Below are 71,263 nucleotides of genomic sequence, written 5' to 3' on the forward strand. Positions count from 1 at the left end.
CTAAAAAATATTAAAAACTAAATAAATTTATATAACTGTCAAATGTATTGAGCACTGTTGTGCTAATAGGCTGTTTCCGAGGTATCTTGTCCCTCTGTTTATTTCCAAACGATTCCTCGTGCAAAATCACTCAGATGAAAATGAGTTTGATTTGCATGAAAATAAACCTGTAGGTTTTGACACAGAGGCAAAAGGTAATCCGGAAATGGCCTATTCGGGACACGGTAAATAAACTGAACCACAAAATATCACACAACGCGGTCGAGGAGTTAAACTTGGGACTGCCGAGAACAAACCCAGATAGCCGAAGGGCGGAGGATTTGAACCAGGGACCTCCAGATTTCAAATTCAGAGCCCTAAACCACTCGGGCTAAAGGCATTGTTCAAAGGGTCAATGTTATGTGAAACGTCACGACTATCTCTGAATCACAAAAATTTCGCAGCAATATTCCCCTTCCCTCCCATCCCCAATGCCAACTCAAAAGCTGTATACCAACCTGCAAGGCTTCTTGGGATTTTCTTGCAGTGTCCGTATAAAGCGTCCCATGCAGACTCTGGTAAGGATGAAGTATTCCCGCGCTGAACATGTTCCAAAAGGATTTAGGGGACTTCGAACTGTAGAAACGAAACCAAAACAAAGAGGCAATTTATGATCAGATAGCTCTCAAGCAAAGACTGCTCGAACTATTCTTTTGTGTCAAATTGCGACTCTGGGGCGGGTACAGGATTTAGAGAAAGGAGTTCATATTTACCGCTGAAGGGTGGTCCCCTGTCCTGAGGTCCCTGTCCTCGGAAATAGGATCAGTGCGGCATTCTTAGGCCAAGTCAGTGACTCGAACGAACTCCCCCGAACCCCCCCCCCCCCCAACCCCGCACAGCGATTTTACTTTCTGTCAGGTGTGACAGTTGCTTTGCTAGAATATTATTTCTTGATTTCGCACTGGGAAAGGTATTACAGAAAGTACTGAGGAAAAGATAATTTACGAACTCTTCAAGCAAATTGAAACGCGAAAACATTTACGTGCGAGAAAAGATTACACGTATAGCCATGAACTGACTCCTCTTGCAGCTTAAAATGCAACTATTTTATGACTTATATATTTCTGAGAGGCAAAATTCACCAAAATAATTTAGTACTGCTGCAGTCAAAAGAGCGGTTTAAAGGATGGTCTCAGAAAAGGTGGTTTTGCGGGCTGTTAAATTTAAAAAAAGGTTTCATCTATTTTCTTAGTAACCGACAGATCAGATCTAACCTGCTGGCTTCCGTCTGTCGACGCTCCCGGGACAGTAGGGATTGAACGGGTCTTGGTATATCTTTAAAATATACCGTGTTCTCTCTGTCTTCTTACAGAACTTTTCAATAACTTTTTTGACGCAGCTCTTGGCTTTCGTGTATTTCCTGAGATAATAATAACAATAAAAAAAACATCACAGTGGCATTAGACAGAGAAAGGAAAAGAAATAGTTTCTTTTTTCGATGTATGTTTTTAATTTGATTTTATAGAGCTCTGACACCGTTTCAAAAATAGGATTTTAAGCCAATCAGAGGAAAGGATACAAAGCTCAGGTTTTAAAGCTAATCAGAGGAAAGGTTGAGAAGGTTTTCAAGCCAATCAGAGGAAAGGTTAGGAAGGTTTTCAAGCCAATCAGAGGGAAGGTTAGGTTTTTAAGCCAATCAGAGGAAAGGTTAAGAAGGTTTTTAAGCCAATCAAAGGAAAGGCTATGAAGGTTTTTTAGCCAATCAGAGTAAAGATCCTGTCTTTTTCAGCCAACCAGAACGCTGGTGGATCTCCAAATTCTCATAGCTAACATAAAAAGAAGCTGTAAAGCAAAACTCGAGGAGAATTAACACTTTGAACCGAGGTCTGTAACTAACCTGCATAGGGAAGGGCTTGCCTTGTCTTTGCTGAATTCCTTGTGGAAGGAAGCAGCACAGTTCTTCACTTTTTTCGTGGCTTTCTTCGGGCAGTCGGGCTGCAGGTCGATTCCCTCGAGCGAATTCAGCATACCGTATCTGCAATAATAATTCTCCGAGCCAATGACTGTTAGTGCTCTGGAGGAAATATTGGTCAGGTTTTGGGGATCCGTGTTGTTCTTGCATCCATACAAAACCTTATTGATGCAGTTTTTCATAGCAAGGTACGCTGCACTGAAAAGAAAATGCAAACAAATTAGAGATCTCGAACATTCCAGCCGACCGAATGGCCAGGAATTATCGTAATTTTGCCTTCACTACACAACCGAACACACTCAAAGGTTGAGGCATGGGTGCGATGGTCAGCCAGGCCCAAGATATGTTTTAATTACGACAATGAGCTTACAACAAAGTGGATAAGAGATACATCAAGTAACGTCCTACATGCGCCAAAGCCGGACACGTAAACCCGAAAAAACCTCTTGTTAGGAAAAATAGGGACAGTTTTAAGGTAGGTTGATCTATAAACAACAGAAAGAAAAAACAAATCATATAACGCTAATTACACAATAAAAATAAACCTTATGGGAAAGTGCTAGTGGCAAGGCTGACCGTAGAATGTGACAAGTTTCTCAACCGTCTCTTTTTAAAAACGTACTACCCATGAGCCCTCGCGTACTACGCTGGCACTCAGTTCTCTGCTCCGTGTCGACAAAATATCAATTTATGTCAGTACCGATTATCACAAATTACATTTGCCAACGGTCATGATAACATCAACTCGTTCCCACGCTCTTTGTTGTGTCTATCTCGCGTTCCCCTTGTATCGAAAAGGCCATGTACCAGCAGATTAACTAATCTAGCTGCCAGTCTATCATCAGAGGAACCCTACGGCATTGTTGTACACTGGGGTAGGGTGAGGCACTGTGAGCGTTAACTGTCTTGTCCAAGAACATAACACATAAAAGCCTCGGCTATAGGAATCGAACATTTCCAACTAGCTGTAGTATCAGCATGTCTATGGCTTCCACTGAACAAAAATGGCCACCACTCACCTGCAGTCTTGCTTGGGGTTTTCCTTGATGGTACTAAAAAATTCATCCATCAAGCAGGCCTTCGCTTTAACGTCAAATTGGTCCTGTGTACAAGAGCTGACCAACTTTGCACCATAACAAAACAAAACTGGAAAGAAAGAGACAAAAACGCAGTTAAATAAGTCGTTTAATTCTGAAGGGAATTTGTTCTCGAGTCCTCTGGTTGCAATTTCTTAAATCAATTCAATTCTTTATTTACACTATGTAGGGCATTTACATACATTTTACAAGTAAAGTTATTAAAAGAGTGAAATATTAAGAAAATGAAGCCGTAAAGAGCAGCCATGCAAATTTATTGGAACAAAAAGAAGTCTTCACATAAGAAAAGAGTTCAACTCCTACAGGATTGGTTTGATACACCAACATGGCCGCCGTTTCATTGTCTTGGAACACCAATATGGCTGCCATGACGTCATGTGCATACACTCTACATTTGAGTGGTGACCAAAGTAGTAAGAGCTTTCTGGTTGAACACCGCCATGATCAAGGAAATTGCAGCATAAAAAAAGACTGAGTGCAGCTAAGCTAGATCTAGATAGACTTTATTACAACATACATACATTACATTCACTCTCAAATCATCATGATTATGATGTATGATAGAGCAAAACCAAACAGGAAATTAAAACATCGCAGCATCAGCAAAATCAAGTTTGATTATTCAGAAGGTGGCATTTGTATTCTTTCTTAAAGATATTGTTGGGCAAACACTTAATTCTGAGGGGTACAGATTCCAAAACAGTCTCGCAAGGATGTTTAATTCCCGTTTCGTTTTATGTTGGATTCCCGCCATGGAAATTTTAAGTTCCTACATGATAAATATCGCTATAAGTAAGTCACGAATTTACCAGATTCAGTGAGTCACGTTCATTATTACTTTTCGCTGTCTCCATTAAAAACTTGCATAAACGTTCATTGTAATGAGGGAAATATTCCGGGTTTTATGTACATCAATTGTAATCCCAGAGAACTGAAACGCGACTGAAACAAAACTCAGTACATAACGTGACAGAGGTTCTTACAAAAAGGTGCTTACAATGCAGTTTTCGCTTACAAAGATAATTGATGTAGTATATTCAAAATTTATCCCTAAACAATGAAACTGGTGGCCGAGATAGGGATACAAAAACATGGTGTTAGGCTGTCATTTGCAGAAAAAGACAACTTGCAGATATTTATTGGAAGACAGGTATTAAATCAGTGAAAATCACAGCTGTCCGAGGGTGAAAATTGCTCATAAATGGGAATTAATTGGTTTATCGATTTACCAAATGGAGTTTTAAACAGCGAGGTAAATATACCAATGATATTAAACCGAGTTGCTTGTTTATTAATCCCACATGACTCAGCACATACAGAATACCGGCATAAATAACGGCTATCAACTTAAAGACTCCGGTGTATAAACGGCCTATCAAAAGTGTACGAGCCATATTCACCGCAAGCGCTTTTCGAATAGCCGCTAATAGTTGTTGAAACCACATATTAAAATATTTGTCTAACAAATGAGGTCTAAACTGATAAAATGCTATATCGACACCCTTAGCTTAGAAAGTAAAACTATCTTACTCACCTAGGAAAACAAATTGTAGACATTTGTGATTCATCTTGCACCTCAAAGTACAGACGAAGTGAACAGTCGTTCGCACTTCAATGACTCGGTTTACTAAAGTATGTATCGACTCTTATGGACTCTATACAAGTACTTGGGAAACCCCCATTAGTCCGGTAATAGTTATTTTTAATAATAGTTTAATTCTTTGGTTTTCCGTTATGGATTGATAGGCCGCATACATGAATATTTTAAAACAGGACCTTCGTCATCAGTTTTTTATTTAGTTTTGGTAACCGGCGTCATCATTTCATAACGCACAAAATGACTTTTGGAATGAGACCCCTTGATTCATCGATAATCACTGTAAGTTTTGCTATTGCATCGCTAATTGCGAAGTAACGTATTATAGGAATGTAGAAGATAGAGAAAACAAGAGTAATTAAATTAACTCTGGCCAGCCGGCAGTTACATCCACAACTAGCTGACGTTGCACAAATAGACCGTGAAAGATGCTTACAAAGCTCCCCCCCAAAAATACGAGAACATACGTCAATGAATTGTGTCGACGGAGGCGTTATTTGGGGAATGCTGTCAACCTCAGCCGTTCAGTGTATCTCTCAAAAGATTGCTCAGTTTTCTTTTCGTGGGATATGTACCTCTGTCCTTTGAAGTACTATATAATTTTATTTTAAGGTAAATTTCCCGCTCTCACATGCAGTTCCGACGACTTAATTTTAAGTTGGGTCTAGCACGTCTCAATCTTACTCCATTTAAAGCCTGCACTTCAAGTCTTGATATAAATATTTTACACTTGTTCTTCAAGCCTTCAATAAGTTTTCGACGTTTTTCTCTTTGTTTTGTATAGCATTTCTTTTTATCATAATTATTATTTGGAAATACTGGAGGGATAAAGAAAAATATATTTTTTACATGCGGTCCTCGAAAACGGCAGTACTTTTTACACGCCCTTCCGGACAATTTAATTTTCCGGTTTCGGTTCCGCACATAAGCAAGAGCACGTGCGCACACGAATTTGCATATACACGGTTTAAACATTCAAAAATAAACAAGAAAGTGATTTTCTTTTAATGTATGACTGTCTAAAGAGTTGTATTAATAGCTGTAACATTTCCCGTTATTGAAAAATCAAACACTTATGGTTCATCGAATGCAGTTATCATTGATCGGTGCTTCATTAGTATTCATTAAATCATTTATATTCAAATCACTTTCGTTTCAGATGCCTGAAACGCTGAAACGAAACATGTAATTACAGTCCTCATACTAAACCCACCACCTAGCAAACTTTTTTTCAATGTATCACGCTCAAAATAACACTGAAGTGCTTTTGCCTTTTTGACTGAAATCGACTGAAAGCTGCACATTGTGCGAGTGCGGTCACTAGGGACTTTAAGCAGCGGGAACGTGGACGGCGACGGGGACGCCGAAACCTGTGAGAAGGCTGGGGAGAGAAGGCCGTTGTGGCGGGAATTCACAAACATTAAGCAGCACCGTCGGAAACCGCGGTTTCCGCACTCTCAAGCTTATTGACATTATTCGTCCTCTGTTTATCAGGATGAACTAGGATGACTTCATTGAAAGAAGTTCGCAATCAACTCTTGATAATCACGATGAAGGTGTGTTAAACGATGACGAACTTCTACTCTTGTACGATTTAAACCGGTCGAATGATCTCGACCACCCTTATGATTCCTTTCCTGATTTTAACTTCGATGGTTTGAAGACGACGAGTACCGGTCCGAATTTCGCTTCCACAAACGCAACTTGCCTCTTCTCGCTGAGCTGTACAATGAAGTAAATGAACTTATCATCAGCAGACGTTTAATCAGACTGGCGCGACAAATCAGTGTGCCGACTGATAAAGATCTAAGTAAACCACTGATCTTACGACTGAAAATGGAAACAGCTACGCAAGTGTTAATGGTGTCTACCCTTTTAAATGTGTTAGAATTTCACCATAATGAACCATTTGACATTTGAGTACTTCTTGAAAGGAAAAATTTCGGTTGAAATTCGTGTAAGTTGTCTTTATTTACATGAGATTTCAAAAAGATATTTCACGGTACTCACATGTTCGCCGACTGGCTTGAGTTCTCTTCAGATTTCTCGACGTTTCTTTAAAATGAAATATGTCACATAACAAGAGAAGACAAGCATTAAAGTTCCTCGAAATTAGAAACACGGGTTATTTAGCGTTGACACAGCACAGGAAACGAAAGCGAAAACTCACGTTTTCAGACAACGCGAAATGAGCTTCACTCACGTCGGGCCCGAACGCAGAACGTCTACTGGTTTCCCGCCAGTCATGCGCAGTGGACCTTTTGGCTTTTCCCTGATCTTATGGCGTTCCCGTCGCCGTCCGCGTTGTCGTTGCTTAAAGTCCCTACTGTAAAGCTAAAACGAGGACTGCGGACTGCACACTGTGGACTGCAGACTGCAAACTGCAGACTGCAGACTGCAGGCCGGGGGTAAAATGCAGACTGAGGGTAAAATGCAGACTGCAAACTACAGACTTTTTAACTGAATCGTGTTACCATTTCCATCACTGCGAGTACGGCTCACAGTCACACGACGTTTTACAGTTGAATCCGGGAAAGAAACAGCCACGAAAAAAAAAAGCTCAAAATTGTAATAAATATCTCCACTGCTACAAGCGCCACTCAAATCCTAGGCATAGATAATTTAAGGGAGAAATCATTTTGCCTGAGAAGTGAGGTGTACATTCTAAGATATTGAAACTGCCATTCCAATGGCTACTTCGCGAAACGGAGTCCAAATGCAAAGCCAAGGGATGTATTACAGTGGTATATTCACCGAGACGACAGGGTGCTAGAAACACTTGACAATGCTGCGGCAGTTTCGCGAATATATTCCAGCAGTTAAGTAAAGCATTTCTTTCAGTTGAGATCGAAAATTAAAGTAAAACAGCTAAGAAAGAGAACACATTTTCCCGATTGATCTATTTTCTGTATTTTTTTTTTGTTTTGAAAGTTAGGACAGTTACTCAACATGATTAATGACCCACTGACTCACACCAGCACTGTTTAATTAACTATATAAAACTTTTCTTGCACTTAATTAACATTTTGCTTGCTTGGATTTGTGAAATTAAAGTTCCCGTGACAGAATCGAAAGTGGGGACTCATTTAAAGTGATCTGATAAAACTGTGCTTCTTATTTAACCTCGTTGATTTTCATTCAGTAATAAATATGGTTAAACCATGGAAACATGCTTAGTAGGTAAAGAAGAACGAGTTTTCAATTAGTTTCAATTTCCGACACCGCTCAGTTGTAAAATATATTGTTTAGTGAAGATGTTGATTTTATTAAGTTAAACTATTCAGTAACGCCGTTAAAGTGCCACTATGATGAAATTCTCGATATCCATTTCTTTACATTTTCGTACACATTAGGTCTTTCCTAGATATCTTGCCAAATTTCAATTTTCTACGAACATCAAAACTCGTGGTTTTTGGACCTTAATTTCCGAGAATTCACGGCCGCCATTAATTTTCCTTGTTCCAAGTCTTGGTTGAAAATTGGAGAAAATGACGTCATTTTCTCAAAAATACCGCACGGGTTGAAATTATGATAACAATTAATGTAAAAAAAATTGCACGAATATATGAGCCAAAGTTTTTGTTATTCTTTATGCGAATTGCTGCGCTAATTGTTATTACAATTTCAACCCGTGTGGTATTTTTGAGAAAATGACGTCATTTTCTCAAATTCTCAACCAAGACTTGCAACAAGGAAAATTAATGGCGGCCATAAATTCTCGGAAATAAAGGTCCAAACGACATGAGTTCTAATGTTCGTAATAGATTGAAATTTGGCAAACAATCTAGGAAAGACCTATTGTGTGTGAAAATGTAAAAAAATGGGTATGGAGAATTTGATCATAGTGGCACTTTAATGTTTCTTTCATAAGCGCAAACGGTGAAGAACGTATAACACGTATAACGCCGAATAGAAAGCCGACCTCGGAAAGCGAACAATGTCTGGGTATCATTTTGGATCGTCTCCAGCTAATGTTAATAACAATTTATGACCTGATAGATGAAGAGATAATATCAGATATCATCAAACAAACATTAGGCTTAAAACAAAGGGAAAAAAAATTCTGCTGTAAAACTAACACAACGAATAGGGTCCGAATAACTTGTAAGTCAGGTTTTGTCACTCTGCGCGCCACGCACCATGCACATTAAACAGGAAATTGTCAAACAAGTCAGCTTTTATCATTTTTTTGTTTTACTTCAAATCTGGACAAGTAAGAACCTACAGGATACTTAATATTAATGTGAACAGCAGCTGAAGACTAGCTAATTCTAAAAAGAAAGATTTCGGTCATGCAATCGTTCCTTGAAAGGTTGCATGACGCCGTGACTTTCTATAAATGGCTTCACGTCATGAATTCGACTCGAAACTGAAAGTAAATCTAACAAAGACCTAATTGAAAAGCCAATGCACTGGCATATTAAACCTGATGCAATACGTAAGTCAGTTTTAAATATAGCTGACAGCTGTTTGGCGAAATTTTTTAAAGAAAAATGTCCCCAAAATATTACAGTCCCCGACACAAAAAATCATCAACTTCCGCCCTTCGTTGTACTTGTGTGACTGTCACGCTCGTGTGAAAAGGAGACACGATTATTACTCTGGGCTTGGTGGTGTGACGAATGGAGTGAAAGATCTCTGCTGAACAAAATCGCTGTCACACTCAGCACGTTGGAACAGGAACTATAAAAACAAATGAGACACTTAGTACATAAGAACACTTTATAGATAATACCTACAGATCAAGTGCCAGGAATATAGCGGAGGCTTTCTGACTAGCCTCTTCGCCTTGCGGTCTTTCTCCGCAATTTTCTATCAAGTACAAAGTTGGTTATCTCTGATGTCTCTGAGGGTGATTCTCCAAGTGTTAAAAAACATTTCCTGCCTCTGAGGACCCAGCTCCGTACCACTTTGCTCTTACTTCCTGGCTGAGGAGAACCAAGGGAGGGGTGGGTAAATCACAAATCATGCATTTTGCCGGAAAACCTAAGAATGTTATAAGTAGGTACAGTGACCTGAAGAACATCTATCAAGAGAGTATCGGGTTTTAAAAATCCTGATCAGCTTCCACTTTCTTCTAGAAATATCCACACAGATGCAAACTAGTAGGTAACGAGAATAACAGCTTGATCGCGAAAGGACAACTATCTTTATATATTAAATCAAGTCATCTCAGCTTATGCCATACCAAAGGTATAAAAACATAACGAGGAACCTTCTTCGGTAGGATTTTTAACTATAAAATAAATTTACAGACCTTCTCGATGCTTTCCCGGTCAAAAATCCTGTAAGCTGCTCCCGCCTTTATTTGAGTCCTTTCAATCATACCTAGAGTTGTGCACTGGAAGCCTGAGCCCGCAATTTCCATGTTGTATGCTATGCACGAGTGTCTGCGCACGCATGCGTCTATGCATTGCAGCTCTGAAAACACTTCCTGTCTGGAATTCAGATGGCCAATCAGGATCGCGTTAAAAGTGATGTCGAAGATCTGGGGCGGGGAGCAAGGAACATCCAAGCGAGCAGTAAAAGTAGATTCAATATCTGTCATAAGAAAATGACACATTAGCCGGATATTTCGTCAGTTTTGACCTCCAACGAAACAGGAAGTTACAATCACCAGTTGACAAGACTCTGGAGCCCGGGGAGTGCGGGGGGGGGGACCCCTCCCCCCATATAAAAATTACCGAGTGCTCGTTGGAAATTTTGAAAAGAACAGCTAAGAGGTACCAAGATCCTGCTTTGTGGGTGTGGCTTGAAACTTCTTTCACCCCTAAGAGGTACCAATCCTAAAATAACACATTATCTCCTGTCATATTCTTTTCGGCTCAACACCCTAAAAGATACCGCAACAGCTCCCGCTGTGGACCTTTTGAGGCTGAACACCCTAAGAGCTATCAAAACCGCTTTTTAACACCTTGAAGATACGATAAGCATCCCTTTCCTTTTATATGTGAGTTCCCCCCCCCCTCCCCTCCCCGGCTTCTGGAGTGAAGAAAATTTGTTCACAGCCTGCCCAAAGCGTCCTTACTACCAGTAAGACGACTGCAACGATCGAAGACCTCTCTTATCGTTACTTATTTTCGTGGGAAATTAATTTTGCGAAAATGGCATCGGGATATTTGGTGAGACTGAAATGTCGCGATTTGGCCAAAAAAGTACGTTAAAAGGAACTAAATTTCGCGAAAATTGTCAAAATACTGAAGTTACAAGAAGCCAGATAGGAATGGATCGTTTGACGACTGCACCAGGGATATCTTACAAGAACTGCAGCAAGAAGATGATATTGATTCAGGCGAAGACTTTTTGGAACGCCGAACTTTAAATAGAGAACATGGACAAGATAATTATGTGTAAAGTGACGATGACGTTGATTAAAGAATTACATAGTAGAGTATAAAATCTCGCGAAAATCTTTTCTGCGGGACTTAAATTTCGCGATTATTTGAAAATCGCGTAAATACAGTAACAATAAGGTAGAAAAAGGTTCAGTTCGTTCTCAATTCGTTCCCAGACCTCCCGTTTCGTCCAAAAATAGGGAATAAATTGTGGGAGAAATATTAATGAATGGAAGTTAAAAAACACCGACCTGCTTCTTACCTACATGTAAAATACAGCGTTGAAAGAATCAAGACGTGAGCCAGCAGCATTCTCAATAGAAAGCAAACCACTAAACGAAAAGTCAAAAGCAGCTTTGAAAAGTAACATCAACCAGTCCCAAATTAAAATGAAATGAAGCTATGAATTCATTCACTCAGCTCTAAGGATGATATTCAAATTCACTGATCTAAAAACAGAATTACCGAAACTAACCCAGAGAACTGATTTCAGATGGTACTCACAATTTTGAGGGTCCACTCAAGCATAACCAACGTTGTCAATCAGTTAGGTTTAAATCAGGCTAAATCCTGATTCGTGAAGAAAAAATATTTTAAGAAGCAAATGTTACTGTCTCGTAAAATACCAGCCAATACTATTTCTTCTTGAGCCTGGCAATTGTTTGCTAAGAGTCCTTATTGCTATCATATTAGACCGGAATGAAATAAGAAATTGCTTTCAGCTTATTAGGGAGTTGTTTGGAGAGCTGATTTGATAGATACACAAAATAAAGCCACAAACGTCTATCACTTGGGAAGATAATGTAAAGGTGTTAAATGGCTTTGAAAGTACGTGGGATTTAGCAATATTCATGCTAATTTCTGTAGATTAACATGCTAACTTGGTCCGAATTTTAGGAGAATAAAGTAAAAGAAATGCTCTATGACTGTTGAGTAATTTCGATGTTATCTATTTTTGTTTTGTTCCACGGTTTAGCTTTACTCATGAAAACCTCAGAACCAAGTTCAGAACTGATGCTTACCGAAATTGGATACCCAATGTTAAAGTTCAAATTTATTTTTTGACTAGCCACTTTATTCAAACCATTTTTTATCAACCAGGTTTCTTCCACTTATGCGCACTGATTTTCCTCTCCAGTGCTAAGAGAGCATAATCAACAATTATTGGATGAGATTCTTTTTTTACCGAGACCTTGATTATTCTAGATATCACAAAAACCAAATCTAATAATTGCTTTATTATACATTGAACAACAAAAAAATGGTCACGACAGTCATGTTTTCACTTCTTCACTGACGGCAAGCAACACAAAGCGCGCGAACTTGACATGATTACCCTTAGAAATCATGCACCGCGGTCATACATGACATGATTATTCATGACCTTGAGTGCCCTTGACATGATTATTGCATAATCAGCCGCTAGATGACGTCACCGGCGCTGATTTCGAAAAGTCACTGTACGCTTTCGGCCAATTAGAAAAGAGAAAGTGAGTTCAATGTATAATAACATGTCTAATGGTGTTCAAGCATTAAATTGGTCACCGAGTAACTGTAATCAATTCTAAGACAGTTTTCAATTTGGGTCATCGTAAAAAATCTTCCACGAAAATTGACAGCTATATGAAAATAAAAAAATACGTGGGTGTTGTCATTGCTCAATGCGTTGGCGTTCAAAACTGCTTAATTTAAAATTCATTTGTTAGAGAGGATATTACGCTATCATTTTCTTTACCGTGGATCACCGCTGAAACACTGCAAATCGTGTACAGTCCCTCGCGTAGCGGGCTTAATTGAGAGAGGGAGTGGGACGGGGAGAGAGTTGACCACACTTGTTAAAACACGATGTATCAGGTGGGACGCTGTCCTCTTATAGTAATTCTTCGATGAACATGTAAATGTATGTAAGAATTCCACCAATAATTTTAATTACATCTTAAAAGACATAAATCTTTATTTTAAAGTTGGTTGCTAGTCACCTGAAATGACTATATAGAGCTAATCTAGTTGGGTGCTCATTACATTCAACAAGAAAAGAAACGACAGCGGTCGTGTGTCCCAGTGCCCAGTAACTCGGTAATCTTTCCAAAGTAAACTGAACCACACCTAAAATACATTATAATGATTATTTTGTCGTATTAATATTACGTTTCTTTTTTCTTTTTTCTTATGAGAACAAATTCCCTTGAGGGTCAGTCACATTCTATTTTAACTAGGTTGTTCACAGCCCTCTATTTTCTGGTATTTTTATTCGATCTTGAACGCGCGGATGACATCGCGAGAGAACTGGACGCCAAGGCTTAACGGGAGACCTGACAGCTCACCTCCCCGTCCCCACCCCCAAGTGCTTTCGGGCTCGCTTTTTCTTTCGCCTGCGTTGAAAAATAGAGAGGCTATGAACAGTCTATATTTTAACACACTATAAACACCCTCCCAAGGCCACACTGATAACTGAGTAGAGCAACGTGTCCCTCTGGAGTCACCATCATTCCTCTTTCGGATCTATTAATACCTCTTATATGGATTTGAGCGCTGCGCACAAGCTCGCCATCTTTGGTGTATATATGCAGGAAACCGTGACCACGTCCTACATAAGCGACGACGACATGTTCACTTGAATGGTGAAATGCAATTCCACGCGTAGGAAAAAGACTAAACGTGAGTCTGAATTTAGAAAGATGGTCACCGTGTTCACTGAACATGTGTACGTAGGAGTCTGTGTCCAACACAATAACACGGTCATCACTAGCAAGCGCCAGATCTAATACAGACCTCAAAAGTCCTTCTCCAAAACTGCGCACAAATTGTCCATCATTCTCGTACACATGAAGCGCATTACCTTCCTTAAGATATCTGATGCCCGTTATAACAACTTTGCGCTTACTATCGACTACTACAGCAGCAGAGTTATACCGGTCTGCATTCACAGGAAACTGATGGTGCACTTTCCCGTTGTTGTTAAACATGTATACCACTGACTCAAATCCTGAATAATGAAGCTTATACAATTTGACCAGTACATAGAAGTTTTCGTTCATGTCGACGGCGACATCTAACACTTGAAGACTTACTTGGTCTACATTATGAACAGGGAGACTGAAATGATCTATAAACTGTCCTCTTCTGTCGAACACCTTTACTTCACTATTCATACTCTCAGTTATAATGAACTGTCCTTTGGAATTCATCGCCATACTGCAAGGTTTTTTAAGCCTGTGTTCCTTCACTCCCTCCTGGCCAAATGACCATGGTGCAATTTCAACAAAACAGTGCTCCATGCCCTGCTTACGAAGAACTTCAACTACCCTTTCGTCACGCAACGGATCAATGTTTCCTTCTTCAGTATGAACTGTAGGCCACATCCAGAAAGGTTCCTCTTTACTGACTGCTTGCGTGACATCGAAGATGACACGATTCACGTGACAGACACTAGAAATGATCTTCCCGCGTCCGCCTTTATTAAACTTTGCCATGATGCCTTTCCGGAGTTCGACGTTAAAACTATTCTGTACTGCTGCCAGACAGTTTATTTCTTTGATACACACTCTACACGGCGCTATTGCGTCCGCAGGATTGTCTATTGTCTCTAGTATTGTGGCCATTACCCGATATTCCATTGCCAGGATGCGGTCAGACGTTGTTAGAGCTTCATTTTTAAAAGCTCTTGTTGCTTCCCTGCGAGCCTCTTCGAATCTCTTCTTTGCGTTGGCAAGCGCCCTCGTAGCTGATTCATCCAGACCAATAAGCTCCACGTTTACGTTTCGCATTTCTTCGGCGAGAGCAAACGCTTCAGCACAGGCTGCTCGTACAGGTTCGTCTCCGCCCTCACTTCTGGGCCTTGCTTTATCGAACACTTCATAGAGCAGCTCGATTCCTTCCTCAAAGAAGCTGATACTTGCTAACAAATCTTTCCTTGACAATCCATCCAACTTTGACTTGATATCGTCTATCTCACGGACGATGACACTGCGAAATTTTTGTTCTGTTACGTCGCCTTCTTTCAGTCTCTCCGCTGCCTTATCTCTGCCTTTATTCACTAGCAAGCCAATAGTGGCTTTGAAGACGGCAATTACAATCGAAGACATTATCCTTTAGTTAATGGTTTTCAGTTAGTACTTTATTTCGGTGTCAAATTGTTCGCTGTGGCGACGACGGAAGCAAAGTGAACGGGTTCAATTAAGTCTTGGCATACGATTAAATTTTCGAAACAAAGTGCTTAAGTTCTAGTCTAGTGATTCACAAAAGAATCGAAAGTAATCTTTGCTGAATCAATGTTTCTAAAAATTTAAACTGTGAAAACAAGAAAGAAGAAAATGTTTCTATAAGAGGTTTAAAGCATGTAAGTTCATTAATAGTGCTTGGCTTTTTCATCGAATCCTGGAAAAAAAGAAATATTATTTTGACTTTTTTTGGATCAAAGAGGAAAATATTTCAGAAAGCTTTTGCATATGAATGAAATTTCGAAACAAAATAACAATTAACTCAAGTTCTAGTTTGATGATTCACAAAAGAATCGAAACTACAAACTTTGCTGATGCAATGTTTGACGTCAAATTTTGAACTGGAGAAATGAGAAGTTAGAAAATGTCTCAACATATTTTACAAGAGATTTCAAGTATGTTTTAGTTGTTCTTTCGTAGTGGCTGGTTGTTTTATCGAATCCTAGAAATTAATTTGGACAATATTTCAAATATGCTTTGAAAAAAGCGTCAAAAACTGATAAACACTTAGTCTATTATTAGAGTTGAACCGAGCTAACTTGAGCCACGTCACGGGCGATGCCGCGTCTTGAATTGATATAGCTGAATCAGTTACAAGTCAGTTTTTATGATCTGCCTCACTCTTCCTCAGGCTAACAGGGCTTGCGTCTTTTGTTTCTGCATTGTGTTTACATTTACTATAGTAAACTTCAATTTCTGAGACAAAAAAATATGGCAGTGTAGTATGGGCTTATGCATATCAGTCTCATCTTGTGAAAATATACAAACTACAAAAGAAAATTGTAGGAAGAATAAAGTGACCTTCAAAGAATACAATCACAACTCAAAATCATTATTTGACAATTTGAAGATACTGATTTTTTGTCACGTTAAATATTACACCATTGCTATCTTAATAAGTAAATTTTCAAACAAACATAAATATTTTCAGGGCTAATGAAGAAGTTCAGAGCCACAACACTCGATAACAAAAAAAAAAAAAAAAAAAAAATAGAAATTACACAAGCGTTGTATCAAAACAAACCTTAGGAAATTGAGCAGTAGTTTTAAAGGAGTTGATATATACAAGTAGTATAGGACGCTCATATGAGCGGTAACCGATCATGAGCCGAGAAAGACAATAGGCTATTGTTTGGAGAACAATGGACGCTATTGTTTTCCACATCCAAGATGGCCGCCACAAATTTCAGCCAATCAGGAGCCGAATTAAGAACAATGTATGCTATTGTTTTCCAAATCCAAGATGGTCGCCACAAATTTCAGCCAATCAGGAGCCGAATTAAGAATTCAAGATGGCGGCGCCCACGAAAGTCGGCCATGTTGGAAAACAGCCCACCAGCCTCGACGGAGGACTGGGATCGGTCTCACGGATTTCCATAGCGACACAAATCACGCCAGGGTCACGCAAAAAATGTCATGCAACTTCAAAATCGATACTTACAGTGTCCTGTGGTCCTAAACGACAGAGGTCCATCCAACAAGCGGCCATGATGGAGACTGAGAGACTTGTGTCCGAGGCACTTATATACCTTTCTATTCGTTCCAAAGCATCCTGGGATGGTGACCTCATCGGGAACCAATCCTAGACTTGCCCCACTCCCTTCGCAGTCGAAGGGGTAAAAATAGGGATAAGGGGGTACTCCCCGTTCCAAAGCATCCTGGGCTGGTGACCTCATCGGGAACCAATCTTAGACTTGCCCCACTCCCTTCGCGGTCGAAGGGGTAAAAATTGGGGTGAGGGGGTACTCCCCGTTCCAAAGCATCGTGGGACGGTGACCTCATCGGGAACCAATCCTAGATTCGTCCCACTCCCTTCTCGGCCAAAGGGGTAAAATAGGGATAACGGGGTACTCCCTCTTAGTCTGCTATTTAAAACCTTCACACGTTTTGAAAAGGACCAAAACAAAGTTTGTTGACTCACGAAATGGAAGTTAGAAGAAGTCGAAGACTACTAGGATTGACCCCGAAGTAGATGAGTTCAAGGACAAATGTTTCATCTGTCAAGGCGACCTTGTCATTGACTCCTTGACTCGATGTAGTGCGAAAACTTATTGCTGTGGAAAATTTTTGCACAAGAGATGTTTGCAACAGGAGTTACAATACTCAGATAAGTGCGGACATTGCAAAACCTCAAATCCTCGGGGGAATGAAGATGAGGCACAACTTTCACCTTGGGAGGAGGTGGTACGAGAGAGGATTACCAACGCAACGAATGCCATCAATAGGTATCGGCGAGGGGGACGGCCTTATCATATTCACAATCGTAATATTGTTTCGTGGAGGACCTTGCCGTACCACGCGAATCTTTCCATCTGGTTTGAATTTTATCAGGAGCCATAATCAGGGACGGAGACCGTAAGCGCGCGCCATTTCTAGTATTGGGGTTGTCCCCATGATATGGGACAATAATTCTATTTTTAGAACAAATTGCGCCATCGCCTGCGGCACACGCGCGTAAATGCTGCGAGGATTTTTGCGGATGTCGCGCGGGGGAAATAACGTCCGAAATTCGCGAAATTTTTCATGTTTTTGGCCCACAACTCAACGCGTTTACGTCTGTTGGAATTTTGCTTAAGTATTTTCGTCGTAAGCTGCTCCAGTTTGAGTGAAGTAAGACAGTGTCGAATTTAGGTATGTTCCGCTTTAAGCTTAGATATATATCGCCGACCAAGTTGTGTTCCGACGGATGCTTCTTTTACATGAGCTGTACATTACTCCACTTTAAATTTTACATATGTTGAAGATTAACAGCTTTTCCATTACACAGCAAAAAACTAGCTGGATATATTTAGATATAGCAGAGCTTCAAGACTTCATAGTTTCCCAGCTCCTCTTGCCACACGCTTGCGAGGAATTTGCCAGTCTATCGCGACCGAAAAGTAAAACAAAATAATTGCTAGTTTGAGTTTCGCCTGAATTGTAAGCAACGCTTGATGTTTCACCAAGGCCCAATAACTTTACGTCCGTAGATACTGCTCAGTTTTATTCGTGTAAAAATCCAGTAAATTCTCTGTTGTCGATGAATGAGAGCGCCCGCCGATGCGTGGTTTGTACAGTCAGTAAATATGACAAATTGTACTTCCGCTGCACTTTCGTGTTAAAACATACATCGAACTCAAACAATAACTCTATAGTTTTTAAATATGTTTAAGATTGATAAATGTTTGAGAACATATTAAAAGCTAAGCTGAAAATATGCGAATAAAGCAGAAATAATCAGCAAAGTTACGATGACGCTTTCTTTAATCAACTTCGAATAACGATTTCGATTTTGTTGATCAACTTGAAAATATCAAAACTTCTTGCCTATTTTCATTTCCGCAGTGTAAAACTTCACTATGCTTATGTTGAAGAAGCACACATGATGTTAGTAGCCTTTTTTGCGTTCGTGAAATTTGTTTCAGCATCTCAGCACAAAAGAGAACGAAAGAAATCTTTGTCAAGATTTGTTGAAAACACCGACTCGGACTTGAAAGTGCACGAGCTGCACTATGCAAATGAACTAATTGTACGCGTCAGACTTTCCTTTCAAAAACTTTTGCAAACCGTTTGCAAACAAGTAGAAACAATAAGAAACCATCAAAACATGTTTTGGTTATGATTAACCATTGTCCGAGAAACTCACAAATCAACTCGATACCAGAGTAGAGAGTTTTCTTGCTATATTCTTAAGTCAGAACAAACGCAAAAACATACGCGTAAGCTTACAACTAGCGCGAGCAGATCTTATTATCCATTCCCAGCGCGAGATTGAAGTCTTGTTTTCGACCCTGAAAACCCACCTTTTCCGTTGGCTCAGAGCATAAAACTACATATAAGCGCCCTGGTTCTTAGTCCCTGCCTTATTCCCTGCCATCGCTGTGAAAAATACGCAAGAGAATCTCTCAACTCTCACCATTTGATCATGCAACGTGACAACATCCACGCGAGAATCCCCGACATGTGCGTGAATCCGCGCGGATATATGACGTCAGGATGGCGCAATTTGTTCTAAAAATAGAAAAATTGTCCCATATCATAGGTGCGCGCGGATCCCAAGACTTACGGTCTCCATCCCCGATTATGGCTCCTGATTTTATACAAGACTCACCATCTTCGTGCAGCAAAGGGGAAACGCTACCCTGTACATCCATGCCTATGTCAACTTGCCGTGGATGACCATTACTCGGTCAATAAGACAGACGGTGTATGAAATGTTCAGTAGAAACATCCCAACGGAAGTAATGCTCTGCGTACGCGAAGTAAAGTTTAGGTTATTGTTCCTGTCGTGGCTGCACTACGACGCTGAGGATGAAGTGATTATCAACGGATTAACTCTTCGGTCATCTTTTTCACTCCCCATTTACCCTGAAGACACAGCTTGGGTGTAACGTGTAACTTTTATTGTAACTCAAAAAACTCGTAAAACAAAACAAAAACAAAAACAAAGAGTCTGAGTCTTAATAACGTTTATTGAATAATGATAATAAAAATAAGAACATGAGCTCCGAAAGAGAATTGGTTACAATTTTTAACTCCTTAACTCTTGACCGTCGGTATTCCACAAAGTGTTGGGAACTAAACTCGTTTCCAGTTTCACAGACTCTTGGTCCCTGGCCCCAAAACGCACGATATTCTGCCCTAGTTTTCTTTGCTTTTGGTCATGAAGTCTTTACCTGATCCGTTCCTTATTCTTGGCATAGTAACTTCTCCAATACTCGTTGATCCGTTCCCTGTTGTTTTTACAGTATTGTCTTCGATAATTTCTGATATGCTCCTTGTTCTGTTGACAATAGGCTCTCTGGCTGCTGGCGAGTCGTTCCTTGTTGTTTTCATACCATCTTTTACGACGGGTTTTGAGAATCCCGACGTTCTCTGCACGATATCTCTTTTGTTGGGCCAGGATTCGCTGTTTGTTCTTGGCATAATATTTTTTGTGGTAGGCCTTTTTACAGACAACCCTCTGGTCATTCCCTGACAGTTGATTGGAGCAATTCATCTTGCATGTGTGGCGTCTTACAAATAATGACTAAAACCCTGGAATCACACACTCTTATAAGAGTCACATGGCTAATTCAGGTCTTAACCTATTCTTCTACTTCCTCTTCGTCATCATCGTCGGGGAGTAACTTCTTCCGCATTAGTCTGTTTAGCAGGAATTTTCGTTTTGCCACTGCCGACTCGGCCGCTTCGTCAAAATCCATGTCGTCTTCCTCAATAAAGCGTCGAAGAGTCTTCATGACTTTACGGTGTATTGCGTCGTGTTTGATACGGTGAGTCCATTTTAGACGCTCTAAGTAAGTCCTTCGTAGCCTTCTTCTACTTACAGGTAATAGGACGTTGAAAGCAGCATTTTCGGCATAGTTTTGGGATTTTCCCTTATCCAGGAACTGCTGGACTTCCTTCAGGTAGGTTTCTTTGACGTCTTCCCCGACGTTTTGACGTAGCGGACTCCACGGATCTGGTTCATCGTCGTCCGCTTCTTCTTCCTCTTCGGAGCTGCTACTATCTTCATCTTCTTCCTGTTCCTCTTCAGGCTCCTCTTCATCCACCTCTTCGTCCTCTTCAACGTTCTCATCATTGTTATCTTCCACAGGGCCAAAAATATCTGTTGAACGATCATCCATGATTCTCGTCGACCTTCACCCAAGACCACGTACTTCAAATGAACCGAGTCGATTAAACTGATGTTTTATATACCATTTTGGGCAATGATCAGACATCGTCTCTCTTTCTTCGATGCCAGCGTGGGTATCCTTCGTGCGTCATGAGGTGACTAAACACGCGTTTCCTGTCATCACTGGCGGGATGTAAATCCAGGACCGTGTACCCAAACGGTCGTTCGGTCACTTTTTGATACGCGTCCATCATGTCTTGCCAGCAAGTGGGAAAAGCTTGAAGCAGTAAATTCTTCATCCCTAATTGATCTCTCGGATTTTTGAAGGCTACGATGTAGTGGGCGTTCCTGGAAATACTCTTGGCGTATTTCCCTGATGGAAACATGTCTTGGCACAAGTACAACACGGTGATATTTTGATGATGAGAGTGTTTGGTGAATAAGTCTAGCAACGCTTTGTCCTCACCTCCCTCTGCCATCAGATCGTCCAGTACGAGTAATCCACCCTTCGGAAACCATGACTTGAGATGGTCTGACTCTGGAATCCCTTCGTGAAATTGCACACCAGCGTCTTCCATGTCTCTAAATCCGTCTTGCCACGCCCCGTAGCAATAATGAATCGTAGTGGGAGGGTTTACAAACAATTCTTCCAAGTGATCCAAGAGTAACGATTCGGTAAAACAAGTCTCGCCACAACCAGAAGGGCCCACGATCAAAATACTGGAGGGTGTCTTGAACTGAAACGCTTCTCCCATTTCTATTCTACCCGGGGATCCCATGGTGCTTTTCGGTAGGAAATGTGATATTTGGGACATCTCGTGTCTTTTCTGATCCACTGCTTTGACAACTATGTTTTTCGTGACGAATTCTACTGTCTGCACGGGAGAATAGTCTATGACAATATCGACAATAAAGGGACATGACTCCTTGCTAGTTTGACTCAAAATGAATTGAGGCAGTTAATGCCTTAGTTTTATACATGATTAATGATCGAGTTGACGAGTGTGGTGGAGGCGGTGGTGGTGGTGGTGATGGTGAATGTGGTGGTGGTGCAGGTAATGGATGTGGTGGTTGTGGTGAATGTGGTGAATGTGGTGGTGGTGGATGCGGTGGTGGTGGTGTAGGTAATGGATGTGGCTGTGGTGGTAAATGTGGTGGATGTAGCGGTGGTGGTGGTGGCGGTGGTAAATGTGGTGGTGGTGTAGGTGGTGGTGGTGGTGGATGCGGTGGTGTTGGCGGTGGTAAATGTGGTGATGGTGGTGGTGGTGGTGGCGGTGGTAAATGTGGTGGTGGTGGTAAGTGTGGTGGTGGTGTAGGTGGTGGTGGTGGTGGATGCAGTGGTGGTGGTGAATGTGGTGGATGTGGTGGTGGTGGTGGTGAATGTGGTGGATGTGGTGGTGGTGGTGGTAAATGTGGTGGATGTGGCAGTGGTGGTGGTGAATGTGGTGGTGGTGGCGGTGGAGGTCGATGTGGTGGGAAATTTGGTGGTGGTGGTAAATGTGGTGGTGGTGGTGGTGGTGTAGGTGGTGGTGGTGTAGGTGGTGGATGTGGCTGTGGGGATGAATGTGGTGGATGCGGCGGTGGTGGTACATGTGGTGGTGATATAGGAGGTGGTGGTGGTGAATATGGTGGTAGTGATGGTGCATGTGGTGGTGGTGGTGAATGTGGCGGTGGTAGTGAATGTGGTGGTGGTGGCGGCGGTGGTGGCGGTGGTGGTGAATGTGGTGGTGGTGGATGTGGTGCTGGATGTGGTGGTGGTGGTAAATGTGGTGGTGGTGGTGGTGGTGGTGGTGGTGGCGGTGGTGGTGTAGGTGGTGGTGGTGGTGGTAAATGTGGGGGTAGTGGATGAGGTGGTGGTGGTGTCGTAAAAGATGGTATGAAAACAACAAGGAACGACTCGCCAGCAGCCAGAGAGCCTATTGTCAACAGAACAAGGAGCATATCAGAAATTATCGAAGACAATACTGTAAAAACAACAGGGAACGGATCAACGAGTATTGGAGAAGTTACTATGCCAAGAATAAGGAACGGATCAGGCAAAGACTTCATGACCAAAAGCAAAGAAAACTAGGGCAGAATATCGTGCGTTTTGGGGCCAGGGACCAGGAGTCTGTGAAACTGGAAACGAGTTTAGTTCCCAACACTTTGTGGAATACCGACGGTCAAGAGTTAAGGAGTTAAAAATTGTAACCAATTCTCTTTTGGAGCTCATGTTCTTATTTTTATTATCATTATTCAATAAACGTTATAAAGACTCAGACTCTTTGTTTTTGTTTTTGTTTTGTTTTACGAGTTTTTTGAGTTACAATAAAAGTTATACGTTACACCCAAGCTGTGTCTTCAGGGTAAATGGGGAGTGAAAAAGATGACCGAAGAGTTAATCCGTTGATAATCACTTCATCCTCAGCGTCGTAGTGCAGCCACGACAGGAACAATAACCTAAACTTTACTTCGTGTACGCAGAGCATTACTTCCGTTGGGATGTTTCTACTGAACATTTCATACACCGTCTGTCTTATTGACCGAGTAATGGTCATCCACGGCAAGTTGACATAGGCATGGATGTACAGGGTAGCGTTTCCCCTTTGCTGCACGAAGATGGTGAGTCTTGTATAAAATTCAAACCAGATGGAAAGATTCGCGTGGTACGGCAAGGTCCTCCACGAAACAATATTACGATTGTGAATATGATAAGGCCGTCCCCCTCGCCGATACCTATTGATGGCATTCGTTGCGTTGGTAATCCTCTCTCGTACCACCTCCTCCCAAGGTGAAAGTTGTGCCTCATCTTCATTCCCCCGAGGATTTGAGGTTTTGCAATGTCCGCACTTATCTGAGTATTGTAACTCCTGTTGCAAACATCTCTTGTGCAAAAATTTTCCACAGCAATAAGTTTTCGCACTACATCGAGTCAAGGAGTCAATGACAAGGTCGCCTTGACAGATGAAACATTTGTCCTTGAACTCATCTACTTCGGGGTCAATCCTAGTAGTCTTCGACTTCTTCTAACTTCCATTTCGTGAGTCAACAAACTTTGTTTTGGTCCTTTTCAAAACGTGTGAAGGTTTTAAATAGCAGACTAAGAGGGAGTACCCCGTTATCCCTATTTTACCCCTTTGGCCGAGAAGGGAGTGGGACGAATCTAGGATTGGTTCCCGATGAGGTCACCGTCCCACGATGCTTTGGAACGGGGAGTACCCCCTCACCCCAATTTTTACCCCTTCGACCGCGAAGGGAGTGGGGCAAGTCTAAGATTGGTTCCCGATGAGGTCACCAGCCCAGGATGCTTTGGAACGGGGAGTACCCCCTTATCCCTATTTTTACCCCTTCGACTGCGAAGGGAGTGGGGCAAGTCTAGGATTGGTTCCCGATGAGGTCACCATCCCAGGATGCTTTGGAACGAATAGAAAGGTATATAAGTGCCTCGGACACAAGTCTCTCAGTCTCCATCATGGCCGCTTGTTGGATGGACCTCTGTCGTTTAGGACCACAGGACACTGTAAGTATCGATTTTGAAGTTGCATGACATTTTTTGCGTGACCCTGGCGTGATTTGTGTCACCATGGAAATCCGTGAGACCGATCCCAGTCCTCCGTCGAGGCTGGTGGGCTGTTTTCCGACATGGCCGACTTTCGTGGGCGCCGCCATCTTGAATTCTTAATTCGGCTCCTGATTGGCTGAAATTTGTGGCGACCATCTTGGATTTGGAAAACAATAGCATACATTGTTCTTAATTCGGCTCCTGATTGGCTGAAATTTGTGGCGGCCATCTTGGATGTGGAAAACAATAGCGTCCACTGTTCTCCAAACAATAGCCTATTGTCTTTCTCGGCTCCTGATTGGTTACCGCTCATATGAGCGTCCTATACTACTTATACAACAGCTTACCAAGTGATCTAAAAAGTATCCAGTGTAAATCAACTTTTAAGCGAAAATTAAAAAATCATATTCTTACGAATAGTTTACAGAAGTATAATCAATACCAATATAACGTATGCATGAATCTGTAAATCAATGTACAGGATCTGTAAATCATAGACCGCCAGACTTGTCTTATCAGGCAGTAAAGGGGGTCTCGTAGATAAGCCTAAAAAGGCTTCTGAGACTTCCTGCCCAGGATAGTATTAATTTCATTGCAATATGAAGTGTTGTAATAATGATGATCTTGTGCAAATAAAAAATAAATATAAGCTATCTTCTTTACTAACAATATTGGCATAGAACTTTACTTGATTGTAGCTCACGTTCAGAACTGTTTTACAAATAGAAACAAACAAACCTCTAACTTCATGGAAGGGTCTGTTTTGAACTTAAAGCTTCACAACTTGTCAGATTTTGTTAAATGTAGACTGTTCACAGCCTCTCTATTGACGCAAGCAAAAGAAAGAGCGAGCGAAGCGTGCGCAAAGCACGCGGGGGTGGGGGGTGGGGGTTCCCTACCCAGTCAAGTCTTTTGTTTTGCGCTGGCGTCCAATTCTCTCCCGATCCCATCTGCGCGTTTAACGATGGAATAATACGAGAAAATGGAGGGCTGTGAACAGTCCATGTCAACTGTGACAGCTGTGGTATTCTTGCTATTGTGTAGCAGTTATTTAGTGTGATTTACTTATAATCAACATTGAGAATTAATTCAATCTGCGCGTTTAACGATGGAATAATACGAGAAAATAGAGGGCTGTGAACAGTGCATGTCAATTGTGACAGCTGTGGTATTCGTGCTATTGTGTAGCAGTTATTTAGTATGATTTACTTGTAATCAACATTGAGAATTAAATATGAAAAAGGATTGACCATCCCGCCCAGTTATGCACACAACTAAACAGTTGTGAAATTAAGCCTGAAAAAATTCAGGCTTAAACCGAATTGGAATGCATGACCTTGGCGATACCGGAGCAGTGCTCTACCACCTGAACTATCAAGCCAACTGGGAGCTGGTCATATTGTGAGTTCGCAATATACCCTTAGATGGTGAAGAATACAAGTGAATAGAAGTGAATATATAAAAGATCACTAACAAAATGACCAACTCCCAGTTGACTTGATAGCTCAGTTGGTAGAGCACTGCAGCAGTATCGCAGAGGTCATGGGTTCGCTTAAGTTGTGTGCATAACTGCGATGATCAATCATGTCTTTATATCTTTCTCCGCAATATATGAACTTTCATATATTTAGATTGTGTTGAGAACTAAGGTGGCAAGAGCGGGTGCAGAAGAGGGGAGGGGAGGGGGCTCGTTAAAGCTGAAATGTCTGCACTAATTGCACTAATTTCAAGGAATAGGTAATAAATTTATTTACACATATGAACTTGTACTTCATGTCTAATTCTTCCAGGCAACGCTCTCCCTTAACGAGGCTGGCGACAGTTTCCAGCACTTTTCCAACAGCTATACTGATACAAATCAATATTACAAAGACCAGACATTGATGAACTTTTATGGCAATCTTATGGCATGATCAGTTACCATAGCAACATTACCCCCTGTTGAAAAGACCCTTCATTCTATCTTTAAGTGCTTCTTACAGAGCAGTTATCTGTATTGTACCTAGAAGTATTACTAGAATAATGACAAATACCATATGAAGATACTGCGCCATAATTCTTTTTTTTAATGTTCTCACACTGGGGTTTCATCTTTCACGAGAATTTCATCCACATCTTTTGGTTTTCTAAAATAGTTAGCTTTAACGGTTTTTCTCTGAATTTATAGTAAAATTCCCTCCATCAAGCAATATGAGATCCCAAAAATTAGTTTTTGCGGCAAAGCTACCTCAAAGGCTAATAACTAAGGAACTGACCAACAAAAACTTTTTTTGTTGATGACAACAGAAAAAAAAAATAGAAATGTTATTCTGACCAACTTGAAAAGGATCAATACATTAAGTGTTTCTCCTTGGTCAATGCGTTGGTGTCCGAAATGTTTAGTTTAATTTAGTTAACAGATTGGAAATGACATTATTTTTACCGTAGGGTACCCCTCACAGATTGTAAATCGTGTGTTAAGTGCCTTGCGCAGCAGGCATAAGTAGGGAGTTTTACCATTGACGACGGCGACGCCGAGGATCTATATTTTACCCTCGAATGCCGCAACTGTGTAGATCTGTTCAGTACGCCTATCGATCTAAAAACCTTCTCAGGCTAAATATGCAATGACAGCGTTTAATTCCAAAGGAAGACACGAACAAGTAGCCATTGCGGTACACGGTTGTCCAAAGTACGTCGAGTTTGTCATTTCAGGTTTTTGTTTTTGCAGATGACGCAAAGAAATGTACAAAGATTCAAAATGCACGTGAAGAACCATTGTTCTGCTCATTGAACTTTTTGTTTGGTGACGTTCTCGTTGCCGTCGCCGTCGTGGTTTGCAAGAACTCCCTAATTGGGAGAAGGAGGGGGACGGGGAGAGAGTTGACCATACTTGTTAAAACAGGATGAATCAGGCTGGACGCTCTCTTCCAATAGCAATTCCTCGCTGAGCATGTAAATGCATTGAACAACCAGCAGGTTTACAATAATAACAATAATAATAATAGTAATAGTAATAATAATAATAATCATAATAATAATAATAATAATAATGATAATAATAATAACAACAACAACAACAAGAACAAAAGCAACAACAAATTTATTTCGTTCCGCTAAAGAATGCCAACAATAATTTTAATTATATCTTAAAAAATATAAATCATTATTTTAAAGTTGGTTGCTAATCACCTGAAATGACTATATAGAGCTAATCTAGTCGGGAGCTCATTACGTATGATAATACGCAACAGAAGGAAAGAAACGACAGCGGTGGCCTGTATCCCCGACATAGTAACTAGCTAATCAGTGGCGGATCCAGACCTTGAGCTAAGGGGGGCGTGGGGAGGAGGAGGTGGTTTTGCTAGCCCCGCCGGCTTTTCTTCCCTTTGTGATTTCTTCTTTTATTCCCTAAAATAAGGGATCCGCCACTGGTAATCTTTCCAGAGTAGACTGAACGACACCTGAAATACATAATTGGCAATGATTATTTTGTCGTATCAATATTATATTTTGATTTTTTTCTCATGAAAACAGGTTTGAGTTGACTTCCGGCTCAGTCACGTTACATTTTTCATACAATGAACACCATTGACTGGCGGCCTGCAAGTAGGTAACAAAGTAGAGCAATGTGCGCGTCTGTAGTTAGCCTGCTAGCAGGCTCACGTTGGAGCACAAGCGCGCGCGTCGTAGTTGCGAGCGCGAAATTGAACGACGAAGCCGGATCACTTTGCTCTTCGCCGCTCGCGCGCCGCTCACAGGCTAGTAGTCATTGCCACTCCCCGCAAATAAAAACTAATTTTCCGTGTAAGGATTTGAGTGTCTGCGTACACTGCTCGCCATCTTTGGTGTATATTTTCACATACAGGCAATCATTTGTTTCATCGGCGACGACAACATGTCCACTTGAATTGTGGAATGCAACTTTAGAAGCAGGAGAAGAAGAATTATTGAACATCCTTCGAGTTTGAAACTTAAAAAAAAGGATGGTCGCTGTGTTCACTGAATACGTGAACGCTATTTGAGTCCAACACCATTACACGACCATCACTGTGTGACTGTCACGCTAGGGTGAAAGGAGTCACGATTATTACTCTGGGCTTGGTGGTGTAACGGAATGAGTGAAAGGTCTCTGCTGAACAACACCGCTGTCACACTCAGCACGTTGGAAGAGAAACTATAAAAATATAAATAAAAGACACAAAGTACATAAGAACATTTATAAGTTTCCTAGATCAAGTACCAAGATTACAGTCGAGGCTTTCTGACTAGCCTCTTCACCTTGCGGTCTTTCGCCGCAATTTTCTACAAAGTTGCTTATTTCTGATATCTCTGAGGGTGATTCTCTAAGTGTTGAAGCATTTCCTGCTTCTGAGGACCCAGCTGCGTACCACTTTGTTTTTACTTCCCAGCTGAAGAAAACTGAAGGAGGGGTGGATAAATTCCAAATCACGCATTTTGCCTGAAAACCTAAGAAAGTTATTAGCACATACAGTGACCTAAAGAACATCTAGCAATAGAGTATCCGGCTCTAAAAATCATGATCAGCTTCTACTTTCTTCTCAAAATATCCACACAGATGCAAACTTGCAGGTAACGAGAACAAAAAGCTTGATCGCGCAAGGACAATTGTATCTCTATATATTAAGTCAAGCCATCTCAGCTCATAGAATAGGAAATGTATAAAAGCATAAGGAGGACTCTCACAAACCTTCTCGATGCTTTTCCGGTCAAAAGTTCTGTAAGCTGCTTCCACCTTTATTTCAGTCCTTTCAATCATACCTAGAGTTGTGCACTGGAAACCCGAGCCCGCAATTTCCATGTTGTATGCTATGCACGAGTGTCTGCGCACGCATTCGTCTATGCATTGCAGCTCTGAAAACACTTCCTGTCTGGAAATCACACGGCCAATCAGGATCGCGTTAAACGTGATGTCGAAGATCTGAGGAGGAGAGCATGGAACATCCAGGCGAGCAGTAAAAGTAGATTCAATATCTGTGTTAAGAAAATGACACACAAGCCGGATATTTCGTTAGTTTTGACCTCCAACGAAACAGGAAGTTACAATCACCAGTTGACAAGACTCTGGAGCCCGGGGAGTGGGTGGGGGGGGGGGGGGATGGGAACTCCCATATAAAAATTACAGAGTGCTCGTTGGAAGTTTTGAAAAGAACAGCTAGGAGGTACCAAGATCCTGCTTTGTGGGTGTGGCTTGAAATTTCTTTCACCCCTAAGAGCTACCAATCCTAAAATAGCACATTATCTCCTGTCATATTCTTTTCGGCTCAACACCCTAAAAGATACCGCTAAAGTTCCCGCTGTGGACCTTTTGAAGCTGAACACCCTAAGAGCTATCAAAACCGCTTTTTAACACCTTGAAGATACGAAGAGCACCCCCGTCCTTTTATATGTGAGTCCCCCCCCCCCCACCGGGTTCTGGAGTTTAAGAAAGTTTGCCAAATATCGAAAGTTCTTAGTTCTCAGCCTGCCCAAAGCGTCCTTACTACCAGTAAGACGACTGCAACGATCCAAGACCTTTCTTATTGTTACTTATTTTCGTGGGAAATTAATTTTGCGAAAATGGCATCGGGATATTTGGTGAGACTGAAATGTCGCGATTTGGCCGAAAAAGTACGTTAAAAGGAACTAAATTTCGCGAAAATTGTCAAAATACTGAAGTTACAAGAAGCCAGATAGGATTTGATTTTTTGACGACTGCACCAAGGATATCTTACAAGAACTGCTGCAAGAAGATGATATTGATTCAGGCGAAGACTTTTTGGAACGCCGAACTTTAAATAGAGAACATGAACAAGATAATTATGTGTAAAGTGACGATGACATTGATTAAAGAATTACATAGCAGGGTATAAAATCTCGCGAAAACCTTTTCTGCGGGACTTTAATTTCGCGATTATTTGAAAATCGCGTAAATACAGTAACAATAAGGTGGAAAAAGGTTCAGTTCGTTCTCAATTCGTTCCCAGACCTCCCGTTTCGTCCAAAAATAGGGAATAAATTGTGGGAGAAATATTAATGAATGGAAGTTAAAAAACACCGACCTGCTTCTTACCTACATGTAAAATACAGCATTGAAAGAATCAAGACGTGAGCCAGCAGCATTCTCAATAGAAAGCAAACCACTAAACGAAAAGTCAAAAGCAGCTTTGAAAAGTAACATCAACCAGTCCCAAATTACAATGAAATGAAGCTATGAATTCACTAATTCGCTCAGCTCTAAGCATGATATTCAAATTCACTGATCTAAAAACAGAATTACCGAAACTAACCCAGAGAACTGATTTCAGATGGTACTCACAATTTTGAGGGTCCACTCAAGCATAACCAACGTTGTCAATCAGTTGGGTTTAAATGAGGCTAAATCCTGATTCGTGAAGAAAAAATATTTTAAGAAGCAAATGTTACTGTCTCGTAAAATACCAGCCAATACTATTTCTTCTTGAGCCTGGCAATTGTTTGCTAAGAGTCCTTATTGCTATTACATTAGACCGGAATGAAATAAGAAATTGCTTTCAGCTTATTAGGGAGTTGTTTGGAGAGCTGATTTGATAGATACACAAAATAAAGCCACAAACGTCTATCACTTGGGAAGATAATGTAAAGGTGTTAAATGGCTTTGAAAGTACGTGGGATTTAGCAATATTCATGCTAATTTCTGCAGATTAACATGCTAACTTGGTCCAAATTTTAGGAGAATAAAGTAAAAGAAATGCTTTATGACTGTTGAGTAATTTCGATGTTATCTATTTTTGTTTTGTTCCACGGTTTAGCTTTACTCATGAAAACCTCGGAACCAAGTTCAGAACTGATGCTTACCGAAATTGGATACCCAATGTTAAAGTTCAAATTTATTTTTTGACTAGCCACTTTATTCAAACCATTTTTTATCAACCAGGTTTCTTCCACTTATGCGCACTGATTTTCCTCTCCAGTGCTAAGAGAGCATAATCAACAATTATTGGATGAGATTCTTTTTTTACCGAGACCTTGATTATTCTAGATATCACAAAAACCGAATCTAATAATTGCTTTATTACACATTGAACAACAAAAAAATGGTCACGACAGTCATGTTTTCACTTCTTCACTGACGGCAAGCAACACAAAGCGCGCGAACTTGACATGATTACCCTTAGAAATCATGCACCGCGGTCATACATGACATGATTACCCATGACCTTGAGTGCCCTTAACATGATTATTGCATAATCAGCCGCTAGATGACGTCACCGGCGCTGATTTCGAAAAGTCACAGTACGCTTTCGGCCAATTAGAAAAGAGAAAGTGAGTTCAATGTATAATAACATGTCTAATGGTGTTCAAGCATTAAATTGGTCACCGAGTAACTGTAATTCTACGTGGGTGTTGCCATTGCTCAATGCGTTGGCGTTCAAAACTGCTTAATTTAAAATTCATTTGTTAGAGAGGATATTACATTATTATTTTCTTTATCGTGGAACACCGCTAACACACTGCAAATCGTGTGTAGTACCCCGCGTAGCAGGCTTAATTGGGAGAGGGAGGGAGACGGGGAGAGAGTTGACCATACTTGTTAAAACACGATGTATCAGGTGGGACGCTGTGCTCTTATAGTAATTCTTCGATGAACATGTAAATGTATTGCAGAGTCAGCAGGTTTACAACAACGACAACAATTCAAAAGCAATAACAAATTTATTTTGTTTCGTAAAAGAATTCCACCAATAATTTTAATTACATCTTAAAAGACATAAATCTTTATTTTAAAGTTGGTTGCTAGTCACCTGAAATGACTATATAGAGCTAATCTAGTTGGGTGCTCATTACATTCAACAAGAAAAGAAACGACAGCGGTCGTGTTTCCCAGTGCCCAGTAACTCGGAAATCTTTCCAAAGTAAACTGAACCAGACCTAAAATACAATATAATGATTGTTTTGTCGTATTAATATTACATTTCGTTTTTCTTTTTTCTTATGAGAACAAATTTCCTTGAGGGTCAGTCATATTCTATTTTAACTAGGTTGTTCACAGCCCTCTATTTTCTGGTATTTTTATTCGATCTTGAACGCGCGATGAAATCGCGAGAGAACTGGACGCCAAGGCTTAACGGGAGACCTGACAGCTCACCTCCCCGTCCCCACCCCCAAGTGCTTTCGGGCTCGCTTTTTCTTTCGCCTGCGTTGAAAAATAGAGAGGCTATGAACAGTCTATCTTTTAACACACAATAAACACCCTCCCAAGGCCACATTGATAACTGAGTAGAGCAACGTGTCCCTCTGGAGTCACCATCATTCCTCTTTCGGATCTATCAATACCTCTTATATGGATTTGAGCGCTGCGCACAAGCTCGCCATCTTTGGTGTATATATGCAGGAAACCGTGACCACGTCCTACACAAGCGACGACGACATGTTCACTTGCATGGTGAAATGCAATTCCACGCGTAGGAAAAAAACTAAACGTGAGTCTGAATTTAGAAAGATGGTCACCGTGTTCACTGAACATGTGTACGTAGGAGTCTGTGTCCAACACAATAACACGGTCATCACTAGCAAGCGCCAGATCTAATACAGACCTCAAAAGTCCTTCTCCAAAACTGCGCACAAATTGTCCATCATTCTCGTACACATGAAGCGCATTACCTTCCTTAAGATATCTGATGCCCGTTATAACAACTTTGCGCTTACTATCGACTACTATAGCAGCAGAGTTATGCCGGTCTGCCTTCACAGGAAACTGATGGTGCACTTTCCCGTTGTTGTTAAACATGTATACCACTGACTCAAATCCTGAATAATGAAGCTTATACAATTTGACCAGTACATAGAAGTTTTCGTTCATGTCGACGGCGACATCTAACACTTGAAGACTTACTTGGTCTACATTATGAACAGGGAGACTGAAATGATCTATAAACTGTCCTCTTCTGTCGAACACCTTTACTTCACTATTCATACTCTCAGTTATAATGAACTGTCCTTTGGAATTCATCGCCATACTGCAAGGTTTTTTAAGCCTGTGTTCCTTCACTCCCTCCTGACCAAATGACCATGGTGCAATTTCAACAAAACAGTGTTCCATGCCCTGCTTACGAAGAACTTCAACTACCCTTTCGTCACGCAACGGATCAATGTTTCCTTCTTCAGTATCAACTGTAGGCCACATCCAGAAAGGTTCTTCTTTACTGACTGCTTGCGTGACATCGAAGATGACACGATTCACGTGACAGACACTAGAAATGATCTTCCCGCGTCCGCCTTTATTAAACTTTGCCATGATGCCTTTCCGGAGTTCGACGTTAAAACTATTCTGTACTGCTGCCAGACAGTTTATTTCTTTGATACACACTCTGCACGGCGCTATTGCGTCCGCAGGATTGTCTATTGTCTCTAGTATTGTCGCCATGACTCGATATTCCATTGCCAGGATGCGGTCTGACGTTGTTAGAGCTTCATTTTTAAAAGCTCTTGTTGCTTCCCTGCGAGCATCTTCGAATCTCTTCTTTGCGTTGGCAAGCGCCCTCGTAGCTGATTCATCCAGACCAATAAGCTCCACGTTTACGTTTCGCATTTCTTCGGCTAGAGCAAACGCTTCAGCACAGGCTGCTTGTACAGGTTCCTCTCCTCCCTCACTTCTGGGCCTTGCTATATCGAACACTTCATAGAGCAGCTCGATTCCTTCCTCAAAGAAGCTGATACTTGCTAACAAATCTTTCCTTGATAATCCATCCAACTTTGACTTGATATCGTCTATCTCACGGACGATGACACTGCGAAATTTTTGTTCTGTTACGTCGCCTTCTTTCAGCCTCTCCGCTGCCTTATCTCTGCCTTTATTCACTAGCAAGCCAATAGTGGCTTTGAAGACGGCAGTTACAACCGAAGACATTATCCTTTAGTAAATGGTTTTCAGTTAGTACTTTTTTTCGGTGTCAAATTGTTCGCTGTGGCGATGTCTGAAGCAAGGTGAACGGGTTTAATTAAGTCTTGTCATACGATTAAATTTTCGAAACAAAGTGCTTAAGTTCTAGTCTAGTGATTCACAAAAGAATCGAAAGTAATCTTTGCTGAATCAGTGTTTCTAGAATTTTAAACTGTGAAAATAAGAAAGAAGAAAATGTTTCTATAAGAGGTTTAAAGCATGTAAGTTCATTAATAGTGCTTGGCTTTTTCATCGAATCCTGGAAAAAAAGAAATATTATTTTGACTTTTTTTGGATCAAAGAGGAAAATATTTCAGAAAGCTTTTGCATATGAATGAAATTTCGAAATAAACAAACAATTAACTCAAGTTCTTGTTTGATGATTCACAAAAGAATCGAAAGTATAAACTTTGCTGACGCAATGTTTGACGTCAAATTTTGAACTGGAGAAATGAGAAGTTAGAAAATGTCTCAACATATTTACAAGAGATTTCAAGTATGTTTTAGTTTTTCTTTGGTAGTGGCTGGTTGTTTTATCGAATCCTAGAAATTAATTTGGACAATATTTCAAATATGCTTTGAAACAAGCGTCAAAAACTAATAAACACTTAGTCTATTATTAGAATTGAACCGAGCTAACTTGAGCTACGTCACGGCCGATGCCGCGTCTTGAATTGATGAAGCTGAATCAGTTACAAGTCTGTATTTATGATCTGCCTCACTCTTCCTCAGGCTAACAGGGCTTGCGTCTTTTGTTTCTGCATTGTGTTTACATTTACCATAGTAAACTTCAATTTCTGAGACAAAAAAAAATATGGCAATGTAGTATGGGCTTATGCATATCAGTCTCATCTTGTGAAAATATACAAACTACAAAAGAAAATTGTACGAATAATAAAGTGACCTTCAAAGAATACAATTACAGCTCAAAACCATTATTCGACAATTTGAAGGTACTGAATTTTTATCAAGTTAATTATTACAGCATTGCTATCTTAATAAGTAAATTTTCAAACAATTATGAATATTTTCAGAACTAATGAAGAAGTTCAGAGCCACAACACTCGATAAGAAAAAAAAATTACACAAGCGTTGTATCAAGACAAACCTTGGGAAATTGAGCATTAGCTTTAAAGGAGTTGATATATATGACAGCTTACCAAATGATCTAAAAAGTATCCAGTGTAAATCAACTTTTAAGCGAAAATTAAAAAATCAAATTCTTACGAATAGTTTACAGAAGTATAATTAATACCAATGTAACATATACATGAATCTGTAAATCATAGACCGCCCAACTTGTCTTATCAGGTAGTAAAGGGGGTCTCCTAGATAAGCCTAAAAAGGCTTCTGAGACTTCCTGCCCAGGATTGTATTAATTTCATTGCAATATGAAGTGTTGTAATGATGGTGATCTTGTGCAAATAAAAAACGAATAAAAGCTATCTTCTTAATGAACAATTGTTTTGAAATGGCATAGAACTTTACTTGATTGCAGGTTACGTTCAGAACTGTTTTACAAATAGAAAGAAACAAATCCCTAACTTCATGGAAGGGTCTGTTTTGAAGTTAAAGCTTCACAACTTGTCAGATTTTGTTAAATGGAGACTGTTCACAGCCTCCCAATTGACGCAATCGAAAGAAAGAGCGAGCGAAGCGTGCGCAAAGCACGCGGGGGTGGAGGGTGGGGGCTCCCTACCCAGTCAAGTCTTTTGTTTTGCGCTGGCGTCCAATTCTCTCCCGATCCCATCTGCGCGTTTAACGATGGAATAATACGAGAAAATGGAGGGCTGTGAACAGTCCATGTCAACTGTGACAGCTGTGGTATTCTTGCTATTGTGTAGCAGTTATTTAGTGTGATTTACTTATAATCAACATTGAGAATTAATTCAATCTGCGCGCTTAACGATGGAATAATACGAGAAAATAGAGGGCTGTGAACAGTGCATGTCAATTGTGACAGCTGTGGTATTCGTGCTATTGTGTAGCAGTTATTTAGTATGATTTACTTGTAATCAACATTGAGAATTAGATATAAAAAAGGATTGACCATCCCGCCCGGTTATGCACACAACTAAACAGCTGTGAAATTAAGCCTTAAAAAATTCAGGCTTAAACCGGATTGGAATGCATGACCTTGGCGATACCGGAGCGGTGCTCTACCAACTGAACTATCAAGCCAACTGGGAGCTGGTCACATTGTGAGTTCGCAATATACCCTTAGATGGTGAAGAATACAAGTGAATACAAGTGAATAGAAGTGAATATATAAAAGATCACTAACAAAATGACCAACTCCCAGTTAACTTGATAGCTCAGTTGGTAGAGCACTGCAGCGGTATCGCAGAGGTCATGGGTTCGAATCCAATTCAGGCCTGATTTTTTTTCAGGCTTTAATTTCACAACTGCTTAAGTTGTGTGCATAACTACGATGATCAATCATGTCTTTATATCTTTCTCCGCAATATATGAACTTTCATATATTTAGATTGTGTTGAGAACTAAGGTGGCAAGAGCGGGTGCAGAAGAGGGGAGGGGAGGTGTCAAGTTATAAAGGGAATAAATCACAGCTCAGGCTAAATAGTGATAAGAAACTTTTAATGCCGAGTTGGCACTCGCACACTACCAAAGTATATCCGTTGCACGAGGTTCTGCTCGTCACGTGAGTGCCTGATCACATGATGTGGTCACGCTTGTCACGTCACATCCCCTTCCCTTACAAAATTAGCAAGAACAAAAACAATAGGGTCCAACAATAAACTAAAGCTATTTCAAGTGTTTCAAGTCAATGTTCAAGTGTTCAAGTCATAATCTTCAAGCCATGCTGGGGCACGTCTGGCTCTCTCTGAGCGTCTGGGCTGGAAAGCAGGTATGGGATCTTCGTTGACCGGGACAGGTTCTGTGGCGGGGATTGAATCATTTACTTCAATCTCAGGGGTCTGGGTGTGGATCTGTCCTGGCAGGAACTCTGGTGAATCTGGTGGCTTGCTTTCATTCTCAGCTTGATGAGGCTCATCGATGGGGCTGCATGGTTCTGGTGACGGCTCCATAGTAGACCGCAGCTGGCGGCGGTTTCTACGGAAGCGCCGTCCTTCCACCTCAACTTCGTACGACCGTCGGGCAAGAGGGCGCGTGCAGTGGCCTAAGCTCCATTTCTTCTCCCCAGGCAACTTCATGCGGATTGAATCACCTGCCTTTAAGGGGGCAAGGTTCTTGATGCCTCTGTTGTACTGCTTGCACTGCAATCTTTTCCTAGCTGCTAGGTTACTCGCCGTCGTCTTAATGTCACTGTTTGGCCTGAGGAGCACTGCAGCTGTTGGTAGCAAAGTACGAGTGCGTCGACCCATTAGCCTCTGAACTGGCGAGGTACTGAACCCCTCACTTGGGGTGTTGCGCCAATCGAGGATTGCTAATAGTGGGTCTTTCTTGTCGTCCTTCGCTTTCATAAGAAGTCCTTTGCAGGTTTTCACAGCATTTTCCACTTTTCCATTTGACTGTGGATATCTTGGACTAGAGGTTCGGTGATCAAAATTCCACTCAGAGGAGAAACTCTGGAACTCCCGATTGTCAAATTCTGAACCATTATCTGTAATCAGTACTTCTGGAATACCATGGCGAGCAAATTGCACCTTGAGTTGAGTAATAACAGCTTGTGCTGTCTTCTTGTGGATCTCAACCACTTCAAAGAAATTGGACCAGTAATCAACCATGATTAGGAATGTCTGCTGTCCAAGAACAAACAGATCAGCACCAATTTTCTGCCAAGGGCGTGAAGGCAGCTCATGTGGCTGAAGCCCTTCGCGGGCCTGTTCTGGTCGGTATGTTTGGCAGATTGTACAACGAGACACAAAGTCTCTGATTTCAGCACTCATTCGTGGCCAATACAATATTTCACGGGCACGGCGAACACATCCTCCAATGCCGATGTGGCTGCTGTGGAGCTGGTTTAACATTTCCTTTCGAAGTGAAACAGGCACTACAAGCTGTTCTCCACGGAACACCAGACCTTGTGACTCTATCAGCTCGCCTCGCTCGTCATAGTATGGCTGAGCAGCAGGAGGGCAATTTTTCTTTTCGGGCCAGCCTTGCTTGATCACTCGGATTAGTTCCTGGATATTAGCATCTTCAGCGACTCGCTGTCGGAAGACATCTCGCTTCGGAGGTTCAACTCGAATATACTCTTCGTGATTCACCATCTCGAGTGCACGAATCTCACAAAACTCGGTCTGAGCCCCATCAGTGGTCTCCAGATATGCACGACTCAAGGCATCTGCAATGTGCATGAGTGTTCCTTTCTTGTATTGAACTTCTAGATTGTACTTTTGTAGGGCCAGGCGCATTCGCTGCAGGCGCTTGGGTGATTTGTGAATTTCCTTCTTGAACACAGACTTCAATGGCTCATGGTCAGTCTCGACAGTGATTTTGTCCCGCCCATAGAGGTATTGGTCGAACTTGTCACATGCCCAAGTGATGGCAAGCATTTCTTTCTCGATCTGCGCATATCGAGACTCAGTGTCAGTGAGGGCACGGGAGGCATAACAGACAGGCTGACCATCTTGCAGCAGTACTGCTCCTAAGCCAGACTGGCTTGCATCGCATTGTACAGTGACCGGCTTGTTTATATCGTAATAACGGAGGACAGGTGCCTCTGTCAGGAATTTCTTGATTGTCTTCATGGCAAGGGAGTGCTGTTCTAACCACTGGAACTCTACATTCTTGTCCTCCAAACGTCTAAGTGGCTCTGTCATCTCTGACAAGTGGGGCATGAACTTAGCAAGATAGGTCACCATCCCCAGGAATCGCTTCAATGAAGTGACATCTTCAGGTTCAGGCATCTGCAATATAGCCTGAATCTTCTCTGGGTCAGGCATTAGCCCCTGAGAAGTGAGTAGATGACCCATGAATTTCACGCTTGATTGGTGCCATTTCACTTTTGCACGATTCAACTTCAAGTTCCACAAACGGCATTTCTCGAGAAAGGCGCGCTCATTCCTTGCAAGACTCTGGTTTACTTCATGTTCTGTATTGCCAAATCCGGCAATCAGGAAGTCGTCTGCAATCACTTCCACTCCTTCCAGGTCTTCGACAAACTCGTGCATTGTACGTTGCCAGACTTCTGGCGCTGACGAGATGCCAAACGGCATCCTATTCCATCTGTAGCGCCCAAACGGTGTGTTAAAGGTGGTCTTGTAACTAGACTCAGTGTCAAGACGTTTCTGCCAAAAGCCGTCCTTGGCATCGACAACCGTGAACTTCTTTGCTTGCGAAAGCCGGGTCGCGACCTCCTCCACTGTTGGCATTTGGTGATGCTCTCGACGGATGGCTTTATTTAAATCACGCGGGTCAAGACATATGCGCAGCTTGTTGGGCTTGACAATGACCAACATACTGGAAACCCACTCGGTTGGTTCAGTTACAGGTGCAAGAATACCACTAGTTACTATCTCATCAAGTTTCTCCTTGATCTGGTTTCGTAAAGCAACTGGTACACGACGCGGAGGATGTACTACAGGTGGAACTGTGTCATCAGTGACGATGTGGTGCTCGCCTGGGAGGTCACCCAAGCCTTCAAAGACATCTTTGTATTCCTCTAGAATGTCGGCAATCCCTACTGTTACGGCAATGCCAACGCTGGGGGTATCCTCGAGACTACTGACGTTTGATGGGCTATCACAGTCATTAATTGTGATGAGTCCCAGTCCAATACATGTGCTGTATGATAACAGTGGGGCAAGGTCATCTTCTGTAATGTTGAATGGCAACACATTTCTTTTCTCATGGCGCCATGTAGGGAGCTCTGTTGACCCCAGTATCTTGTATCGTTCATTGGTGTAAGTTTTAATAAACTTGTGTGAGCAGCGCTTGACTTGTGCCAAATCCACATCACCGGTGGCACGCTGATAATCTTTCAATGAAATGAGATTGCACTCTGCACCTGTGTCTAGTTGGAATGTCACCTGACTTTGGTTGCCTTGCATGCCGACTTCCATAGTAATCAAAGCACGTGATCTACTTCCAACTTTACTTATACGAAAAACTTCTTCAGGTACTTCTTCTACGGTGTTTACCTTTGGGTTGGTTGCTCGGCACCTTGACTGAAAGTGGTTCTTTTGTCCACACTTGTGGCAAGTTTGGCCTTTTGCAGGGCACTGGCGATTTCCATGCTGATATCCACAAAATCTACATTCTGTTCGCTGGATGGGTGGGTCACGTGGCCTTCGTGTGTTCTGAGGTGGCTCATTTATTTGTTGTGTTCTAACTGCACCAACTGACTCCTCTGTTCCACTGGCAAGCAGCTTTAATTGCTGACTAGTCTGTTCTGCCGCTTTACAAATGTCGATGGCTTTAGACAAGGTCAGGTCGTTTACTCGTAGAAGGCGTTCGCGTACTTTCTCATCTCGGACTCCAAGGACCAAGCGGTCGCGTAAAATCTCGTCCGGTGTGATTTCGTCGTGAGCACAGTTCTTCGCAATCACACGCAGCTCGGTCACGTACGCACTAATGCTTTCGCCTGGCTCCTGTTTACGATTATTAAAACGGTAGCGTTCGTAAATGACTTGAGTGCGAGGTTCGCAATATTCGTCAAATTTAGCTAAGACGTCTGTAATACTGTTTTCACTCTGGCCTTCGCCCCAAGCGAACGTATCAAAGGCTTTGACAGCTTCTTCGCCGATAACCGAAAGCAATGTTGACACTCGAACAAGATTCTCCTGCTTGTAAATTCCAGTCGCGATTTCGTACCTTTGCCATACTTTTTTCCATTGCTTCCAATTACTAGCCAGATTATCATCTACGACGAGCGGTTTAGGTGGCGGCAGGTTCATTGGAGGCAATATCAACGGAGCTACGGCTGACGTTCCTTCAGCGCCTCCTTCAGCAGAATCAGTCATCTCGCCCAATCCAAGATGGCGGCCACGCAGAACAAGCTTCCAATTTCGGTCGACGGTTTACTCACCAGTGTGGCGACGAATGTTCATCACATCATCCAGTAACGAAGCGTGAGAGCCACTTCTGACACCATGTCAAGTTATAAAGGGAATAAATCACAGCTCAGGCTAAATAGTGATAAGAAACTTTTAATGCCGAGTTGGCACTCGCACACTACCAAAGTATATCCGTTGCACGAGGTTCTGCTCGTCACGTGAGTGCCTGATCACATGATGTGGTCACGCTTGTCACGTCACAGGAGGGGAGGGGAGGGGCTCGTTAAAGCTGAAATGTCTGCACTAATTGCACTAATTTCAAGGAATAGGTGATAAATTTATTTACGCATATGAACTTGTATTTCATGTCTAATTCTTCCAGGCAACGCTCTCCCTTAACGAGGCTGGCGACAGTTTCCAGCACTTTTCCAACAGCTATACCGATACAAATCAATATTACAAAGACCAGACATTGATGAACTTTTATGGCAATCTTATGGCATGATCAGTTACCATAGCAACATTACCCCCTGTTGAAAAGACCCTTTATTCTATCTTTAAGTGCTTCTTACAGAGCAGTTATCTGTATTGTACCTAGAGGTATTACCAGAATAATGACAAATACCATATGAAGATACTGCTCCATAATTCTTTTTTTAATGTTCTCACATTGCGGTTTCATCTTTCACGAGAATTTCATCCACATCTTTTGCTTTTCTAAAATAGTTAGCTTTAACGGTTTTTCTCTGAATTTGAAGTAAAATTCCCTCCATCAAGCAATATGAGATCCCAAAAATTAGTTTTTGCGGCAAAGCTACCTCAAAGGCTAATAACTAAGGAACTGACCAACAAAAACGTTTTTTGTTGATGACAACAGAAAAAAAAAAAGAAATGTCACTCTGACCAACTTGAAAAGGATCAATACATTTAGTGTTTCTCCTTGGTCAATGCGTTGGTGTCCGAAATGTTTAGTTTAATTTAGTTAACAGACAGGAAATGACATTATTTTTACCGTAGGGTACCCCTCACAGATTGTAAATCGTGTGTTAAGTGCCTTGCGCAGCAGGCGTAAGTAGGGAGTTTTACCGATGACGACGGCGACGCCGAGGATCTATATTTTACCCTCGAATGCCGCAACTGTGTAGATCTGCTCAGTGCGCCTATCGATCTAAAAACCTGCTCAGGCTAAATATGCAATGACAGCGTTTAATTCCAAAGGAAGACAGGAACAATTAGCCATAGCGTTACACGTTGTCCAAAATACGTCGAGTTTGTCATTTCACGTTGTTGTTTTTGCAGAGGACGCAAAGAAATGTACAAAGATTCAAAAGGCACGTGAAGAACCATTGTTCTGCTCATTAAACCTTTTGTTTGGTGACGTTCTCGTTGCCGTCGCCGTCGTGGTTTGCAAGAACTCCCTAATTGGGGGAGGGAGGGAGACGGGGGGAGAGTTGACCATACTTGTTAAAACACCATGAATCAGGTGGGACGCTCTTCTCCAATAGCAATTCCTCGCTGAACATGTAAATACATTGAACAACCAGCAGGTTTACAATAATAACAATAATAATAATAGTAATAATAATAATGATAATAATAATAATAACAACAACAACAACAACAACAAAAGCAACAACAAATTTATTTCGTTCCGCTAAAGAATGCCAACAATAATTTTAATTATATCTTAAAAAATATAAATCATTATTTTAAAGTTGGTTGCTAATCACCTGAAATGACTATATAGAGCTAATCTAGTCGGGAGCTCATGACGTATGATAATACGCAACAGAAGGAAAGAAACGACAACGGTGGCATGTATCCCTACATAGTAACTAGCTAATCAGTGGCGGATCCAGACCTTGAGCTAAGGGGGGCGTGGGGAGGAGGAGGTGGTTTTGCTAGCCCTGCCGGCTTTTCTTCCTTTTGTGATTTCTTCTTTTATTCCCTAAAATAAGGGATCCGCCACTGGTAATCTTTCCAGAGTAGACTGAACGACACCTGAAATACATAATTGGCAATGATTATTTTGTCGTATCAATATTATATTTTGATTTTTTTTCTCATGAAAACAGGTTTGAGTTGACTTCCGGCTCAGTCACGTTACATTTTTCATACAATGAACACCATTGACTGGCGGCCTGCAAGTAGGTAACAAAGTAGAGCAATGTGCGCGTCTGTAGTTAGCCTGCTAGCAGGCTCACGTTGGAGCACAAGCGCGCGCGTCGTAGTTGCGAGCGCGAAATTGAGCGACGAAGCCGGATCACTTTGCTCTTCGCCGCTCGCGCGCTGCTCGCAGGCTAGTAGTCATTGCCACTCCCCGCAAATAAAAACTAATTTTCCGTGTAAGGATTTGAGTGCCTGCGTACACTGCTCGCCATCTTTGGTGTATATTTTCACATATAGGCAATCATTTGTTTCATCAGCGACGACAACATGTCCACTTGAATTGTGGAATGCAATTTTAGAAGCAGGAGAAGAAGAATTATTGAACATCCTTCGAGTTGGAAACTTTAAAAAAGGATGGTCGCCGTGTTCACTGAATACGTGAACGCTATTTGAGTCCAACACCATTACGCGACCATCACTGTGTGACTGTCACGCTAGGGTGAAAGGAGTCACGATTATTACTCTGGGCTTGGTGGTGTAACGGAATGAGTGAAAGGTCTCTGCTGAACAACACCGCTGTCACACTCAGCACGTTGGAAGAGAAACTATAAAAATATAAATAAAAGACACAAAGTACATAAGAACATTTATAAGTTTCCTAGATCAAGTACCAAGATTACAGCCGAGGCTTTCTGACTAGCCTCTTCACCTTGCGGTCTTTCGCCGCAATTTTCTAAAAAGTTGCTTATTTCTGAAATCTCTGAGGGTGATTCTCTAAGTGTTGAAGCATTTCCTGCTTCTGAGGACCCAGCTGCGTACCACTTTGTTTTTACTTCCCAGCTGAAGAAAACTGAAGGAGGGGTGGATAAATTCCAAATCACGCATTTTGCCTGAAAACCTAAGAAAGTTATTAGCACATCCAGTGACCTAAAGAACATCTAGCAATAGAGTATCCGGCTCTAAAAATCATGATCAGCTTCTACTTTCTTCTCAAAATATCCACACAGATGCAAACTTGCAGGTAACGAGAACAAAAAGCTTGATCGCGCAAGGACAATTATATCTCTATATATTAAGTCAAGCCATCTCAGCTTATAGAATAGGAAATGTATAAAAGCATAAGGAGGACTCTCACAAACCTTCTCGATGCTTTTCCGGTCAAAAGTTCTGTGAGCTGCTCCCACCTTTATTTCAGTCCTTTCAATCATACCTAGAGTTGTGCACTGGAAACCCGAGCCCGCAATTTCCATGTTGTATGCTATGCACGAGTGTCTGCGCACGCATGCGTCTATGCATTGCAGCTCTGAAAACACTTCCTGTCTGGAATTCACATGGCCAATCAGGATCGCGTTAAACGTGATGTCGAAGATCTGGGGAGGAGAGCATGGAACATCCAGGCGAGCAGTAAAAGTAGATTCAATATCTGTGTTAAGAAAATGACACACAAGGCGGATATTTCGTTAGTTTTGACCTCCAACGAAACAGGAAGTTACAATCACCAGTTGACAAGACTCTGGAGCCCGGGGAGTGGGGGGGGGGGGGGGGAGGGAGGAACTCCCATATAAAAATTACAGAGTGCTCGTTGGAAATTTTGAAAAGAACAGCTAAGAGGTAACAAGATCCTGCTTTGTGGGTGTGGCTTGAAATTTCTTTCACCCCTAAGAGGTACCAATCCTAAAATAACACATTATCTCCTGTCATATTCCTTTCGGCTCAACACCCTAAAAGATACCGCTAAAGCTCCCACTGTGGACCTTTTGAGGCGGAACACCCTAAGAGCTATCAAAACCGCTTTTTAACACCTAGAAGATACGACGAGCACACCCGTCCTTTTATATGTGAGTTCCCCCCCCCCCCCACCGGGTTCTGGAGTTTAAGAAAGTTTGCCAAATATCGAAAGTTCTTAGTTCTCAGCCTGCCCAAAGCGTCCTTACTACCAGTAAGACGACTGCAACGATCCAAGACCTTTCTTATTGTTACTTATTTTCGTGGGAAATTAATTTTGCGAAAATGGCATCGGGATATTTTGTGAGACTGAAATGTCGCGATTTGGCCGAAAAAGTACGTTAAAAGGAACTAAATTTCGCGAAAATTATCAAAATACTGAAGTTACAAGAAGCCAGATAGGATTTGATTTTTTGACGACTGCACCAAGGATATCTTACAAGAACTGCTGCAAGAAGATGATATTGATTCAGGCGAAGACTTTTTGGAACGCCGAACTTTAAATAGAGAACATGGACAAGATAATTATGTGTAAAGTGACGATGACATTGATTAAAGAATTACATAGCAGGGTATAAAATCTCGCGAAAATCTTTTCTGCGGGACTTAAATTTCGCGATTATTTGAAAATCGCGTAAATACAGTAACAATAAGGTAGAAAAAGGTTCAGTTCGTTCTCAATTCGTTCCCAGACCTCCCGTTTCGTCCAAAAATAGGGAATAAATTGTGGGAGAAATATTAATGAATGGAAGTTAAAAAACACCCACCTGCTTCTGACCTACATGTAAAATACAGCGTTGAAAGAATCAAGACGTGAGCCAGCAGCATTCTCAATAGAAAGCAAACCACTAAACGAAAAGTCAAAAGCAGCTTTGAAAAGTAACATCAACCAGTCCCAAATTAAAATGAAATGAAGCTATGAATTCATTCGCTCAGCTCTAAGCATGATATTCAAATTCACTGATCTAAAAACAGAATTACCGAAACTAACCCAGAGAACTGATTTCAGATTGTACTCACAATTTTGAGGGTCCACTCAAGCATAACCAACGTTGTCAATCAGTTAGGTTTAAATGAGGCTAAATCCCGATTCGTGAAGAAAAAAATGTTTTAAGAAGCAAATGTTACTGTCTCGTAAAATACCAGCCAATACTATTTCTTCTTGAGCCTGGCAATTGTTTGCTAAGAGTCCTTATTGCTATTATATTAGACCGGAATGAAATAAGAAATTGCTTTCAGCTTATTAGGGAGTTGTTTGGAGAACTGATTTGATAGATACACAAAACTGATAAAGCCAGAAACGTCTATCATTTGGGAAGATAATGTAAAGGTGTTAAATGGCTTTGAAAGTACGTGGGATTTAGCAATATTCATGCTAATTTCTGCAGATTAACATGCTAACTTGGTCCGAATTTTAGGAGAATAAAGTAAAAGAAATGCTTTATCACTCTTAATTAATTTCGATGTCATCTATTTTTGTTTTGTTTCACGGTGTAGCTTTACTCATGACGACCTCGGAACCAAGTTCAGGACTGATGCTTACCGAAATTGGATACCCAATGTTCAAGTTCAAATTTATTTTTTTGAAGTAGTCACTTTATTCAAACCATTTTTTATCAACCAGGTTTCTTCCACTTATGCGCACTGATTTTCCTCTCCAGTGCTAAGAGAGCATAATCAACAATTATTGGATGAGATTCTTTTTTTACCGAGACCTTGATTATTCTAGATATCACAAAAACCGAATCTAATAATTGCTTTATTATACATTGAACAACAAAAAAATGGTCACGACAGTGATGTTTTCACTTCTTCACTGACGGCAAGCAACACAAAGCGCGCGAACTTGACATGATTACCCTTAGAAATCATGCACCGCGGTCATACATGACATGATTACCCATGACCTTGAGTGTCCTTGACATGATTATTGCATAATCAGCCGCTAGATGACGTCACCGGCGCTGATTTCGAAAAGTCACTGTACGCTTTCGGCCAATTAGAAAAGAAAAAAAACGTTCAATGTATAACAACATGTCTAATGGTGTTTAAGTATTTAATTGGTGACCGAGTAGCTCTAATCAATTCTAAGACAGTTTTCAACTTGGGTCATCGTAAAAAATCTTCCACGAAAATTGACAGCAATATTTAAATAAAGAAATACGTGGGTGCTCCCATTACTCAATGCGTTGGCGTTCAAAATTGCTTAATTCAAAATTCATTTGTTAGAGAGGATATTATATTGTTATTTTCTTTACCGTGGATTATCGCTGACACACTGCAAATCGTGTGTAGTACCCCGCGTAGCAGGCTTAATTGGGAGAGGGAGGGAGACGGGGAGAGAGTCGACCATACTTGTTAAAACACGATGTATCAGGTGGGACGCTGTCCTCCTATAACAATTCTTCGTTGAACATGTAAATGTATTGCAGAGTCAGCAGGTTACAACAATAATAACAACGACAACAATTCAAAACCAATAACAAATTTATTTTGTTTCGTAAAAGAATTCCACCAATAATTTTAATTACATCTTAAAAGATATAAATCTTTATTTTAAAGTTGGTTGCTAGTCACCTGAAATCACTATATAGTGCTAATCTAGTCGGGTGCTCATTACATTCAACAAGAAAAGTAACGACAGCCGTCGTGTGTCCCAGTGCCCAGTAACTCGGAAATCTTTCCAAAGTAAACTGAACCACACCTAAAATACAATATAATGATTGTTTTGTCGTATTAATATTACATTTCTTTTTTCTTTTTTCTCATGAGAACAAATTTCCTTGAGGGTCACTCACATTCTATTTGAACTAGGTTGTTCACAGCCCTCTATTTTCTGGTATTTTTATTCGATCTTGAACGCGCGATGAAATCGCGAGAGAACTGGACGCCTAGGGTTAACGGGAGACCTGACAGCTCACCTCCCCGTCCCCACCCCCAAGTGCTTTCGGGCTCGCTTTTTCTTTCGCCTGCGTTGAAAAATAGAGAGGCTATGAACAGTCTATCTTTTAACACACTATAAACACCCTCCCAAGGCCACATTGATAACTGAGTAGAGCAACGTGTCCCTCTGGAGTCACCATCATTCCTCTTTCGGATCTATCAATACCTCTTATATGGATTTGAGCGCTGCGCACAAGCTCGCCATCTTTGGTGTATATATGCAGGGAACCGTGACCACGTCCTACACAAGCGACGACGACATGTTCACTTGCATGGTGAAATGCAATTCCACGCGTAGGAAAAAGACTAAACGTGAGTCTGAATTTAGAAAGATGGTCACCGTGTTCACTGAACATGTGTACGTAGGAGTCTGTGCCCAACACAATAACACGGTCATCACTAGCAAGCGCCAGATCTAATACAGACCTCAAAAGTCCTTCTCCAAAACTGCGCACAAATTGTCCATCATTCTCGTACACATGAAGCGCATTACCTTCCTTAAGATATCTGATGCCCGTTATAACAACTTTGCGCTTACTATCGACTACTATAGCAGCAGAGTTATGCCGGTCTGCCTTCACAGGAAACTGATGGTGCACTTTCCCGTTGTTGTTAAACATGTATACCACTGACTCAAATCCTGAATAATGAAGCTTATACAATTTGACCAGTACATAGAAGTTTTCGTTCATGTCGACGGCGACATCTAACACTTGAAGACTTACTTGGTCTACATTATGAACAGGGAGACTGAAATGATCTATAAACTGTCCTCTTCTGTCGAACACCTTTACTTCACTATTCATATTCTCAGTTATAATGAACTGTCCTTCGGAATTCATCGCCATACTGCAAGGTTTTTTAAGCCTGTGCTCCTTCACTCCCTCCTGACCAAATGACCATGGTGCAATTTCAACAAAACAGTGCTCCATGCCCTGCTTACGAAGAACTTCAACTACCCTTTCGTCACGCAACGGATCAATGTTTCCTTCTTCAGTATCAACTGTAGGCCACATCCAGAAAGGTTCCTCTTTACTGACTGCTTGCGTGACATCGAAGATGACACGATTCACGTGACAGACACTAGAAATGATCTTCCCGCGTCCGCCTTTATTAAACTTTGCCATGATGCCTTTCCGGAGTTCGACGTTAAAACTATTCTGTACTGCTGCCAGACAGTTTATTTCTTTGATACACACTCTGCACGGCGCTATTGCGTCCGCAGGATTGTCTATTGTCTCTAGTATTGTCGCCATGACTCGATATTCCATTGCCAGGATGCGGTCTGACGTTGTTAGAGCTTCATTTTTAAAAGCTCTTGTTGCTTCCCTGCGAGCATCTTCGAATCTCTTCTTTGCGTTGGCAAGCGCCCTCGTAGCTGATTCATCCAGACCAGTAAGCTCCACGTTTACGTTTCGCATTTCTTCGGCTAGAGCAAACGCTTCAGTACAGGCTGCTTGTACAGGTTCCTCTCCTCCCTCACTTCTGGGCCTTGCTTTATCGAACACTTCATAGAGCAGCTCGATTCCTTCCTCAAAGAAGCTGATACTTGCTAACAAATCTTTCCTTGATAATCCATCCAACTTTGACTTGATATCGTCTATCTCACGGACGATGACACTGCGAAATTTCTGTTCTGTTACGTCGCCTTCTTTCAGCCTCTCCGCTGCCTTATCTCTGCCTTTATTCACTAGCAAGCCAATAGTGGCTTTGAAGACGGCAGTTACAATCGAAGACATTATCCTTTAGTAAATGGTTTTCAGTTAGTACTTTTTTTCGGTGTCAAATTGTTCGCTGTGGCGATGTCTGAAGCAAGGTGAACGGGTTCAATTAAGTCTTGTCATACGATTAAATTTTCGAAACAAAGTGCTTAAGTTCTAGTCTAGTGATTCACAAAAGAATCGAAAGTAATCTTTGCTGAATCAATGTTTCTAAAATTTCAAACTGTGAAAATAAGAAAGAAGAAAATGTTTCTATAAGAGGTTTAAAGCATGTAAGTTCATTAATAGTGCTTGGCTTTTTCATCGAATCCTGGAAAAAAAGAAATATTATTTTGACTTTTTTTGGATCAAAGAGGAAAATATTTCAGAAAGCTTTTGCATATAAATGAAATTTCGAAATAAACAAACAATTAACTCAAGTTCTAGTTTGATGATTCACAAAAGAATCGAAAGTATAAACTTTGCTGATGCAATGTTTGACGTCAAATTTTGAACTGGAGAAATGAGAAGTTAGAAAATGTCTCAACATATTTACAAGAGATTTCAAGTATGTTTTAGTTTTTCTTTGGTAGTGGCTGGTTGTTTTATCGAATCCTAGAAATTAATTTGGACAATATTTCAAATATGCTTTGAAACAAGCGTCAAAAACTAATAAACACTTAGTCTATTATTAGAATTGAACCGAGCTAACTTGAGCTACGTCACGGCCGATGCCGCGTCTTGAATTGATGAAGCTGAATCAGTTACAAGTCTGTTTTTATGACCTGCCTCACTCTTCCTCAGGCTAACAGGGCTTGCGTCTTTTGTTTCGGCATTGTGTTTACATTTACCATAGTAAACTTCAATTTCTGAGACAAAAAAAATATGGCAATGTAGTATGGGCTTATGCATATCAGTCTCATCTTGTGAAAATATACAAACTACAAAAGAAAATTGTACGAATAATAAAGTGACCTTCAAAGAGTACAATCACAGCTCAAAACCATTATTTGACAATTTGTAGATACTGAATTTTTATCAAGTTAATTATTACACCATTGCTATCTTAATAAGTAAATTTTCAAACAATTATGAATATTTTCAGAACTAATGAAGAAGTTCAGAGCTACAACACTCGATAACAAAAAAAAAAAAAAAAAAAAAATAGAAATTACACAAGCGTTGTATCAAAACAAACCTTAGGAAATTGAGCAGTAGTTTTAAAGGAGTTGATATATACAACAGCTTACCAAATGATCTAAAAAGTATCCAGTGTAAATCAACTTTTAAGCGAAAATTAAAAAATCATATTCTTACGAATAGTTTACAGAAGTATAATCAATACCAATATAACGTATGCATGAATCTGTAAATCAATGTACAGGACCTGTAAATCATGGACCGCCAGACTTGTCTTATCAGGCAGTAAAGGGGGTCTCCTAGATAAGCCTAAAAAGGCTTCTGAGACTTCGTGCCCAGGATTGTATTAATTTCATTGCAATATGAAGTGTTGTAATAATGATGATCTTGTGCAAATAAAAAATAAATGAAAGCTATCTTCTTTACTAACAATTGTCTTGTAATGGCATAGAACTTTACTTGATTGTAGCTCACGTTCAGAACTGTTTTACACATAGAAACAAACAAATCCCTAACTGCATGGAAGGGTCTGTTTTGAACTTAAAGCTTCACAACTTGTCAGATTTTGTTAAATGTAGACTGTTCACAACTTCTCTATTGACGCAAGCAAAAGAAAGAGCGAGCGAAGCGTGCGCAAAGCACGCGGGGGTGGGGGGTGGGGGCTCCCTACCCAGTCAAGTCTTTTGTTTTGCGCTGGCGTCCAATTCTCTCCCGATCCCATCTGCGCGTTTAACGATGGAATAATACGAGAAAATGGAGGGCTGTGAGCAGTCCATGTCAACTGTGACAGCTGTGGTATTCTTGCTATTGTGTAGCAGTTATTTAGTGTGATTTACTTATAATCAACATTGAGAATTAATTCAATCTGCGCGTTTAACGATGGAATAATACGAGAAAATAGAGGGCTGTGAACAGTGCATGTCAATTGTGACAGCTGTGGTATCCGTGCTATTGTGTAGCAGTTATTTAGTATGATTTACTTGTAATCAACATTGAGAATTAAATATAAAACAGGATTGACCATCCCGCCCAGTTATGCACACAACTAAACAGTTGTGAAATTAAGCCTGAAAAAATTCAGGCTTAAACCGGATTGGAATGCATGACCTTGGCGATACCGGAGCGGTGCTCTACCAACTGAACTATCAAGCCAACTGGGAGCTGGTCACATTGTGAGTTCGCAATATACCCTTAGATGGTGAAGAATACAAGTGAATACAAGTGAATATATGAAAGATCACTAACAAAATGACCAACTCCCAGTTGACTTGATAGCTCAGTTGGTAGAGCACTGCAGCAGTATCGCAGAGGTCATGGGTTCGAATCCAATTCAGGCCTGATTTTTTTTCAGGCTTTAATTTCACAACTGCTTAAGTTGTGTGCATAACTGCGATGATCGATCATGTCTTTATATGTTTCTCCGCAGTATATGAACTTTCATATATTTAGACTGTGTTGAGAACTAAGGTGGCAAGAGCGGGTGCAGAAGAGGGGAGGGGAGGGGGCTCGTTAAAGCTGAAATGTCTGCACTAATTGCACTAATTTCAAGGAAAAGGTGATAAATTTATTTACGCATATGAACTTGTACTTCATGTCTAATTCTTCCAGGCAACGCTCTCCCTTAACGAGGCTGGCGACAGTTTCCAGCACTTTTCCAACAGCTATACTGATACAAATCAATATTACAAGGACCAGACATTGATGAACTTTTATGGCAATCCTATGGCATGATCAGTTACCATAGCAACATTACCCCTGTTGAAAAGACCCTTCATTCTATCTTGAAGTGCTTCTTACAGAGCGGTTATCTGTATTGTACCTAGAGGTATTACCAGAATAATGATAAATACCATATGAAGATACTGCTCCATAATTCTTTTTTTAATGTTCTCACACTGGGGTTTCATCTTTCACGAGAATTTCATCCACATCTTTTGGTTTTCTAAAATAGTTAGCTTTAACGGTTTTTCTCTGAATTTATAGTAAAATTCCCTCCATCAAGCAATATGAGATCCCAAAAATTAGTTTTTGCGGCAAAGCTACCTCAAAGGCTAATAACTAAGGAACTGACCAACAAAAACTTTTTTTGTTGATGACAACAAAAAAAAAAAAAAAAAAATAGAAATGTTATTCTGACCAACTTGAAAAGGATCAATACATTTAGTGTTTCTCCTTGGTCAATGCGTTGGTGTCCGAAATGTTTAGTTTAATTTAGTTAACAGACAGGAAATGACATTATTTTTACCGTAGGGTACCCCTCACACATTGTAAATCGTGTGTTAAGTGCCTTGCGCAGCAGGCGTAAGTAGGGAGTTTTACCATTGACGACGGCGACGCCGAGGATCTATATTTTACCCTCGAATGCCGCAACTGTGTAGATCTGTTCAGTACGCCTATCGATCTAAAAACCTTCTCAGGCTAAATATGCAATGACAGCGTTTAATTCCAAAGGAAGACACGAACAATTAGCCATTGCGGTACACGGTTGTCCAAAGTACGTCGAGTTTGTCATTTCAGGTTGTTGTTTTTGCAGAGGACGCAAAGAAATGTACAAAGATTCAAAATGCACGTGAAGAACCATTGTTCTGCTCATTGAACTTTTTGTTTGGTGACGTTCTCGTTGCCGTCGCCGTCGTGGTTTGCAAGAACTCCCTAATTGGGAGAGGGAGGGAGACGGGGAGAGAGTTGACCATACTTGTTAAAACACGATGAATAAGGCTGGACGCTCTCTTCCAATAGCAATTCCTCGCTGAGCATGTAAATGCATTGAACAACCAGCAGGTTTACAATAATAACAATAATAATAATAATAGTAATAATAATAATAATAATAATAATAATAATAACAGCAACAACAACAACAACAACAAAAGCAACAACAAATTTATTTCGTTCCGCTAAAGAATGCCAACAATAATTTTAATTATATCTTAAAAAATATAAATCATTATTTTAAAGTTGGTTGCTAATCACCTGAAATGACTATATAGAGCTAATCTAGTCGGGAGCTCATGACGTATGATAATACGCAACAGAAGGAAAGAAACGACAACGGTGGCATGTATCCCTACATAGTAACTAGCTAATCAGTGGCGGATCCAGACCTTGAGCTAAGGGGGGCGTGGGGAGGAGGAGGTGGTTTTGCTAGCCCTGCCGGTTTTTCTTCCTTTTGTGATTTCTTCTGTTATTCCCTAAAATAAGGGATCCGCCACTGGTAATCTTTCCAGAGTAGACTGAACGACACCTGAAATACATAATTGGCAATGATTATTTTGTCGTATCAATATTATATTTTGATTTTTTTTCTCATGAAAACAGGTTTGAGTTGACTTCCGGCTCAGTCACGTTACATTTTTCATACAATGAACACCATTGACTGGCGGCCTGCAAGAAGGTAACAAAGTAGAGCAATGTGCGCGTCTGTAGTTAGCCTGCTAGCTGGCTCACGTTGGAGCACAAGCGCGCGCGTCGTAGTTGCGAGCGCGAAATTGAGCGACGAAGCCGGATCACTTTGCTCTTCGCCGCTCGCGCGCTGCTCGCAGGCTAGTAGTCATTGCCACTCCCCGCAAATAAAAACTAATTTTCCGTGTAAGGATTTGAGTGCCTGCGTACACTGCTCGCCATCTTTGGTGTATATTTTCACATACAGGCAATCATTTGTTTCATCAGCGACGACAACATGTCCACTTGAATTGTGGAATGCAATTTTAGAAGCAGGAGAAGAAGAATTATTGAACATCCTTCGAGTTGGAAACTTAAAAAAAGGATGGTCGCCGTGTTCACTGAATACGTGAACGCTATTTCAGTCCAACACCATTACGCGACCATCACTGTGTGACTGTCACGCTAGGGTGAAAGGAGTCACGATTATTACTCTGGGCTTGGTGGTGTAACGGAATGAGTGAAAGGTCTCTGCTGAACAACACCGCTGTCACACTCAGCACGTTGGAAGAGAAACTATAAAAATATAAATAAAAGACACAAAGTACATAAGAACATTTATAAGTTTCCTAGATCAAGTACCAAGATTACAGCCGAGGCTTTCTGACTAGCCTCTTCACCTTGCGGTCTTTCGCCGCAATTTTTTACAAAGTTGCTTATTTCTGAAATCTCTGAGGGTGATTCTCTAAGTGTTGAAGCATTTCCTGCTGCTGAGGACCCAGCTGCGTACCACTTTGTTTTTACTTCTCAGCTGAAGAAAACCGAGGGAGGGGTGGATAAATTCCAAATCACAAATTGTGCCTGAAAACCTAAGAAAGTTATTAGCACATACAGTGACCTGAAGAACATCTAGCAATAGAGTATCCGGCTCTAAAAATCATGATCAGCTTCTACTTTCTTCTCAAAATATCCACATAGATGCAAACTTGCAGGTAACGAGAACAAAAAGCTTGATCGCGCAAGGACAATTATATCTCTATATATTAAGTCAAGCCATCTCAGCTTATAGAATAGGAAATGTATAAAAGCATAAGGAGGACTCTCCTTTGGTAATATTTTTAAGAAAAAATCAACCTACAAACCTTCTCGATGCTTTTCCGGTCAAAAGTTCTGTAAGCTGCTCCCACCTTTATTTCAGTCCTTTCAATCATACCTAGAGTTGTGCACTGGAAACCCGAGCCCGCAATTTCCATGTTGTATGCTATGCAGGAGTGTCTGCGCACGCATGCGTCTATGCATTGCAGCTCTGAAAACACTTCCTGTCTGGAATTCACACGCCCAATCAGGATCGCGTTCAAAGTAATATCGGAGATCTGGCGCGGAGAGCAAGGAACATCCAGGCGAGCAGTAAGAGTGGATTCAATATCTGTGATAAGAAAATGACACAGCCGGATATTTCGTTACTTTCGACCTCCAACGAAACAGGAAGTTACAATCATCGGTTGACAAGACTCTGGAGCTGGGGGGGGGGGGGGGTGGGGGAGGAACTCCCATATAAAAATTACAGAGTGCTCGTCGGAAATTTTGAAAAGAACAGCTAAGAGGTAACAAGATCCTGCTTTGTGGGTGTGGCTTGAAATTTCTTTCACCCCTAAGAGGTACCAATCCTAAAATAACACATTATCTCCTGTCATATTCTTTTCAGCTCAACACCCTAAAAGATACCGCTAAAACTCCCACTGTGGACCTTTTGAGGCTAAACACGCTAAGAACTATCAAAACCGCTTTTTAACACCTAGAAGATACGACGAGTACCCCCGTCCTTTTATATGTGAGTCCCCCCCCCCCTCCCCATCCCCTCCCCGGCTTCTGGAGTGAAGAAAGTTTGCCAAATATCGAAAGTTCTTAGTTCTCAGCCTGCCTAAAGCGTCCTCACTACCAGTAAGGCGACTGCAACGATCCAAGACCTTTCTTACTGTTTCTTATTTTCGTGGGAAATTAATTTTGCGAAAATGGCATCGGGATATTTTGTGAGACTGAAATGTCGCGATTTGGCCAAAAAAGTACGTTAAAAGAACTAAATTTCGCGAAAATTGTCAAAATACTGAAGTTACAAGAAGCCAGACAGGAATGGATCGTTTGACGACTGCACCAAGGATATCTCACAAGAACTGCAGCGAGAAGATGATATTGATTCAGGCGAAGACTTTTTGGAACGCCGAACTTTAAATAGAGAACATGGACAAGATAATTATGTGTAAAGTGACGATGACGTTGATTAAAGAATAAAATTTCGCGAAAATCTTTTCTGCGGGACTTAAATTTCGCGATTATTTGAAAATCGCGCAAAACAGTAACAATAAGGTAGAAAAAGGTTCAGTTCGTTCTCAATTCGTTCCTAGACCTCCCGTTCAGTCCAAAAATAGAGAATAAATTCTAGGAGAAATATTGATGAATGGAAGTTAAAAAACACCCACCTGCTTCTGACCTAAATGTAAAATACAGCGTTGAAAGAATCAAGACGTGAGCCAGCAGCATTCTCAATAGAAAGCTAAACGAAAAGTCAAAAGCAGCTTTGAAAAGTAACATCAACCAGTCCCAAATTAAAATGAAATGAAGCTATGAATTCATTCGCTCAGCTCTAAGCATGATATTCAAATTCACTGATCTAAAAACAGAATTACCGAAACTAACCCAGAGAACTGATTTCAGATGGTACTCACAATTTTGAGGGTCCACTCAAGCATAACCAACGTTGTCAATCAGTTAGTTTTAAATGAGGCTAAATCCCGATTCGTGAAGAAAAAAATGTTTTAAGAAGCAAATGTTACTGTCTCGTAAAATACCAGCCAATACTATTTCTTCTTGAGCCTGGCAATTGTTTGCTAAGAGTCCTTATTGCTATTATATTAGACCGGAATGAAATAAGAAATTGCTTTCAGCTTACTAGGGAGTTGTTTGGAGAGCTGATTTGATAGATACACAAAATAAAGCCAGAAACGTCTATCACTTGGGAAGATAATGTAAAGGTGTTAAATGGCTTTGAAAGTACGTGGGATTTAGTAATATTCATGCTAATTTCTGCAGATTAACATGCTAACTTGGTCCGAATTTTAGGAGAATAAAGTAAAAGAAATGTTTTATCACTCTTAATTAATTTCGATGTTATCTATTTTCGTTTTGTTTCACGGTGTAGCTTTACTCATAACGACCTCGGAACCAAGTTCAGGACTGATGCTTACCGAAATTGGATACCCAGTGTTAAAGTTCAAATTTATTTTTTGAAGTAGCCACTTTATTCAAACCATTTTTTATGAACCAGGTTTCTTCCAGTTATGCGCGCGGTTTTTCCCCGCCAGTGCTTAGAGAGCACAATAAACAATCATTGAATGAGATCCTTTTTTTACCGAGACCTTGATTATTCTGGCTATCACAAAAACCGAATCTAATAATTGTTTTATTATACATTGAACAACAAAAAAATGGTCACGACAGTCATGTTTTCGCTTCTTCACTGACGGCAAGCAATACAAAGCGCGCGAACTTGATATGATTATCTTTAGAAATCATGCACCGCGGTCATTCATAACATGATTCCCGTGACCTTGAGTGTCCTTGACATGATTATTGCATAATCAGCCGCTAGATGACGTCACCGGCGCTGATTTCGAAAATTCACTGTGCGCTTTCGGCCAATCAGAAAAGAGGAAGTGAGTTGAATGTATACTAACATGTCTAACGGTGTTCAAGCATTAAATTGTTCAGCGAGTAACTCTAATCAAATCCAAGACAGTTTTCAACTTGGGTCATCGTAAAAAATCTTCCACGAAAATTGACAGCAATATTGAAATAAAGAAATACGTGGGTGCTCCCATTACTCAATGCGTTGGCGTTCAAAATTGCTTAATTTAAAATTCATTTGTTACAGAGGATATTTTATTATTATTTTCTTTACCGTGGATTATCGCTGACACACTGCAAATCGTGTGTAGTACCCCGCGTAGCAGGCTTAATTGGGAGAGGGAGGGAGACGGGGAGAGAGTTGGCCATACTTGTTAGAACACGATGTATCAGGTGGGACGCTGTCCTCCTATAGTAATTCTTCGATGAACATGTAAATGTATTGCAGAGTCAGCAGGTTTACAACAATAATAACAACGAAAACAATTCAAAAGCAATAACAAATTTATTTTGTTTCGTAAAAGAATTCCACCAATAATTTTAATTACATCTTAAAAGATATAAATCTTTATTTTAAAGTTGGTTGCTAGTCACCTGAAATCACTATATAGTGCTAATCTAGTCGGGTGCTCATTACATTCAACAAGAAAAGAAACGACAGTGGTCGTGTGTCCCAGTGCCCAGTAACTCGGTAATCTTTCCAAAGTAAACTGAACCACACCTAAAATACATTATAATGATTATTTTGTCGTATTAATATTACGTTTCTTTTTTCTTTTTTCTTATGAGAACAAATTTCCTTGAGGGTCAGTCACATTCTATTTTAACTAGGTTGTTCACAGCCCTCTATTTTCTGGTATTTTTATTCGATCTTGAACGCGCGGATGAAATCGCGAGAGAACTGGACGCCAAGGCTTAACGGGAGACCTGACAGCTCACCTTCCCGTTCCCACCCCCAAGTGGTTTCGGGCTCGCTTTTCATTTCGCCTGCGTTGAAAAAAAGAGGCTATGAACAGTCTATATTTTAACACACTATAAACACCCTCCCAAGGCCACACTGATAACTGAGTAGAGCAACGTGCCCCTCTGCAGTCACTATCATTCTTCTTTGGGTTTCAAAAATATCTGTTACATGGATTTTAGTCACAAACCCGCCATTTTTGGTTTATATATGCAGGTAAACGTAATCAAGTCCTAAATCAGCGAGGACGAGATGTTCACTTGAATGGTGAAATGCAATTGTACGTGTATGAGGAAGACGAAACGGGAGTTTGAATTTTGTTTCGTAAAAGAATTCCACCAATAATTTTAATTACATCTTAAAAGATCTAAATTTTTATTTTAAAGTTGGTTGCTAGTCACCTGAAATGACTGTATAGTGCTAATCTAGTTGGGTGCTCATTACATTCAACAAGAAAAGAAAGATGGTCACCATGTTCACTGAACATGTGCACGTAGGGGAGTCCGTCCAACACAATAACACGGTCATCACTAGCAAGAGCCAGATCTAATACAGACCTCAAGAGTCCTTCTCCAAAACTGCGCACAAATTGTCCATCATTTTCGTACACATGTAGCGCATTACCTTCCTTAAGATATCTGATGCCCGCTACAACAACTTTGCGCTTACTATCGACTATCATAGCAAGAAGGCTATACCAGTAGTCATTCCACTTCACCCACTTCACAGGAAACTGGTGGTGCACTTCCCCGTTGTTGTTAAACATGTATACCACAAACTCAGATCCTGAATCATCAAACTTATACCATTTGACCAGTGCATAGAAGTGGTCGTCCATATCGACGGCGACATCAAACACTAGAAGACGTCCTTGGTCTACATTAGGGAGATTGAAATGATCCATAAACTGTCCTTTTCTGTCGAACACCTTTACTTCACTATTTATACTCTCAGTTATAATGAACTCTCCCTTGGACTTCATCGCCATAACGCACGGTTTTTTAAGCCTGTGCTTCTTCACTCCCTCCTGACCAGATGACCAAAGTGCAATTTCAACAAAACAGTGTTCCATGCCCTGCTTACGAAGAACTTCAACTACCCTTTCGTCACGCAACGGATCAATGTTTCCTTCTTCAGTATCAACTGTAGGCCACATCCAGAAAGGTTCCTCTTTACTGACTGCTTGCGTGACATCGAAGATGACACGATTTACGCGACAGACACTAGAAATGATCTTCCCGCGTCCGTCTTTATTAAACCTTGCTTTGATGCCTTTCTGGAGTTCGACGTTAAAACTATTCTGTACTGCTGACAGACAGTTTATTTCTTTGATACACACTCTACACGGCACTATTGCGTCCGGAGGATTGTCTGTTGTCTCTAGTATTGTCGCCATAGCTCGATATTCCATTGCCAGGATGCGGTCAGACGTTGTTAGAGCTTCATTTTCAAAAGCTCTTGTCGCTTCCCTGCGAGCATCTTTGAACCTCTCTTTCGCGTTGGCAAGCGCCCTCGTAGCTGATTCATCCAGACCAGTAAGTTCCAAGTTTCGCATTTCTTCGGCGAGAGCAAACGCTTCAGCACAGGCTGCTTGTACAGGTACCTCGCCTCCCTCACTTCTGGATCTTGCTTTATCGAACACTTCATAGAGCAGCTCGATTCCCTCCTCAAAGAAGCTGGTACTTGCTAACAAATCTTTCCTTGACAATCCATCCAACTTTGACTTGATATCGTCTATCTCACGGACAATCACATTGCGAAATTTTTGTCCTGTTACGTCGCCTTCTTTCAGCCTCTCCGCTGCCTTATCTCTGCCTTTATTCACAAGCAAGCCAATAGTGGCTTTGAAGACGGCAGTTATAATCGAAGACATTATCCTCGAGAAAATGGCTTCCAATTCTTTTGTTATTCACTGCAGCGACATTGAAAACAAAGAGGTCCTTGTCTAGGCAAATTCCGACAGCGATATGGCTCTGATCGATCTGAGTTAAAATGACGTCACGAACGACGACACCGCTCACGCGAAATTACGACAGCGACAAAGAGAAATGTCAAATCGACAACAACACTGTCGACAGCAACTTTCGACCACTTGCAGTACATTTGGGCAGAAGAAATTGTATTTTACTATATCAAGACAAAAATGAGTTTTAACTTTCTGTGAGTCTCTACAGTCTTCTTTGTTGTCTGACCCTCTTCTTTCATCTTCTCCTCTCATCTTTCATAGGACTTTAAGCTTTCTGGTCACGCGCTCAACCCTAGGATGTCACTGCATTTCTGTCATACCAGAAAAGCGCAAGGACTTTTTTTTAAAAAACATCTTTGCTTAAAAGCTTTAGATAAAAAGGACGAATGAGACAGCTTCAAAAACACAAACTTGAAAACTTTAGACTTGTACCTATCGCCCCGGGGAGGGGGGGGGGGGGGGCAGTGCCATATATGGGCTATATAGGTATGTGCCGCTGTGAAGGGTATGGTTTTCAAGCAGTTTACTCTAGGATAGGGTATATAAATCAGAGCGTTTGGGTCTAGAATAGGGTATAATTTTTTACAAAACTGACTGGTTGGTCGAAGATTTTATCTAGACTAAGGAAACCAGGAATTGCCACTCAAAAATATGAAAAAATCAAGTCGGCAAGTTTAATTTTATGCAAATTACTCTCAACAGCGTCGATAGATGGGGATGGGGGGGGGGGGGTGGGGGATTTGGGGAGTTTACTCTAGTATAGGGTAGGAAAATTCAGCTGAACTAGCTCTGGTGTAAGCTAAGGGTTCCAGGGTCCCAGCGGCACATCCCCACCCAAAAATTCCCAAAGTAGCCCCCCGGGCCTATCGGTAATTGCCAACGAGTGAATTGAGTTAGTAAACAGGAATCGATTGAATTTTGTAATATTTCTTTGGGATACTTCTAGTATAACAGGTGTTAAAATCAATTTCTTTTAGTTAATGTTTCAAATTATTGCTGTAATTGAACACAACATTGTTTATTTTTCAACTCAGTGAATGAACAAAACGCTAAACACTTTAAAATATTTTTGTATTTTTAAAAATCCTGCCTGCGGGACCTCGTTGGGCGATTACTTTGCCTACCATTCGGCTTTTTGAGGCGTATACATCATGGATTTGTTGTGACTGAACCGTACAATTGTTAAAGCTCAACAAGACCCGAGTTGTTTCCTGGAATGAATTCCAGTATTGTTTAGTTGATTCAGGGTAACGCATCCGTTCGACGAATTATTTCGGTAAGTAGTTTGTCTGACATTCTGCTTTTTAAAGGTGAATGTAACTTGGATTTGTTGCGATTGAATCGCATAATTGGAAAACCTCGTTCAGGTGTTTTATTCGAGCGAAAGCGCTTTTTGAGAGTAAATTTCAATCAACGCGTTGACAGCTCAAATCGAACCAACGAGTTCACTTCTGACGACCTCTGAGCAAAGTTCTTGAAATTAGAAGAAACTTCAAACCAAACATTTCCCATTAATCACTTAAAAACTTACCGCGAATCACCGAATTGATTGCAAATAATCCTCTAAAAACACGTTCAAATTAAACAAACAACATTGATAATCTTCGTCATATTACATGCAAGCTTGTTTTACACTGTTCTCTGCTCAACACTTTTGTCTTCGTGGAAACGCGTCAAACCGAAGTTACATGCACCTCATTGATCCTTTACTAACTTATTTTACATTCACCTTCAAAAAGCAGACGCTGTGTCTCTATGTCCGGCGGCCGGACTGGTTTTTCAAACTAGCACGTGTCCGAATTCGGAATCGGCTTCCGGCCGGTTGCCCTGGCGCAGTGGTGATGGGTATCCCTGGACATGCCGGTGACCTGAGTTCGATTCCTCTTGGGGTCGCCTGTCATAAAGTTCTTGTTACGTTGTTTTACTTTTTTTTTTTTTTTTTTTTTTAAATGAAGTCTCACTGCCGATCACAGAGTATTTTAAAAAGCCTGTCCGGCTGCCGGACATGTAGCCACGGCGAAAAGCAGAATGTCAGACAAACTACTTACCGAAACAATTCGTCGAATGGATGGTAGCCTGCGTAGCAAGCGTTTCCGTGGGGTTGGAAGCAAAGAAAGACCGAGGAACGGGATTTTTGGTGTTTTGTCTGCGCGGAAAATGGGGCGAGAGCCAAAACGAAAAAAAGAAAAAAAAAAAAAATGAAAGAGGGCGTGTTACTCTGAATCAATTAAACAACACTCAAATTCATTCCAGAAAACAACTCGGCTCTTGTTGAGCTTTAACAATTGTACGATTCTATCACCACAAATCTAAGGTATATACGCCTCAAAAAGCAGAATGGTAGGCAAAATAGTTCCGCGCGCAGGAGAGCTGAACAAATATCGAAGCCTCGTAACGTCACAAGGAAAAATAGTGTTCTGATTGGTTCGTTCGATATATCGACAACTTCCGGCTACATCCTAATATGGCCAAAAAAATATCACTGACGGAACCGGATTACACGAAAATCGAGCTGAAAGATCTGAGATTTTTTCTGCATAGCCATCAAACTACGCACGGCTCTATATCCTGCCGCCTCGTCAGGCTCGCGTTTGTGCTCGCCTGTCTCGTTGGCAATAAATGTTTATCAGTTACTGACCCTTGTTTCATAACATATCTGAAACATTTTCCCAATCAAGATCATATTTACTACTTTCAAGGATTACATAAATGAAACAGCCACCGACTTTGTATTTAAGTTCTTGGTTTGGAATCTTATTAATGATAAGAAATTAACTCCCATTTTTCTGACTCGCCTTCGGGCACCCCGCTACTACGGACGCTCGCTATTACAGACAAAATCCAGATTCCGGCGAAGTGTGACTGGAAATGACTCCCGCTATTACGGACTTCAGACACTTTCGTGATACCACAATGACAATTTTATCGTTTTGACTCTCGATAAAGTGGACACTAAGTACATCACATAAGACAATTATGTAAAATTAGTCTGCTGTTCAGCATTTGTCAAAATACACTTCAAAAGACTTCTGGAATGTTTATTTTCATATCAATTTTTTTTTGTCTGTACAATAGCCCTTGCTTCACAGACATTGTCAATGTTACTTCAGGAGTACCCAACGACAGTATCGAAGAAAATCCACCGTACAGTGTGCTTAACATTACCCGAGTGTCGCCACGTCAATCTTGTTTAATATTTAACTTTCCTGGGAAAAAAAATACCCGCTCTTCACCGCCAGCAAGCAGGATTTTGAAGTTATCGGACTCCCAGCCAGCGCTCGACGTTGAAGTCGTCAACGAGCCAGCATGCTTTAAATTTGTCACCTAGCTAGCCAGCATAAGAAAAGTTTGGCAAACGTTTGTCGGCATGTTCGAGTATACCATTTTTTGCCAGCCAGCGAGCGAGTAATTTCAATATACCATAGCAAGGTGCGTTTCCTTAAAACTATTTATATCACAACGGATTTAGTATTACGTATCATGGACACAAAAAGTACGCTAATGGTTTCATTTTTACATTTGACTGCAAAGTTTTTGTAACACTTAAAAGATTACACTTACCATACAACAGTAAAGAAAAGGGAAAGATAAAATGTGCTTACAGTGTTCTGAATATCCTTCAGGGATCCAAGCTTCACTCTGGAAATAAATCGTCAATTCCATCCAAAAGAAGAGTGAAGTATAAACAATGTCCGTTTAGTTCACAGACTTAATCTAGATATTAATGAAGATCTATCGTTGTTATTATAAGTACAACAAGCAACCTATCAGTTGTTTCAAACGCTTACATACGACAAACTTTCACATTCATTTCATTTTCCACAGTTATTTTCCAAAAAGTCAAGGAACCTCCATGGAAAGAAAAATTATTTAGCTCATGAAGTAAAAGCAAGAAAAGATTCCCGTAAATTCTTCGCCGTCTCCACAATCTCAAAACCCAGTTGTTTCATGGGCAGTTCTTTTTTTCTATTAAGGTAATGCACTTAAACAAAAGTCATAGTCATAGTTCAATTCCCTTCAGTTCTTTGATAGAGCATTCATCAGAAAGGCCTGAACAGTACATGTGAAGGACGAGAACATGATTGTCTTGATTGTTCAGTGGTGAAGCAATTGAGAACCTTGAACGGTACAGGCAGAGGAAGAGAAGATGATTGTCTTAAGGTTCAGTGATGATTCAGTTCAGAGCCTTGAACGGTACAGGCGGAGCAGTTTTCAATTGCCTGTCGAAAGTAATCAGGCAATTACTTTGGTTTTGGTTTTGGTTTTGGTTTTGGTTTTACCACGGTTTGAGATTGGCTGAGAAGTTTAATTGGTAAGTAATTGGCTTGGTTTTGGTTTTACGACACTCAATTGAAAACCGCTCTAAGGCACTTTTTATCTCACACACCGCTATTAAGGACTCTCGCTTACGGACACTAAACGACGTCACCGAGCGTGTCCGCGCTAACGAGAGCTGACTGTACAAACAAACACTCATTGGCGAAGCTCTTCTTTGACAGGTCCACTTAAACCACGAACATGCATTACTATTCTTTCACACATACTCGCATGCGATCCTTACTTAGACAAGAACGTGACAGAACAAAGTCACGCAATAGACGCGAGTAACGCCGCGCTTCTCCTTATTGTTGTGTAATATTTGCCGCGCCACCTTACAATAAGCCCTCTCATTAACCCTTTAACTGGCAAATTTCCTCAAAAAATGCTGGTTTTTTTTCACCGTTAACTCGGTTTTTTTTGGCTGCCACGACCCGAATTGGCCTCAACTTTGCTGAAAAAGTGATTTCTTACCGAAGAGCAAGTATAATGTTTTACTTTGGAGCATGTGCATAAGCCAAAAATTGGACTTAAGACTGTTGTTGTTGCTGTTTTTTTTTTTGGCTGGCCTGATCCGATTTTTTTTTCTTGCCCTTTTCCTTTCCTTTTTTCGCCCCTTCTACGTATACTCTTGCTAACTTTTGCTCTTCATATCCTTTCTGACAACCCTAAAAAGTTCGGTGTTGACTCTGGAAATGGAACCTGGATCGAATTTAGGTGTAATGGGCCATTTTAGCACCAATTTTAAACCAAAAACTGCTTACGTGTTTTTTTTCAATTAGCTACGTCAGAATGCAGTTGATATCCGAAACGGACGTCAGTTGTGCGGATAGATCTATCCTAGCTCTATTATCTGCTTATCAAGAACATCTATTGACGATTAAATTGATGACGTCACAAGTGGTACAAAGTGCATGACCCCTCAGCGGACAAAAACGTCCGTTTGCCAGGTAAAGCACTAAAGTGCCCCTACGATCAAATTCGCGATATCCATTTTTTTACACTTGCGAACACAATAGGTCTTTCCTAGATATCTTACAAAATTTCAATCTATTAAGAACATTAGAACTCACGTTTTTTGACCTTTATTTCCGAGAATTTACGTCATCCATTAATAATAGTCTTGGTTGAGAATTAGAGTAAATGACGTCATTTAAAAATGCCGCACGGATTGAAATTATCATAGAAATTAATGTTGAAACTTGCAGGAATATATGAGCCAAAGATCTTGCCATTCTTTTTGCGAGTTGCTATGCTGATTATTATTATAATTTCAACCCGTGCGGTATTTTTGTCATTTTACTCTAATTTTCAACGAAGCATTGGAACAAGGAAAATTAATGGCGGCCGAACATTCTCGGTCATGGCGTTAATTGCAGGAATGGCTCCGGACACTTAAATTTTTTTCTCTAAACACTGGAAAAAGAAAGAGACAGTTTTAAAAGCCAGTTTTACAAGCCAGAATCGAACCCGGGTCATTTGGGTCATGAGCGAGCCTTATGACCACTACACCACCAGGGACCAGGCTGCCGGAAAGCAATTATTTTAAGAATATATTGTGCTACTAAACCAAGTAGGCTAACCGGAACGCTCCAGAGCGCTCCGGTTAGCCTACTTGATTTAGTAACACAATATATTCTTAAACTGTAGGCTAACCGGGACGCTAGTTAGGCTAATCAGAGTGAACAGTAGGCTAACCTGAGTTAAAAGTAGACTAACCATACTCATTCCCAGTGCTCTCGGAGGTCGGAGCCATTCCTGAAATTAATCGCTATACATTCTCGGAAATAAAGGTGCAAAAAACCTGAGTTCTAATGTTCGTAATAGATTGACAGACATTTGGCAAGATATCTAGGAAAGACCTATTGTGTACGAAAATGAAAAAAAAAAAATGGATATCGGGCAGTTTGATCATAGGAGCACTGTTAGGCCTTTCTCGATTATGCCAGTAAAACTGGCATTTTATGCTCCTAGTAATACCCGTTTTATGCCAAAAAATGCTAAAATAATACTCGATTCTCAAAATAATGCTACTTTGATTCCAGAAAATGCTTTGTCAGTTTATTCCAAGCAAAACGTGCGAACTCATTATGTGGCAGACATAAAAACGTACGGGAATTGTAAAGTTTGTTTTGTTCTACAAGAAACGGGCAAACAAAGATCTTTACTCTCGGCTACTTTTAAGTTGTGCCACGTTACCAACCAAAAAAATAAAAAATGAAATTATTAAATTTTTTTTATCATTAGAAGTTTTCAATTTTGAACCTTTGTTATTATCACATTATTTAGAAGTCTTGTTAATAAGGCTTAAGGTAGATGGAATAATACAAGGAGGTCTTGGTGTAAACATAGAGCAATTTTCAATACCGGTAGCCCATATTCACGATAGCCGCCATGATGGTTTTCCTATTTACCCAGGCAGTGAGGCCTGGGTTTAAATTTCGGCTTCGTTTTTTTTTTTTTTTCTCTCTTCCTCGTTCAGTCACAAATCGCCGTCTGGTCTCTAAAGCGCATGCGTCAACTGTGCATGCGTACAGCACATGGAATTTACAGAAGTTGTCGTCGTGAGAAGTTAGCACGGATTGCATGATTTCTAGGGCGATGAAATCATTTACAAACGAACACACCGTTCGAGGTAGACCAGCACTAAAGGACATAAACCGTTTTCGGAACGGGTCGGTGTGCAAGCCTTACGAGAGATCAATTTACGAGCGAACATTTTGAGTGAATTTATCAAGAATCATGTTATACAAAAGGAGCCATCAACCGGGGCTATCAACTCTTCCTCTTGATAAAAAGCATCTTTAGAAGCGTCATAGTATGATCGTGAACCGAGTAGAATCCCAGCACGAACGCAAGAACGTCTGAGCAACGAGAGCAGAAAGGTTAGAGAATTTGTTTACGAATGTATCTGTTCGAGTACACCTAAGTAAAACGCTCTGAGAAACTTCGTTAAGTATAATAAAGATAAAATCTCGAACTAAACGATATTTTCTCGTTATTTTCTTGTAACAGAGCTATGTGTCTTTGCAAGAGTGAAACCCATGTAGCGAATTATTGCACATTTAAGCTGAAAGAAACTAATGTACATGTATGTTGACCCTGACAAAACAATTCTTGGCTTGCATTGTCATGCAATCCTGACGCAATAAAAAATTTATTTGAAAACAATTTAGCGGATTAAATCAAGAAATTGTGATGTTATAGGAGATTAATAAAGATGACACTTCGCTAATTTTTAAGTCTGTGCGTTTTACCAAGCTCAGATTTTCGTCGAAATATTTTGCACAAATTTACAGAGACCAGTACCTCCGCGGTACGCCAACATTGCGGCCGGAAAATAGTGTAAACATCTGGAACTTACTTTGGCTATCTAGTACTTTGGCTATCTAGTACTTTAACTGCTGATTGGGCTAAAATCCCGAGATAAGTATATGTTTCTCGACAAACGCGTTCGTAGGTCTATGTCACGCACCGCCATAACTCGGAAATTCAAAATGTCTCGCTTGCTTGAGAAACGCAAATAAAAGCGACAAAGGCTGAGGAAAATAGACTGAAACGTTTATAGGCTGATATAAAGACCTTGACTCTTTTCACGCCCTAAAGACCTGCAAACGAGTAATAAGCTATTAATCGATTCCAAGAAATGAAATCAAAAGCAGAAGAGCTTAAGCACATCGATTCGATTGAATTTCGTACAACTTCAAATGCAGAACATTTAGCTCAATTGCAATATAGCTATTGCTTCTCAGTATAACGACTGCCTGGGTACACGCAGCAAAGTGTCTAGTTTAATACAAATTAGCCACGTTGTCCGCCAGAGGGCAAACATTGAAATTGTTCCCATTTTTCTGAAAATCGGCTCGCATAAATGGTCAAGTATCTGCACCCAAATCACATTTGGGAGCCAAGTTATGGAATAATGATTTTATTATTAATTTAAGTTTGAAAAAGGTTGCATCGGTTAAAATTTGGCATTTGAAAGACTTAAGTCAAGTACAGCATTTCCTATTCTATTTTCTACTACCTTCCATCCGGCTATCTTTAAAACGAGGAACGGGAAATCGGGGAACGGGCAACGGGCAACGGGCAACGGGCAACCTTTAAAATGGGGAACCTTTAAAATGGGGAATCTTTAAAATGGGGAACCTTTAAAATGGGGAATCTTTAAAATGGGGAATCTTTAAAATGGGGAATCTTTAAAAGCGGGAATCTTTAAAAGCGGGAATCTTTAAAACGGGGAATCTTTAAAGTGGGGAATATTTAATAGCGTTAATCTTTACTGAAAAGTGAACGAGAATCTCTCAGTTTGCCACCGGAAGCTATTTATTCTGTCAGATGTATCAACTCAACAGGTACAGAGACAGTTGTGGAATTTATTCATTGTAATTTTATTTTACACTATTAAAGTACATCGGTTTAGCGGGATAGTGAAGCGGTTCAAATCTCGATTCTCACTCTTTGAGATCCGCTAGACCGACCAAAGAATCGAACCGCCTGGATTTATCTTAACTCCGGACTGCGACGTTTAGTTTCGCAGCGATGGATATTTGTCGTAGCCTTATCATGTGCTAATGGAAGGACTTACGACTTAACGACAAATATATGGCAGGGAAAACACGTTTTTGGTTGTTTAATCGATAAATCAACTGTCCCCTAAATCTGGTTTTCACATGACGTCGCTAAAATTCAAACTACAAAACTATTAATCATCCTGAGATTTTACTTTCATGATGTGTAAGAGCAGCTGAAAACTAATAGCCATACAAATGTTTGCTCCAAGTGGGTTCTTGGTTTTGTAATAGACTACGCTTGAATTTCTAAGCTTTTGCGTGACGCGGCATTTACATGACGGGCAAGACGGCTGTCATGTTGGTTAAAAGAGTGACTTATTTCGCAGTGATAGATGTTTCTGTTGGTTTCCGGCCGCCATCCGGATGAGCGCCAACATGGCGTCTCCATCAAAATCTCTATAAATTTGGGTAAAAATATTCTCCGCATATCTTGCGTAAGAAACATTGCTGTGACCTGAATCTTGGCGAAAGTCTTTGCATATTTACCTGCTTTCTCTTCAAGATTCTGGACTTTATCATTTGAACTGTTTTGATTTTGATTTTGATTTATTTTGAATGGCGTGACACTGAAAACCAGCAATAAAGTAATTCGATGCTCGATGCCCGAACGATGTGACGGCGAATTTCGCATATAATCCGTCATTGCGTGCTTAATGATACCTCTTTCTACGCCATGCAGTCACGCGAAGACAATTTCAAAGTGCCCATTGCATTCACTCTAAAGAAGAAAGAATCGGTCGCTTTGAAGGTCTTCCACAGTTTAAGTGGAATGATCTCGGCGAACAAGATGTGATAGGGGAAGGGTCGTTTGGAGCCGTTTTTATCACAAAAACCAGGAACAGGGACGGAAAGTCGAAACAGTAGTTGACAAGAAATCACCCGCTTTTAAAGATTCCCCATTTTAAAGATTCCCGCTTTTAAAGATTCCCCGTTCCCCGTTCCCCGTCCCACGTTCCCCGTTCCACGTTCCCCGTTCCACGTTCCCCGTTCCACGTTCCCCGTTCCCCGTTCCCCGTTCCTCGTTTTAAAGATAGCCAGCTCTCCTATCTTGACGTAAACCACAATTAGGTAAACATTCAATGTTTATATGAGAGCTGACTGATTGCAAGTGAAGCTAAACTACGCTTTAAAGTTTGAAGATAGCAAAGTAGTCGTTTAGTTAGCAGCCTAGCGTTTCCTGAGTACTTTGAAGGACTTGATAGGATGTGGTTGTCATACTTCAGCAATTAACAGTTATGCAATTCACCGAAAGATACAAAGAGACGTTGTAAAAGGCGTGAGTTATGTAATTAATTACACTTCAGCGCTGATTGAAGGTCATGAGACATCTCAAAATACAACTGTTTGCCGCCAAATTGACGTCAGAGGGTAACAGTGCCAGCGAACTGTGGAAAGTGCGGACAGGGTTTGCAAAGTGTTTTATCATTTGTTTTCTGTTTTGCTTTTCGTTTTCTGCGCAATAGAATCTACTGACAGTATTTAGAGCTTTATAGATCTGTGAACAAAAAGAAATTGGTCATCTCATGGAAAATAGAGACTAATATTTATAATGATAGATGATTGCTTAAAGCACTCCATGGAGAGTTGATTAATTCAAGTCTAGCT

At 40.8% G+C, this 71,263-nt stretch overlaps 8 protein-coding genes and 2 long non-coding RNA genes across 10 annotated transcripts in view; all 10 read right to left on the minus strand.

The window, feature by feature from the left end:
* Positions 1-4,616, minus strand: part of LOC145503428 (uncharacterized) — a 5,985-nt gene extending 1,369 nt beyond the window's left edge. Inside the window, exons 1-5 of the mRNA XM_081482894.1 lie at positions 4,583-4,616; positions 2,971-3,181; positions 1,877-2,149; positions 1,254-1,399; positions 498-615 (exon numbers count right to left, since the gene is read on the minus strand). Coding sequence (XP_081339020.1) covers positions 498-615; positions 1,254-1,399; positions 1,877-2,149; positions 2,971-3,181; positions 4,583-4,616 — 782 coding nt within the window. The remainder of the gene's footprint in view (positions 1-497; positions 616-1,253; positions 1,400-1,876; positions 2,150-2,970; positions 3,182-4,582) is intronic.
* Positions 4,617-8,913: 4,297 nt separating this feature from the next.
* LOC145460704 (uncharacterized) lies at positions 8,914-10,153 on the minus strand. The gene is made up of 2 exons (XR_014039883.1): positions 9,903-10,153; positions 8,914-9,328 (listed from the first exon to the last, which is right to left on the minus strand). It is a non-coding gene; the product is annotated as an uncharacterized LOC145460704 (long non-coding RNA).
* A 2,741-nt stretch (positions 10,154-12,894) lies between these two features.
* LOC145502577 (uncharacterized) lies at positions 12,895-15,065 on the minus strand. The gene has a single exon (XM_081481902.1). It carries the CDS (start codon positions 15,063-15,065, stop codon positions 13,392-13,394), a length of 1,674 nt encoding a protein of 557 aa, XP_081338028.1. The 3' UTR covers positions 12,895-13,391.
* A 4,214-nt stretch (positions 15,066-19,279) lies between these two features.
* On the minus strand, positions 19,280-20,808 carry LOC145502878 (uncharacterized). Its single transcript, XM_081482281.1, has one exon. The coding sequence runs from the start codon at positions 20,804-20,806 to the stop codon at positions 20,267-20,269; it is 540 nt and encodes a 179-aa protein (XP_081338407.1). The 5' UTR covers positions 20,807-20,808; the 3' UTR covers positions 19,280-20,266.
* Positions 20,809-20,894: 86 nt separating this feature from the next.
* On the minus strand, positions 20,895-21,551 carry LOC145503165 (uncharacterized). The gene has a single exon (XM_081482629.1). The coding sequence runs from the start codon at positions 21,549-21,551 to the stop codon at positions 20,895-20,897; it is 657 nt and encodes a 218-aa protein (XP_081338755.1).
* Positions 21,552-28,406: 6,855 nt separating this feature from the next.
* LOC145503431 (uncharacterized) lies at positions 28,407-29,327 on the minus strand (the record flags this gene model as incomplete). The annotated part of the gene is made up of 2 exons (XM_081482896.1): positions 28,407-28,493; positions 29,028-29,327. Coding segments are annotated over 2 exons (387 nt in total), but the record flags the coding sequence as incomplete, so codon positions are not given.
* A 3,204-nt stretch (positions 29,328-32,531) lies between these two features.
* On the minus strand, positions 32,532-34,205 carry LOC145503433 (uncharacterized). The gene has a single exon (XM_081482897.1). It carries the CDS (start codon positions 34,203-34,205, stop codon positions 32,532-32,534), a length of 1,674 nt encoding a protein of 557 aa, XP_081339023.1.
* A 9,583-nt stretch (positions 34,206-43,788) lies between these two features.
* LOC145503434 (uncharacterized) lies at positions 43,789-49,726 on the minus strand. Its single transcript, XM_081482898.1, has 4 exons — positions 48,105-49,726; positions 47,616-47,699; positions 44,410-44,693; positions 43,789-43,875 (listed from the first exon to the last, which is right to left on the minus strand). The coding sequence occupies exons 1-4, from the start codon at positions 49,675-49,677 to the stop codon at positions 43,789-43,791; spliced, it is 2,028 nt and encodes a 675-aa protein (XP_081339024.1). The 5' UTR covers positions 49,678-49,726.
* A 4,922-nt stretch (positions 49,727-54,648) lies between these two features.
* On the minus strand, positions 54,649-55,671 carry LOC145503435 (uncharacterized). Its single transcript, XR_014051464.1, has 2 exons — positions 55,302-55,671; positions 54,649-54,735 (listed from the first exon to the last, which is right to left on the minus strand). It is a non-coding gene; the product is annotated as an uncharacterized LOC145503435 (long non-coding RNA).
* Positions 55,672-58,991: 3,320 nt separating this feature from the next.
* Positions 58,992-60,674, minus strand: LOC145502740 (uncharacterized). Its single transcript, XM_081482101.1, has 2 exons — positions 59,261-60,674; positions 58,992-59,121 (listed from the first exon to the last, which is right to left on the minus strand). Exons 1-2 carry the CDS (start codon positions 60,672-60,674, stop codon positions 59,006-59,008), a joined length of 1,530 nt encoding a protein of 509 aa, XP_081338227.1. The 3' UTR covers positions 58,992-59,005.
* Positions 60,675-71,263: the final 10,589 nt, after the last annotated feature.

Source organism: Orbicella franksi, chromosome 11, assembly GCF_964199315.1.
Source record: "Orbicella franksi chromosome 11, jaOrbFran1.1, whole genome shotgun sequence".
Taxonomy (NCBI): domain Eukaryota; kingdom Metazoa; phylum Cnidaria; class Anthozoa; order Scleractinia; family Merulinidae; genus Orbicella; species Orbicella franksi.

Coding starts and splice junctions, on each gene's coding strand:
- LOC145502577 (XM_081481902.1), bottom strand. CDS start 15,065: ATGTCTTCGATTGTAATTGCCGTCTTCAAAGCCACTATTGGCTTGCTA.
- LOC145503433 (XM_081482897.1), bottom strand. CDS start 34,205: ATGTCTTCGGTTGTAACTGCCGTCTTCAAAGCCACTATTGGCTTGCTA.
- LOC145503434 (XM_081482898.1), bottom strand. CDS start 49,677: ATGTCTTCGATTGTAACTGCCGTCTTCAAAGCCACTATTGGCTTGCTA. Junction 47,700..48,104: donor CGCTCAAATCCATATAAGAG/GTATTGATAGAT, acceptor ATTGTATTTTAG/GTGTGGTTCAGTTTACTTTG. Junction 44,694..47,615: donor CGTTACTTTTCTTGTTGAAT/GTAATGAGCACC, acceptor TTCTTAACACAG/ATATTGAATCTACTTTTACT.
- LOC145502878 (XM_081482281.1), bottom strand. CDS start 20,806: ATGGATGATCGTTCAACAGATATTTTTGGCCCTGTGGAAGATAACAAT.
- LOC145503165 (XM_081482629.1), bottom strand. CDS start 21,551: ATGGGAGAAGCGTTTCAGTTCAAGACACCCTCCAGTATTTTGATCGTG.
- LOC145502740 (XM_081482101.1), bottom strand. CDS start 60,674: ATGTCTTCGATTATAACTGCCGTCTTCAAAGCCACTATTGGCTTGCTT. Junction 59,122..59,260: donor TGAACATGGTGACCATCTTT/CTTTTCTTGTTG, acceptor TCTTTTACGAAA/CAAAATTCAAACTCCCGTTT.